This window comes from Ochotona curzoniae, unplaced genomic scaffold, assembly GCF_017591425.1.
Source record: "Ochotona curzoniae isolate NIBS_2020 unplaced genomic scaffold, NIBS_Ocur_1.0 contig_4612, whole genome shotgun sequence".
Taxonomy (NCBI): Eukaryota; Metazoa; Chordata; class Mammalia; order Lagomorpha; family Ochotonidae; genus Ochotona; species Ochotona curzoniae.
Window position 1 is genome coordinate 3,783,906 of NW_024466343.1, and position 72,089 is coordinate 3,855,994.

At 37.1% G+C, this 72,089-nt stretch overlaps 1 non-coding gene across 1 annotated transcript; it reads right to left on the reverse strand.

The window, feature by feature from the left end:
• Positions 1–20,149: 20,149 nt before the first annotated feature.
• On the reverse strand, positions 20,150–20,249 carry LOC121161111. The gene has a single exon (XR_005884629.1). It is a non-coding gene; the product is annotated as a small nucleolar RNA U13 (small nucleolar RNA).
• Positions 20,250–72,089: the final 51,840 nt, after the last annotated feature.

The window sequence follows — 72,089 nt, forward strand, 5'->3', positions numbered from 1 at the left end:
ACAAGATATTTCATTATGAACAATTGCTTGAAAAGAAATCAAATAATATTCTGTTTATTTAGCAACTAAGAAGTTCATTTACTCTTTTAAGGTTATTCTTGAGGATCACTAGCTAAAACAAATTCTCTCAATGTTGACACTCTGGTTTTTAAGAGAAGACTGAGGTCGGAATTTGTGTGGAATCTGACTAGAAGATGTGTTCGGGCTGCATGCCATGTTTGGTGACAGGATCTGCCGTGAGTAGCATATGTGTAGATTACCATGAACAGACTCAAACACAAGCATTACTTCCCATGACGATATTATCACTGGTACAAAGGGTCTTACATGCAAAGGACTAATTATTATCAATTTTGGTTATGATCTTTCATTGATTGCTTAGCAGTCACTTAACATATTCACCATCATCACTTTTGCGGGGCAGGGATATAGCAGACTATGGTGACCTTAAAAACATAGTGTTTTACATAGTGCAGATGGCCTGGGTTATTTTTCTGAGTTGTTCATTTTCTAAGAGTACCTCCAAATAAGCATTATAACTCATATAAACCAGAAAGCAACTATTGTCAGTTTAATGACGAGTAAAAAGATTTTACAAATTGATTATCTTTTCCCGTTTCAATTGAAGGAAATGCATAGTAAACTTTCACAATCGAAACATGCATGTATTCAGTTATTCCTTTATTCTGTACCTGTTGTTGTTTGTTACCTCCCTTCATGTTGTTTATCAACTATACGCTCCATGAATATATCAAAGGCTTTCTATGAGAACTCTCAAAAGTCACTTTAACCCAAATAGTATTTACAAAGTAAAATAATAACTAAGATCTAATTTTTATCCATTATGTATTTCTGCCAGCCCAAGCTATAAACATTTAAAAAAATAAATACTAAGAAAACATAATTATCATGAGAGGTAAAAATTGAGACATGTATTTAGATTACTAAAAAAAAAAATGGGTTATGTAGTATAGAGCACCACTGAGTTAGGAACACACAGAAATAGAACACATGAAATGATTTATCTTCACTTAGCATACAGAATGGAGGGACAAAGGAAAATGGTGTTCCAGACAGATTGTGACTTCACATACACGGATATTACTTAAAATTTGCTAAATTTCTCAAATACACTCCATACCCAAAAGGGTAGATTGAACTGGTAGATGACCTTTAGATATTAGAGTAGAAAAGAACGTAGAAAAGCATGTTTAATTATTATTACTAATATGTGATACTTGATCTTCCACATCAAGAATACATTGATGAAAATTAAATAATATATTTTATGATTAGTATAGGGAGAAATATAGGAAGTAAACATTTTCCCTTTCTTATTTAAAGATTTATTCAGATCTTTAAAAAGGCAAAGCAGACGAATAGGGAGGGAGAGAGAGAGAGAACAAGTTCTTATCTTCTGATTCATTCCTCAAAGTTCTCTTATTCTGACATCTGTTCAAATATCCTGGGGTCGGTGCTGAGGACTGTGCAGTGGATGTGGATGACACTAGGGTATGAGAACAGCTCCCCTGTTTGGCAGGGCCCAGAGGAGCTTCTGGCTTTTTGGCAAGGCCCAGCAGATATCTCTCCGATCACCTTGATGCAGTCACCCCATTTTGCATGGACACTCAACCACCCCATTAAATATTCTGTAATCTATTGAGGCATTGTTGTTTGCTCACATGAGATGGTTTTTGCAGCTGATGTGAGCTTGGGAGTTAATGTCACTGATAACGTCTTGGTGAGTGGGCCTGTGGCAGTTTACACACAGGAGCACAATTAAGCCCGTGCCATTTCTGGACACCTTGTTGGGTGCCTAACCATTGTCTCAGAATCTGGCCCAGACATGTAGCACATTTTCTGGGAAAGGGCTTGATAAATATTCTAAATATTAGTGAAAGTGATGGAATGGAAGTAAGACCTAAAACAGCTATGGCAATAAATATAGTTACTGTGATCTGAAAGGCTACCCTGTCTTTGCAATTTCTTTAGGGTATAAAAAATGTAACTGTTTTATCCACTTTTATAATTTTTGGGTAGAGGAATTAAGGGTGCTTTTTATTAAGGAGATATGCTTTTAATTATTGTTTGATTGTTTACGGGCTCGTAGTGCCTATAGTTGTAGAGGGATTTAACATTTGAAACTTTTGTCTTGGATTTTTGTTTTTTTCTTGTGACATATTTTCGCCATTAAATGATGGGTAAATTGTAGAAATAGAAATGTGGTAGTAATGTGATACTGATCAGCAAGTAATCACATTTGCCTTGGCCTTGGAGTCCTAGCTGTTGCTCCATGGCAACTGCTGAAGAATGAACAATGGCTTGCTTTGAAGAATATTAAATCAGTATTTTGTACAATTACCCTTAGGGGCACCTGCTTAGCCCTGAAGTACAATCAGAACGACCAAATGACTGAGCATGCCCCTTGGTCTTGAAGTAAAAATAGAATGCTTAGTTGTCTGTGCAGAGGCTTGTGATGCGGCTGGGTTAACAAAAAAGGACATCTTCCTGAGGTGTTATGAGAGGGCACCACGTGACAGTGTCCGTGTCTTTATCACTGACGCCACACACCCTTCCCAAGCTCTGAACTTGGCTGGAGGTGGTCTCCCACACCTTTCTACTTACCCTATTTATTTTACATGTTTGAAAGAGAAGGGGAGATAGAAAGATTGCATTCACGGTTTCACTCTAAAATGACCCCAAATGCTAGGGCTCTGTCACATTGAAGTTAGGAGCCAAGAACTGCTTCTAGGTCACGCTCATGAATTTGTGTGGACCAAGGAACTTGAGCTCTCTTGCTCCATTTTCTCAGGCACATTAGCATGGAACTGAATGGAAAGTACAGCAGCTAGGACAGAATTGCCATCTACATGAGATTCAGGATTGTGGACCCACTGAGACAAAACACCAGTCCCCTGGAGTTTTTTTTTTTAATCTGGTTGTATCAGTATATATTTTTTTGCATTTAATCCTTATTAATAGGATTAAATATTAATATTAATATTGGATTAAATAATCCAATATTCATATATATGTATATATATATTCATTACCTTTTATAACACCACGAACAAGAGTGATTAGCTTTCTGTACATTCTGATTATTTCTAGTATCTAAAACACAGGTGACATTCAAATATTTGCAGAAAAAATGAAAGGGACCATACATAATTAATGCATTGACAGAATTGAATATTAAAATAATATAATTACTTATTCAACAAATGCTAATTTATCATCTACTTACATTGTTTTTAAAATAAGGTACAAAAATGTTAACTTCCTTGAGTAAGAAAAACAAAACTTCTTTACTGAAAATAGCCTAGTAGTGATTGCTCAATACTGATTTCTTTTATCCCATAGGGTTATTCAGAGAGCTAGAAAAATAATATATAGATGTATATGCAGACAGATAAATACAAAGACACACAGATATATGAGAGGAGATTTATTTGGGAAAATAGCTTATATGATTAAGGAGTATGAAAAGCATCAAAACAGTTCATCTGTAGTATACTGGAGAATTTCACATGTTGGCAGCAGGCCTCAGTTCAACTCTTGATCCAGGGAAACGTATAATGTAACATTCAGTATGAGGATAAAAGCCCAAGAATTCAGAAGGTTGTTGGTGCAAGTCCTGAGTCCTAAGCCAAGACAGTCTGGAGTTCTGAGTATGCAAGAGGACATTACAAGCCATCGCCCAGTAAAATGGACACATCATCTGTCCCTAGTGATGGCATATGTTTCATACACAGACCATTCAGACACACAGCTACATCGCAGGCAAAAATAAATAAATAAATAAATAAATAAATAAATAAATAAATAAATATGATTTATTAAGTTTCTAGATAATTCTCATTAAGCTAAGTTGCTACTTAACATTAACCATCTCACAACTTCCCACTATTTCAGATTCATTGCAAATCATTCTAAGAGTTTTCAAATGTTCAAAGACAAATTTCTAGGAATATATTTTCTGTTTGTTACAGACATGTCTGTATGCAGCTACTTTTATTGGTCTTAATCTCTATTTTGCAGTGACAAGAGTTTCTTCATGATAGTGTATTGCTCCATTGGATAATGCAGATGCTCATTAAAATACAGTGAGATTTTGCTGAATCCATTGAATACTTCATGTATCTTAATGAGCATTAATGAGCTTTGTGATTGTCCTGTGGTGCAAAACTCATATCTCATTAGGTGGATTCCCAAAGTGCCTAAAGGTGAGCAGACACAGCTTTAGATATATAAGGTAATTTCATACTTAATTAGGTTTTTACTTGCCACACCACTGATACACATGCAGCACTGTAGCTTAAAATGGCAAACTTGTTTACGTGACAAGTAAATGAAATGGTAAAATTCAGAAATTCTCTCTGGGTAGTTTAAAACATTCTCTCTTATGTAATAAAATTGGCTCAATACCCACCCAGAAAATAGAGTATAAGAATTAAAGATAAAATGATCATTACCTTGAGCCGATATTGTCTTACGTTTTGTAAAGAATATGATCTTATCAGATTCACACATGTATTTATGAAGATGAATGCATTGATGACACCAATTGCTTTTATTAGTTATAACTTTATTAGGTGGTGAGAAGCCACAAATCATATTTCTATAAGAAGAAAACTATATAGGTTATAACTATTATTTTCATTTTAATATAGGAAAACTGATATATGGAAACTATTTTGCTCTACTGTAAGTTTGTTGGGGATGTTGTAACAAAGTATCTCAGACAAAGTCAACTAAACAGCAGGAAGATACTTTCTCATAGTTCTGTCAGCAGATACACCCAATTTTGAAGTCTCCCTCTCTAACCTGCAGATAGCTAGCTTAAAAAAAAAAAACAGGAATTATTTTATTTATTTGAAAGACAGAGTTGTAGAGAGAGGGGCAGAGACATGAAAAAACAGAAAAGAAAAAGATCTTTTATCATATACTGAACATCAGCACCCTCTGGTTTACTCCTCAAACTGCCACAATGTCCTGGGCTGGGCCAAATGATAGCCAGGTGCTTATCTAATGGTTTTTAAGTTCTTGTTTACCTTAATAACAGGTTTTGTTACATATTACATGGCAAGTAAATTCTGATAGGAATAGAACAAAGTTTTTATGGATCGATTATTTTTTTATTAAAAACATTAGTCTTTAGTAAATTATTGAAGATTGTTGTTTTAGATAGTTTAAATACTACTTGTATTGATTCTAATACATTTTATAAAAAAATGACTGTACACACACATACTCTGACCCAAACTCCAAACAATGAACACTGAGAATATTTTGGCAGTATTTGGCAGCTTTGATTTTGAATTACAGTTCTCCCATATAAGTTTATTTACTAAACTTAAACAAACAATATTTACTTTTTACTGTAGCATAGTGTTTGAGATGGACATTCGGAATCGAGACCTGTTAGTGTGATCCTTACTCTGTGCTTGCTACATCGTTTCCTGCTAGTGCTCCAGGTTTTCTCAGCCCCAAGCAAGTCTTATGAATTAAAAACATATCTGTTTACCCAAAAAGCTAAAATGTTTTTATATCACCTTATATGGTTCTTGGAGCATGACAAATGCATTCTTTAATCAATGGTAAACTGACTATCTTTATGATAATATACCTTGCTTAATTTACCATACAGTGATTTCCTTAATTGCTATATTTTACCTTTGAATTAAATTGCTAATATACATGGAATAACTGAGGAAAATGTTTTTCTAAGAAATTAGATAATGTTAAATAATATGGAAATATAATACTCAAGAGTTTGATGGTACCTGATAGATTTGCTGAGATTTTAAAACACTAACTCTTTGGGTGGGCTTCAGGCTGGGGTTGTCTTCATGCTCAGAGCTCTGATTCTAGCCACTGTGTGCACATACAGCTGCGAGCTCTGTGGTTTTGGCACTTTGATTTGATGCTTAGGTAGTTCCATGTTGAGCCCACTGTGCTTCTGTTTTTTTGAATCAATCCTGAAGTCACCCAACAGCACAGTAACTTTTCCTTTGGTGGTAAGCAAGGGTACTGAGACCTGGTAGGTTGGAGGCGAGGAACCAGATGATCTTTATGGATAAGACTGATATGCAGGCCTCCTTTGAGTCCTGTGTAAAACTTGATATCACAGAGCAATGCTGACCACCAAATGCCAGTCCATGCAAATGCTATGGCTCACGGCTTGTATAGCAGGACCAGATCCCATTACCTGACATAATGATGTATCAGGAAACGGGTCACATCAGACAGGGACATGACATCAACTAGCACATGAAAGAATCATTTCCAGTGGTAGATTCTGTGGGGGATGTGTGGGCCAAACCCTGTGGAAATACTAGTCCCACTGGTTAGTTCAAGAGTTGGGGTGGTGATATACTAGGCTTGGTGTGACCAAGAAGCCTGCCATCACTCACAGGGAAAGGAACTGACAACAGTCTGGATTAGTCAAAGCGGCAGCACCTGAATGTGCGTCTTGAATAGGGTGTAGGGTAGGCCGGGCTGCAACATTCTCCGGCCCATACAAGGCCAAATGGAAGGCCAGATTATGCCTCATACACTGGCCCAATATCTATTGGCATGTATAAGGACTGGGTTTGGCCGTGGGTCAAGTGGAGAAACATGGAAAACTCCCCTGGTGGGTTGTAGCTCCCACATCTGAACACATGGCCCAGACCTGGGGGTCAGACAAGCTGGGCAAAGTAGCTCCAATGGCTGGCTAATGTGTGAGTTGATAATGGAATGGTGTGGATCGGGCAACACAGAGCAAACCTTAGCTCACAAGCAAAATCAGAGACCAGGATGGAGCACAAGTCATGCCAAGCTAGGCTCTTGCACATGCTGGTGTTCATGAGCCAGAGATGCTAAGCCACAGCATCTAAGGCAGGGGCCAGGAGATGAGGGGCTATGCCAAGCTGAGTCAGAGCAACCATTGAAATGCGCACAATCTATGTCTAGGAATAGACTCGGGTGGGGAGCTAAGGGGACAACCTAACTGGGTTGAGATTCCCACCGAGGAGTGTGAGGGCTGGAATGGGGGCTGCGTTCTGATCTGAATATGGCTGTAGTCTCTCTTGGCACAAGTGTGGGCTGGGACTGGATGCACCAAGCCGGGTTAGACCCCAACACCATCTGGTGTTCTGGAGGGTCAGGGTAGATGTGGAATGGTCTAGGCTAGGTCTCAACCCCTACCAAGCCATGTGTGAGCTATGAGTGGGTACGGACGAGCCATGGCTGGGCTGAAACATCCAACAGCAAGAATCAGAATGGGCTGAAGGCTAGCAAGGAAATGCCAATGTTCTTACTAGGACAGGAGGTGAACTAAGCAGGCTGGTACATGGACCCAGTGGTATGTGTGAAATCTGGTACTGGGAGAGGTACTGATGGAGGAGCCTGGGCAACTCTTCTGGAAGGACACAGTCCCTACTGGTAAGCGCAAGAAGCATGATAGGAAACAACCCAGAACATGCCAAGGAAAGGTACCCACTGACACACGTTTGGCATGGGTGTGCGTAGACTATGCTGAACCAGTTCACATCATCCACTGGCAAATCCAAGCACCAGAACAGAGTGTGGGCCGAGCCAGGTTCGGTCGCAACAAAAACCAATGCACATTATGGAATGCCAAGGTGAGGTGACCTGTACCAGATGTGGCATCAGCGCCCAACAGCACAAGTGAGAACCAGAGAGAAAGGGGACAAAGCTGGCAAGGGGAATGAGGGCTACCCTACCGGACAGCCACTCCCACTGGAGAGCGTGAGCTGGGATGGGGGCCAACCGGGCCAGGCAGGCAAAGCTACAACACCTGTGGGCCTCATGTGAACTAGATCAGGGAAAAACCGTTTGGGCTGACTGTTCTGACTGGTGCAAGCAAAAATTAGAGTGGGTGAGAGTTGCTTGGTATTTGCTGCAGCATCAGCTGGCAGAAGCTGGCACTAGGGACTATTTCTGTCAAGTTTAATTCCAGAACCAACTGGAGAGTGCAAAATCCAGGAGTTGGAGTGGCCTAGAAGGTAAATAGTGGGCCCCTCCCTCTTGGATTATCACTCCCACTGGAGAGCACGAAAACCAAAGCTGGGACAGTGGTGACTAGACAGAAACCCAACCAACAGCATGTGTGTCGGCTGAATAGGGATGTGGGACAGACTGGAATAGTCTCATTTTGTGTGTGTGTGTGTGTGTGTGTGTGTGTGTGTGTGTGTGTGTGTGTGTGTGTGTATGTGTGTGTGTTCCCAACATCATACTTAAAATAAATCAATGACTCCTTTACATTATTTTCTCCTCTGTCTGGATTGAATGAGGTATTGAGTATCTATTACATAATGCAGTATCAATAGGTAAAACAAATGGATGTGAAAAAATACTAATCCAAAATATTTTACTTGCATTTTATTTTTACATTTTTATTTTTTTCCACAATACATTTGGTAGATATGGTGACTCCCGTTCCTCTTTTCTGTTCCCCCTGCCATTCTTTCTGTATTATCTCAATAGTATAGTCCCTAAAAACACAAGTTTAACTTTCTGAACCCACATATCCTTGCATTTTCCAATTCATGAATAATAAAGCATTTACAACACAAACTTTTGATATTTGAAAGTGTTTTATTAAAGCTTTTGATAGTTTCTTGATTACTTGATTGTTTTTGTTTTTTTATCACTAGTAAATAACATATTTTAAGTCTCAAACAGTGCCATTTGAAAATTTTTATACTGCTTTAAATGTATGCCTCAGAGTCTTTTTTACATTAAATTTTATTAGACTTGCATTTGTAAATCTTTCTTGAAAAATAGAAGTGTCTAGGTATGTATTACTAAAATGACAGTGTAATTTTATTTCAGCACATCTCAGTTCATATTCCAGAGAATGAGTGCAGATTTATTCCTATTCAATATGCATGCATACATATATAATCTTACACACAACTGATTCCATTGTTTACCTTACAATTCATTACAAAATGAACTGAAAGCACTACATCAATTTTGTTTGGATCAGCATAGAAGTATTTGTGTAGAACAACAATTCTCACTCTTTTTAACTGGGACATATATATTAGATACAATTCACATGGATCTTTTGTTTGTGATGGCTATGAAACCACCAATATGGTATTTTGGTTATGCAAGTTTCTATAGTTATAATTTGACCATTATGCTTCCTCTTGAGAAGGTATATTACTCAGACATGCAACTATGTGGATCCAATTGTAAACCATTATGCTTAGTGAAGCAAGCCAGTCCCCAAACTATTAACATCACATGTTTTCCTTGATCGGTGATAACTCCTGCTCATTGTATAAAAAATGTAATACAAATGAGTGAGATTGACAGCCTAGGATTTGGTTATTGTTTACAGTCTTTGCCTATACTCTTGAATAATATGAATAGGTGATTACCTTTTTTCTTATTAGCTTTCTGTTCATATCTTTACCTAATGAGATGTTCAGCCTGTAATTGCAAAGAGAAATGAAAATATGCAACTGTAAAGACTAGAAAAAAAACTGAAAAAAACTGAAAAAAAGAAATAGCGAATGAAAAGTGTTGGTGAGAATGATGGGCAGCAGACATGGCAGAATGAGAGGCATCGCTATGCTCCTAAATCTATCATGAAATATATAAAATCTGTTCACTATATATAGTGACTGTATAGTACTGATAAAATAAAATATAAAAATATGAAAAACAAGCCAACATATTTGACAAAAACTGGAGAAAATATAGGAATCATAATAATATGAGAGCAACAGACTTTTAGGAAAGATTCTATTCAAGTAATTCACTTACTTTCAAACTTTTAGGTAACTTACTGAAAACTGCATTAAAATACTGAATAGCAAGGTACTTTCAGCAAATTTGTAATGAGTCTTAACACAGGAGTAATCGGACTGATCAAGTTCTATTCTAGGTTCTTTTCTGTACTAGCAATATGATTTTTTGGACCTCATTATTTTGTCAATGGTAAAAATTAGTATAGCAATGTTAATTGCTTCAGTGGTAGCCCTCATTGACAATTTTTGCCTTATCTGTCTCTTAGTAGATATTAAAATGCAACAGGTTTTATATGTCAGGAACCAGTTACAGCAAATAAAAATGATATAGGTATTTTAAGTAGCCGTATTTATTTATCTTAAGGCAAAGAGTGATACAGTGATATAGGCAGAGACAGAAGCATATGAACAGAGAGAGTGCTGCCAATCATTGCCATCCACATTACCAAGCTTCAAATGACACAGGATTTGTTTCAGAAGAACTTAATCTCCATCAATCTGCTATACAGTAAAAGACAAAAGAAGCACACAAGTAGTCATGTCAGACTGCTTGCCATATCTCATGCAAGTGCATAGAAATGACATAAATTAATCTGCAGTGAGAATCCTAGATGCAAGAGAGTATGAACAAATTTACTGATTCAAGGCAAGTCATGGTAATTCAAGTGGTCACTAGGGCATATACACTGGCATTCTGTGGTATTTTCTGAAGGTTACTTCATCACATACAATATTCTGGGTGGTAATCAAAAATTCTGCCATTCAAGAGGTCAATGGTGCTGCTTGGCTCTAGGATAAACCTAAACTGAAGTACTTGCCCTTTGAAGGTATTGTCTGCTGTGACTAAATGGTCAATACTCAAAAAATGTAGAAGTTTTATTAAGTGCTCAATATATGCTTGAAAAACACTGTGACTACTCATAAATAACCTTCCACAGGTGCATTGCTTTGATAGTATCTTTCTGCCTATAACAATTTCGAAAAATCTAAATTGGAATACACTGCTTAACCCTGGAGAGTTAGCTTTAATTTCTAATGAGAAATAAATAATATGCTTATTTTTTTGTTATTATAGCCTCTTAAAAACAATTATGAGGGTCCAGCATGATAGCCTAGCAGGGAAAAGTCCTCTCCTTGCAGATGCTCAGATCCCATATGTTTGCTGAATCTAATTCCGGCATTCCAGTTTCCCATTTAGCTCCTTGGTTGTGGCCTGAGAAAGAGTCAAGGACACCCTAAAGACTTGGAATCCTGCACCCGTGTGAGAAACCAGGAACAGGGTACAGATTCCTGGCTTTGGTTTGGCTAAGCTCTGGCCATTCTGGCCATTTGGGCAGTGAATCAATGGATGAAAGATCTTCCTCTGTTTCTCCTCCTCTCTGTATATTTGGCTGTAATAAAAATAATAAATCTTTTAAAAAATCAATGTCAGTAATAATAAATGGTGCCACTGCCACTGACTCAGAAACTGGAAGAAATGATCTAAGTTTGAAAAAAATATATATATGACAAAAATAGACACTGGGTTTACATAACAAGGGCACTAAAAGCATGGTTACTCATAATACAGAAGGTTTCTTGGTCTTCAATGCATCATGGCCCTGCACTGGAGGAGAGTCGTTTTTTTATTGGATAAATTGTTACTGTATTTATGAAGACATATTTCCTTGTTTTTTGGGGCATCAGCATTACCTCATTATAACCATGGCTGTATTTGCGCACACAGTAAAAATGCTTCCTCCCTTGTGTTCCAGGAATTTCTATCATAATCAGCAAGGACCTGTGTTTAAAGTATTTTTCTAACAATGGTGTCAGATCAGCAATGATACTTCTGAGAGCACTGTTTAGCAGGGGCTAAACAGTGGACACCAGGAGGGGATAATTGTTAGTCTACTTGTTGTTGTTGAACATCTGTAACTAGTTCCAGCGGGAATAGAAAATGACTTAAACTTCTCATGGTGTCTTCAGTATTGAGAACCAAATTAGTATGTGTAATATAATGTGAGTTACTTTTTATTTAGAGGTATAGAGATAAATAAAAATATAATTGACTAGGGTATGTGAATCTATCAGAAAAGATATTATAATAAGTTAATTATAATATTTTCTGTTCATTATTTTAATAAATTCATAATCTCTCTGTCAATCTGCCTTTCCAATGAAAATTAACCAATCCTTTTTTAAATAGGAAGAAAAATAGAAATTTACAATGCCATGAAGTTAAATAACATGTCACTAAATGTGACAGTCTCCATTGCACAGCTATTATACATTCCCTTAAGTAAAAGCCACAAAACAAGATCAACAACAAGCCAAAAAAAGAAATTAACAATACCATGAAGTTAAATAACATGCTATTGATAGGCTAATGTATCACTGAAGAAATGAAAATCAAAAACCCTTTGAAGAAAATGACGCTACTGTATGATCTATTAGTCATCAAATAATTTAATCACAAGAAGCTGTTTTGAAGAGACGAAACTAACAAAAACAAAAACAACAAAATCCATGAGATAAAGCTACTGCTGATTTTTGTTGGTGAAATGTGTCTCTTCTAGACAACAAATAGATGTGTTTTGTTTTTTTAATCCAGTCTACTAATTTATGACATTTGATTAAGCTTAAGCCAATTACTTTCAGGATTAATATGTATGGGAGGTAATTTGGTCCTGTCATTTTAGGAATGGGTTGTTCATTGATTTAGTCTTCTTTTGTCATTTTACTGGTATGTTCTTCCTGTTTGCCATTGGGTTAGGTAGGTGCTATTCCTCTTCTCTGTCAAGAGAACATCTTGAAGTATAATTTATAGGGCAGGTTTGGAAGAGGCATATTCTTTTAACTTTTCTTTACTGTGGAAGAATTTTATTTCATTTTTAAAAACAAAAGAAAGCTTTGCTGGATATGTTATCCTGGGCCGACAATTTTTTTCTTTTAGAATCTGGAACATGTCACCTCATTCTCTTCTTGCCTGTAGAGTTTCCTGTATGAGACCTCCTGTGAGTTTAATTGGCATTCCTTTCTATGTCAATCAATTTTTTTCACGTGCACATTTAAGGATTGAAAATTGAACATTTTCTTATGTTCAATTGAAGAGAGCTTGATGATCGATGATCATGTGTCTTGGTGAAGATCGCTTTTCATCAGGCCTGTTGGGAATGAATTCTGTGTCCCTCCTGGATGTTGTTTCCCAATTCTTTTTCTAGATTAGGGGAATTTTCTTTTATTATTTCATTGAATATATTTGTAAAACCAGTTTCTCTTTCTGCACCTTCTGGGACACCGATAACTCTTATGTTAGGCCTCTTAATAGTGTCTTTCAATTCTTGAATGCTGTTTTTGGTCTGATCCAGCTCTGCTTCCAGCTCTTTGTGTGCTTCCCCCTGATGACAGGAAATATCTTCCAATTCTGAGATTCTTTCTTCTGCTTGCTTCATTCTATTTTGGAGACTCTCCACTGTACTTTTAATTTGCTCTACTCTGTTCTTAATTTCTGACATATCAGCCTTGATTTGCTTTATTGCTGCTTTTTCTTGTGTAATATATTCCTTAAATTTTTTGAACTCTTGTATGTGTTTCTCATTGTTGATCAGAAACTTAAAAATGAGTTTTCTGAATTCTGTGTCCCCCATTTTCTCGAAGTCTGCCTCATCATTCTGAGGTTGGGTTTTGCTACTTTGCACGGGAGTCTTCAGTAGTATTCATTATGCCTTTTGTCTCTTCTGTTGTTCTTGATCATTATATTTCTGGTTATCAGATTCTTCTCCTTGGGGCAGGTTTCTAAGCTATGTCACCCACAAGTCTACAGTTTGATTTTACTTATTGCAGTTGATACATAGCTCTTTGCTTGCAGCCAATTGTGTCACTCCCTCCAGCAGATTCCAGGTCTGGGTTCTTATGTTAGATTTCAAGAAAGAACTCTGTAGCCCCAACTCCTGGGTCACCAGTCTCCAGCTCCTGTGCTACCATGCTGAGGCTGCCCCATTGTCTGCACAACCTTTCCCCTACTTCTGGTTGGAGCAGGTCCCAGGATTAGGGAGACACAGTTGTGCTATATAGCTAGGTTGTTGGTTGTACTGATCTTGCCGGAACCTGTTGGACATTAAATCTGGGTGCCACATGGACCTATTTTGACCTGTACGATGCCACAGCTGGTATTATTTTCCTGTGGGACTAGTGCAATACATGGCACTCAGTGAGTTCTCACGAGCTCATCACATGCACAGGTCACTTTTGTTCCCTGCAGTCCAAAAGCTTTTGCCACACTGTACAAAATGGCACCTGATGTACCACTAATAGAGTTCTTGATCTGCTCGCCATCAGGTCTGAGTGCTACTCAGACCTGTCTTGGGTGGAATCTGTAGAATGTTGTACTACTGCAGTTAATTGAGTCACAAATGAGTTCACTCTGAGCTCAGTTTATGCTCAGTCCTTTCGCTTGCCTTTGCTTCCTTACGCAAAATGGCACCCAATTCAGCAACAGGGGCCTGACTGGGTGGTGAAATCCACCCTGTTCTTGCACTACCCATATGGGATCTACTGCTCTGTCTCTGCTCCTGGTCAAATCAAACAGACCAGCAGGACAGTTCTTTGTCTGAATTCACCTCCCAAGCTCCCCGTGAAAATCCCTTCCCATCTGGTTGCTGCTGGAGTTCCAGCTGCTGATGGAGTTCAGATTGCCGTTTGCTGAATGCCGCTGGATTATTAGTCACTGTAACACCACACCATTGTCTTCACTGCTTTCCTGTGTCTGTCAGTCTCCAGGTACCCCTCTGCTGTTGTTCTGTCCTCTCCTATTTCCTGGAATGTGTCCTTTCTGCTTCATCCTGATTAACTGTTTCTCCATGCATTTAAACATGTCCTTACCTATTCCACCATCTTGATTCTCGGAAAATGAAACAATCTTTTAAAAAATAAATAAAAAATAGGGCACGGTGCGGTGGCCTAGCAGCTAAAGTCCTCACCTTGAAAGTGCCTATATCCTATATGATTGCCAGTTCTAATCCTGGCAGCTCCACTTCGCATCCAGCTCCCTGCTTGTGCTCTGGGAAAGCAGTTGAGGATGGCCCAAAGCCTTTGGACCCTGCACCTGCGTGGGAGAACTGGAGGAGGTTCCTGGTTCCTCAGTTCAGATCGGCACAGTACTGGCCATTGCGGTCACTTGGGGAATGAATCATCAGATGGAAGATCTTCTCTTTGTCTCCCCTTCTCTCTGTATATCTGACTTTGCAATAAAAATAATAAATAAATCTTCAAAAAATAAATAAAAACAAAGTTGTACGCAGATATTTCTGAATAAATACTGATTACATCAATAATTTATCTCTACCACCTCCAAATTTCTAATAAAATTATGATTAAAAAGCATCTAAAATACACTAACAGAGAATATAGGAAAAGATGTAAAGGCAACAAAATCTTGCAATTGGTAAAGAAATGGAAGATAAAGTAAGCACATAGCCAAAGCAGCAACAGCACTCAATCTTAAACTGGCTCAAGGCAAAGTGAAGAGTGAATCTGATTCATGTTGGAATCTCTTAAAAAGATGCAAGAGCTATATAAATAAAGAACTTTGGAGAAAGGATAAAGACAGAGTTAAATACAGAACAAATGGAAGATACTAAGTCTAAAAATAAACCTGAAAGCTAAAAATACAGAGGCCGGTGATAAAAATATTTGAGGAAATCATTATCATTTAAATTTCTAACTAAAACTTATATCATCAGAAATATCAGTGGAATATGGATGCAGAATTTCATGTAAGTATAATGAACCTACAGACATTCAAGGAGAGATATGAAGGAATCAAGTGTAAAAGCAAAATATAAAAATTAATTTTTTTGAATGTGGGAAAAATAATAGTCATTTTATGCTTATTTATTGGAAGAGTCACAGAAAGGGAGTTGGAGGAACAGTGAGAGAGTTATTGAATCCATTGGATCATTCCCCAAGTGGCCACAAAGGCCAGGGCCTTTTATTTCCTGGAACAAAGAACCTCATCTGAGTTTCTCAACTGGATAACAGAGGCCCCAACACTTGGGCCATCTTTACTGCTTTTCCCAGGCCAATCCAGGAAGATGGATATAAAGGGGAATAGCTGGAACATGAACTGGAATGCCAGTTTCTCAAGCAGCAGTTTCATCTATTTCACACTGGCAGCTCCAATTAAAGTCTAAGCAAAATAATAAAAAAATTTTAAAGATCTACTTTTACTTCAAAAGCATACTTACATAAAGAAAGAGCTCTTATTTCCTTTGCTTCATTCCTTAAAAGTCTGCAAGTGTCAAGGTTGCGCCAGGCTAAAGCCAGAAACTTAAAATTCCATCTGGTATCCTTTCCAGGTGGCAGGAACCCAATTTGTCAGGTCATCTTCTGCTGCTTTTCAAGGCACATGAGGAAGGTGTGGGATCAGACGTAGAGCAGCTGGAAGGATGGAAGGACTATAGTAATGTGACAACATGGGGAAAGCTGTAGAGGCTGCAGGGTGGAGGTGGGAGTCCCTGTGCCTATGGAACCATATCATCATCAATAATAACAACAATGAAAGAAATGGAGCAGCTGGAAACATAAACCATTGATCATAAGAGATGCAGACATCAAGGAGATGGTTTAAGCTGCTTTACAAAAACTTCTAAGCTGATTTTGAGAAATTTTATAAGAACAATGTAAGAAGGATTAAGAAACAAACACATAAAATAGGAAGTTAAATGTTACCATGGATAGGAAAAAAGGTATCAACATCAGGATAATAGGAATCTCAAGGAGAGGAAAAATAAAATGTTAAATAGTTCTTTAAAGAAATAATGACGAAAAACAAATCATGATGAAAGGAAGCAAAAATTAAAAAACAAGGATTGAGATAGGGAGGAAAATATCATGTTCTTAAAACTCTGCCAATGAGATACAGAAATTTGTTCTCTTTGTATGAACTTAAAAATAACTAAAAAGAATTAAAATAATTGAGCAATCAAATATATATATATTTACCATTTTATTAGATAACATACAACCAAATATGTTCCTAAAAGCATTTATGAAACATTCATACTTCTGAAAGTATTAAAAAAAACTTCCTTAAACCATTTTGAGTCATGTTGCTACACAGTTATGTGTGTATGATTACTTATGTGATCCCAATAAAATTAACAAAAGAACTATTGATAGAAAACATAGCTGAGGATGTCTGCCCAAAGTAAAGATTACAAAAAGAAATACAAGCAAAGTACGTATGCATCCCACATATGCAAGAACACACACATGCATATTTTATGTGATTAATACGATGTAAGATTTTAAGCTGGGATTTCAACTCTTCCTGTATTTCTGTGCTATTTAGTGGAATTGAAAGAAAAGACAAGGTGATATAGTTTGAATCAATGTGGAAATACAATAATAGACAATCTGAAGAAAATACATACAGAAGAAATTAGATAGCTAGACCTCAGTGTATGTGTTTAAGCAAAAATACATGAGTTTTATGCAGTTCTATCTCATGTGATTAGTCTAGTTCAGTATTCTAACTTGCTTTTAGCTGTACTTGTTTTTTGGCCTCATTGAGGGTGATCTTGGCAAATGTTTAAAACTTTAGGAAAAGCTAAAATCAAGTATTTTGAAAGAAAACTTTTCTGCTGTGCTTTCCAGCAGGACTACAACAGAAGTTTGACAAAGCTTCTTTTGACTTAACCTAGTTTTTAAAAGACAGAACTGAGCTTTCTGCTTGAAAAAACAATCTGTCAATCAATTAAAAACATCACAAATGAAATCTATGAAACACCCTACTCCATTCTACCAGAAGCTACACTGATCAATAATTGCACTCTTTCTCTTCTCTTTTGAACTTTATCAAACACCATTTTCTTTTCCTGTGAGAAAATAAGTAAGGAACTAAAATGAAATCCAAAATCACAGGGAAAAATATGTAGTTGTTGCACAGGAAAAGAGATGTTGTGCAAACAGGTTATTTAGGATGACTAAGAACTGACTTTCATCTGTGACCCTTGCACAGGGTGATGATGGTTTACATGCAGTGTACCCTGGCAGGGACCGCACTGGGGGACTGCTACAGAAATGAGAAGTGGCTGACAGGTCTTTTATTAATCCCAAAATGATCATTTCAAACGAGTGGTTGATGCTGAAACAAAGGACAGGAATATCATTTACTGCTAATTTAATGCAATGTTTAGACTTTGGCCAGCATTGTAAGGACAGGATCACAGGATGGATTATATTTGCATGTTGTTTTATTAGCATTTACATTTGGCTTAGCAAATGGAAGCCACGTTTGGAGCAAGGAAGTCACTACCCCTGCACGGAAGGTTTTTGACCTAGATTTAAAAGGAGGGGAATGAGCACATTCATCTTGGCCAAATTCCAGTCATGTAATTACTTTCTGCCTACATAAATTGTTTCAGCGCTTCTCACTTGAGAAGCTGGTTTTCCACATCTCTTCCTAAATGATGTTGTGCTGTGGATCAACTATCATATTCTACACCAAGAATGCCTGCTTTCTGTGAATGTGTGAGTGATCTCTGTAGATATAACTAATAGGGCATTTGGAGATACTTCCACGTGAAAGATGTTAAAAAATCGAAAATATAGCTCCTGTCCTTTCAGGGGATTCAGATAACAAGACACTAATCGGTAAGGTAACCCAGTTAACCTACTGAATTATCACAACTTGGCTCCTCTTTAAGAAGGGATTTGGAAGCATGGATCTCTTCTTATACAAATGTCAAATGACACCAATACGTGGGGCCTCAAATGTGCCTTGTCTGAGAATGTCAGAGTGCACAGCAACTTTGTGTCTTCCTCTACAGACTGTAGTGTGGGAGGTAATTGAGGTGACACCAGTGTGAATAGGGAATGATTTTAAACTGCTTTTACTAAGGTAAAAGTCACTGGTCCCTTAAATTTAAGAAAGTATCTTCCATAATTCTCAGCAAATTAAATAACAATAGGAGCCATTTAAGGAAATAACCTCTACAGGGTTGGCATGGTGGTTCAAGTAGCTAATCCTCATCCTGCCAGCGCCACAATGCCATACAGATGCTGGTTCTGGTCCTGGATGATCCACTTCAGATATGGCTCCCTGCTCATGGCCTGGGAAAGGAGAGGTGGATAACTCAAGTCCTTGCACCCCTACACTGACATCACAGACCTGGAGTAGGTTCCTGACTGCAAAGTTCACATCTGTTTGGATAGTAAATAAGCATAAAAAAAAAATCTCTCTCTTTTCTTCTCACAGTAAATCTGCCTTTCAAATAAAAATAAATAAATCCTTAAAAATGCATAATATTGTTTTTATGTTGTTGCCAGACATTTAAAATAAAGTTCTTCAGATATAAAGAAGTTGAATCAGCCTAGTATGATATAAACTGACAGAAGAAGGGAAGTGCATTTTATTCTTTGAAATGTGTCTATGAACTATATTAAATCTGTTATCTTTATAGTAACATTTAAAAAAAACAAATGGCAGAGCTGGCTCTGTTAGGACAGCAATTTAACACTGATACAATCTATAACTTAACACAAACATGCTGAAAGATATAGAACATTTAAGACCATCATTTTTTTTCTCCATGAATATTTTGAGATAGCTCATTGTAGCAATTAAATGAGAAAAATATGTTCTCTATATCCTCAGTGATACATATATATTTATGTATATATAGTAGTGTTAATTATATTTATTGGGCTTGCATACTGCTAATGCATGCTTTTATTTATTTTCTAAAAGTGTTAGCTATGCAGATGACATACCAATATGCATGGCATTGAAAAGCATGAAAATATAACTAGAAATTATGAAAAGGAGGCAAATACTACCACAATTCCAGAAGACAGTTAAATTTTATCTTTAGCTATTTAGTAGGGTTTTTTAAAATGTATTTATTTGGAAGGAGGAGTTGCAGAGAGAAATGGAGAGATTAAAATGTGAGAGATCTTTGTTCTGCTGATTCAATTCCAAAAGGTCCATGAAGACCTGAGATCAACCAGACCAAAATCACAAGCCAGCAGCTTCATCCTGGTCTAGCATTTTGCATCCCAAGTATTTGGGGGTGTCTTCTGCTGATTTTCCAGGCAATATAGGTGGGTGCTGGATTGGAAGCTGACAGGTGGGACTTGAATTGATGCATGGGCTGGTGGCATCCAGGAGGTTGATTAAGTCCTTATGCCACAACAGCACAGGAGTGCTATTTTGCATTTCTTAGCAGCAAAATCTAAGGCACATGAAAACATGAAAGAAACAAAGAAAAATGAAACATGGAGGTTGTTTGTTCAGTAAAGTAAACATGGCAGATTACTAGTCAAAAAAGTAGACTATGAGATGGTAAATTGTAAGTCCCCCTTTTCCCTCCCTCTTTTTCCCCCCTTGTGGTTCACATCAGACGATTAATATGCCAATGTTGTAACAAGGTTTGGGGGACGGAGGCACATGTCACAAAAACATGTATGAACCACATTTATGAACTACAAAAGAATCTGCAAGTTCCCTTTTTATGTTTTCAGATGTGTTTATCAATTTTAATAAAATTGTGCTGTAGAATGAAAGAAGAAATTTTGACTCTGAGTTTGGCTTTGTGCAGAGTTCTCAATCAGCATTATTAAATGTAGACATGGTATGACTTATGTGTGCAATTGTTTAAAGATTTATTTAATTTATTTAGAAAGGAAGATTTACGGAGAGAAGGAGAGATAGAATGGCCTTCCATCCACTGGTTCACTTCCCAAATGGCTGCAACAACCTGAGCTGAATCGATCTGAAGCCAGGATCCAGGTGTTTCTTCTAGGTCACCCAAATGGGTGCAAGATCTTAAAACTTTGGACCATATTCCATAGCTTTCCCAGGTAAGCGGCAGTGAGTTGGATGTGAAGTGGAGCAGGCAGCACATGAACTAGCACCCGTATGGAATACCAGTGGTAGCATTAGAAGGATTAGTGAGTTGAACCATCGTGACTGCACTAGAATCACTTCTTTATTATCTTAATTTTATTTATTTATCTATTTATCCTATTTTGGCACAGAATATATGTCTGTATATAAATAATACCTTACAAATTAACACATGGGATGCCAGAACTTGCACCTGGAGGATTAGCCAGTTGAGTCATCCCCCTATGTATGTACTTACAAATACTCTACTAGGTACACTGAGGAAGATACAAGGAAATAAATACAATTAAATAGCTTATTTTATCCAATATATTCAAAGTTCTAGTATCTATATACATATAGGAACACATGTATTTCTATGAGGCGTATGCATAGTCGTTTTATATCTTTTTGTTGTTTTGTTTTTTGGGGTTTTTTTTTCTGCTTTTCCTTCCAAACTAAGTGCATTAGTTATTAGTTTGCCGATTCCTTCTCAATTTGATGTGGAAATTAAATTTCCACTGTGATGGTATGAGAACTAGAAGAGATCTTTCAGGTGATTCGAGTGTGGCATGTTGTCCTTGTGAATGGATTGTGATCATTGCTGTGGAAGGGTTTGTTGCTATTATTATAAAAGCCAGTCCAGCTTCTTGGTTATATACCATCTCACCATGTGATGTACCATCTCTCCATGTCGTAACACAGTGGGCAGGACCACATCAGACGCCAGCACCTTGATCTTAGCTTTACCATCTCAAAAACAATGACAAAAATATTTAGCTTATTTTTATAAATTACAAAGTCTGTAGTATTCGGTAGTAGCGTCAAAACGCAGATATTGAGTCTCCCAAATTTGTGTGCTTTATACAAACTAGAGATCTGAAATTATATCAGTCAGCCTTTAAGGTCGTAATAGGATGAAACTCAAGTTTATGTATGTAACTTTTGCTGTAAAGCTGGATAGTATTGTTCAAACATTACATGAACATATGTAATATTTGGAGATCTTAAAAACAAAAAAGCATGAGCAAGTAAATCTGTTACAAAAATTAAAATACACTTCACTCAAGATGACAAGATTATTGACTACTTTATGAAAATTTAAACTCATTTTTCTTTTCTCCTGACATTTATTAGATTTAGCAAATTTTGAGTACCTACTGTATTTTTGAGTATGCAGTGAGAATGTTCAACCTTTCCATTGTAATTAGATCATCATTTAAGGCATATCATTAGCCCAAACAGCATAGGGAGTCATCGAGTCACTGAATTAGTTGAAACAAGCAGAACGAAATCTGTCAATCATGTTTAAAATCAAGTAGGTGCTAAGTGTAGAGACATGAACATTTGTTGCATCATATTTTAATAGTTGTTTATACAAAAAATAGAATAACAATTAGGTGGTGGGATTCTGGAATGCTGATTTAGATAACATAATCAGAAGCCACTCTTATTTAAAAAAAATAATAGAGACAAATATTAATTCAATGAAATAAAATCAGAGTAAATTTTGAGTCAAGGAAATAAATGGACAGAACAGATCAGAGAGACTAAGCACAGAAGATTTCAAAACAGAATTCAATTTGCTTATTAGTATATCAATGTGATATCACATTGATATTAGAATATCAATATCTTGGTATAGACGGCAGGCGGTGAGTTAGACCTTCTTGGGAGAAAATGCAGGTAAGAACTTTGGATGCTAGGAGACATAGGAAGTCAATACAGAGATGTGAACAGAGAAATTTTGTGATGTCTTTTAGGAAACAAAAGTAAATGGCCAAGGGCAGGAATTAAGAATAATAGTGAAAATGTGTATCACCTTGTGATGTTAAGGTTCTATTCCTGGCTTAGGCTCCTCTTTCCAACTTCATGCTGATGGAATACCTGAAGGCCATAGTGATGGCCAAAGAAACTGAGTTCCCATCACTCTGGAATAGTTTGCAGCTCCTGAATTTAGGACATGTGGTTCGGAGTTCTTTTGCTACCTGTTTGTATCTGTCTTATAATGGGAAAAAATGTAGATCTCTGACTATGATTTTCAGCAAAGAAAACTAGTTTTAAGGGAGAAATGAAAGCACGGATAGCTCAGATGAAAGATTTGTTTTGAGTTTGCATAGTAAAGGTAGCATCGTGATGAAAATAAAAATCACCTACTGAATACATGAAGCCAACAAGTCTGATTTGCTTTTAATTGGAACTATTATTGGATAAGCTATTCTATCAACCAGATAAGCCTCTTCACGTCATGCAAATTTAGTTTTGTGAAAACTTCCATACTGAATTCAATGCAAACTATTCTTTTGCATCTTTGATATACAGTAAAGTCTGACAGAAGAGGAAGAAAACAATTCACAGGGCTTCCATCTCCCTTGTTGTGCTCTGTCCAGGGACTCATGGTCTGGAAAGAAAGAGAGGTGCCCACATAGAATCATTTTGAAAAGATCAGGCAGCTGTTTGTGTTACCATGAAGGAGAGATCAGAAGAAACACAATATAAACATGAGGAGGATTAAATTAAACAAAAATATGAAAAAACCCTCAACATCACTAGCCACCAGGGAAATGCAAAGCAAAACCATGATGAGAGATTGTCTCACTCTGTCAGAATGGCTGTTATGCAAAACAGAGGGAGCAACAAAGGCTGGTGAGGATGTGGAGAAAGAGGAATTCTTACTGTAAATGAGAATGTAAATTATTGTGCCACTGTGACAAACAGTGTGGGCATTTTTTATTAGAAATAAGCCTGCTGTAGGATGCAACAATTCTAATACTGGATAGGTACCCCAACGATATACACGTATGATATGAAAAAGAAACATACCATCATGAAGGTGCTTATAACAGCACTGTTCCAATAGCCAAAATATGAAATCAAGCAAAGGATAAATAGGAATGCACATTTAAATACATATATACACATAATGGAATGTTACTCAAATTTAAAGTTTATCATTTGCATCAAAATAATTAGTTACAGCCTTATGACATCATATTGAGTGAAGCAATCCGGAAATAGAAACATAAATACCCACGTTAAGGCTCATAAGTGGAAGCTAAAGCTGAAAGAAGCAAAGCTAAAAAAGAAAAACAAAGAAGTGCCTGTGTATATTAGTTTTACTACAGGTATATTTATTTGACAAACCTTTGTTTCACATCTTTGTTAAGAATTATGCACTACTATAATTTTGTTGAAGTGTGAGGATTTTAGAAAATAATAAAATAAGATTGCACATCTTTTCATTGAATTATTATTTATAGCTCTTGTTCATATTCCAAAATAACAATATGTAGAAAATAGAAAAAATATACCAAATTAGTTTTCAACATGAAAAATCAAATTAAAAATAGAGTTTTGACAGAAGGCATATGCAGAGAGCTTTGTCTATATTGTGGTACAACAAACCAAAGAAGTGTTCAAAGAGCAAACCTGCAAGTACCTGGGTCAGTGGTTGGCACAGAGGGTCTCTTTCTCTCTCCCTTCCCCCTCCCTCTGTGCATATGTCCTTATTTCTTACTAATTCCTAGCAAAGGAAAGTAGGAATTCCTGGAGGCCAAAGCTAAAATTATTTAGCAAGCTAAAAGACAATCAATCAATCAATCAATAAATAACAGCATGGAATTACAACTATAATATATGAATCTACACTGATACAAATAAAATTGCTTGAGTGAATAGCATGGAATAAGAAAAAAGTCCCCTATAACACAAATATTCCTCTGCAAGAATTAGAACTTTATTTATTTGTCTTTCTCCCTTTGAAGGTGGGCTAGAATTCTATTTTTCTAAACATCTGAGTTGTGCAGCTTGATTCTTTGCTGAAAATAATGTAATGGATTTTCTTAAAACTAGAGGCTTTTGCTTTCCCTTACTTTAATAGCCTGTTACAGTTTTGGCTAATGCAAGTGATAACAGATACAAATTGATCCAAATGAATTTGAAACACACACACACACACACACACACACACACACACACACACACACACACACACACACGCAAAGCTGCCTCTCCCTACATGCAAAAAAATCCTGTCCTTAATGTTTTTTTCTAAGGAAATGAAGAAAATCAAGTAACATTTTTTTTTTTTGGTGTGTGCTCCATTGATTTCTATAGACAAAGAAAAATGTACTTAATAGTTTATCTGTAAAAAACTATTGATGCTATTTCATCCTCTGACTTCAGGAGGATAAAAGGAAATGTATCGTTCTTGCAGGGAAATGAGAATCTTTTCTTATCGTATTTTTTGGTTAGTTTAGATACAAATCACGATCTGACTGAAGAGATTCATTATACCTGCATTCCTAAGAACCTTAGAACACTGCAGAAGCACAAAGTCCTTCTTTGTTCTTAAAGAACACAGGAAATAGCAGTAAAATATTGTATCCCATATCTGCCATTTAAAGCTCATTTATTAGATAATAGTTGATGTAGTGAGGTGGCTTGAGAATGAAAAATGTTTCCAGCATGGAGAATTTTCCAGGTTTAATGGAAATGTTTGATATAAAGTATGGTTAGTTGTAAAATACATATATAAAAAACTAAATCTATTGAAAAGAGCATTTAAGTATGAATATGATGGATGATCATCAAATGCTATTTAGGTAGGCAAAGCCAATCCAAGGGATATTAGGAGTTGTCTTAGACCTACTGACTCATAGGATGAGCATAGAAATTGTACCTCCTACTAAGAGAAACGTTGCAGTTGTTATTTCCATATAAAATAGATTGTAAAAGAAAACAAGTCATTATCTTAGTTTGAAAAGTTTAATAATCTGGCAAACTCAAACAGAGCAATCAAGACAAAATATGGTCTGCTCCCTTGAATATAACCTTAAAATGACTCCTATTTGCAGAATATAATTAATAAAAAAGTTTTACATAAAGAGGATTAAATAACTCTCTGATTAAACAATAGAATGTTGAAAAGGCTAAGTACCCACAAAAAAGTCTCATTGCCTATTCAAATTATCAGTAATTCTTACCTAAAATTATTTATTCAGTAGCTCCTTTATTTGATTAGAAATGAATACAAACATACTTATGGATTCTGGATTTCTTTGACACACCAAACACTGTATTGAACATATTTTTTGATATTCACATTTATTATGTCAGAATTATAAGGAAGGAAGACAGTTATAGTAACCTAAATAAAACCACAGGAACAAACATAAAGCTAATCAAAAGGTAAAAAGTAATTGTTACTAGCATGAGATTCAATCATTGCAAGTTGTGATTTTAACAAAGATTTTCTTTCTATAGATTTCCCTTTACCTTTACTCTGTATTTCTAGTATCATTTAAGATGATGCCAAAATCCTGGACGTCAGTGAAGGATGGTTGAAGTACACTGACTCTCCAACAATTTTAAATCCCCTTGCCTCCCCTGATAGAGAATTTTCATATCAATTTTACATGCTTCTCTTTCATCATGAAATGGCAGTGTTTAACTATATATGTTTGGTTATTCAAAGGCAGATTCTATTTCCTTTGGGGGTTTGGGAGGAATTCTTATAGCATAAGCTTTGCACAGCTTGTAAAACCAGCATTTATAAAGCATGATAGAAAAATAATTAATTGAAGATCTGGCACTGTGGTACCATGTGTTAAACTATCACCTGCAGCAAGAACATTCCATATTACTGCTGACTCGAGACCTGCTTCTGTCAGTTCTGATCCTTCGCCCTGGTAATGTACCAGGGAGAGCAGCTGATGGTGGCCCAAATCCTTTGTCCTTTATTTCAGTTCTCTCTCCTTCTCTCTTGGTAACTTGGCCATAATAATTCATTGAATGTTGCAATGCTACAGGAAACATTTGAGGTGTTTCACATGTTAGATATTTGAACACTTCAAACTTTTAAATAATTTAAATGGCCAATATTGAGTTGGGATGTACCAGTGTCTATTTCTGTGTTATTTACTTAAATCTCACACAAAGAGCTTTTGTAAGAGCAAATATTGCAAATATTTACATTAAGATGGAAAAAAATCATATAGGAAATGATTGTTTGCAAATGCCAGAAGTTTGACAGTGGCTCTACTACTTGCTAGCTATATGAATTTGGTAACTTCTTCAGGAAGTTGATAATGAATGGGTGTTAGGAGGCATATTGGATCCTATTTAAAGTAAATTCCATCAAGATAATATAAAGATTCTACTTTTCTGCAAAGTTTTGGAAAAAAAAAGGATAGCTTTTTTCACACATTACATGATTATCTTAGATTATCTTATATTCAAAATATCCAAGTTCAATTGGAATATAACATTCTCTGTTTTAGAAAAAACTCATATCTCGCTGAGTGTCCCTGAATGCACTTCCATTTTAAATGATGAAATGTCTCAAATCTTTTAAAATTGTTCTTTGTCCACTCATCTGTGTTTCTCTGATCTCCTGTAAAGCAATTTATTCTCTTGACTTCCTATGTTCTCAGACTTTACCTTAGCTCTCAATTCAGAGAAAATGACTGAATTATTTGTCTTTTAAAGGCTGTTGTTGAGGTGAAAGAATCATTCTTTGAAGCAGAGAAAGCTGATGTAAATATTTATTTTTGAATCCTTGACAATTAGTCATTTATACTGATCATTAACTAACAGAACAGAATAGAATAGAATAGAATAGAATAGAATAGAATAGAATAATAATAATAGAAGAGTACACATATCTGAAAATGATATTGGGGTATTCAAAATGTGCTAATACATAAAAGTATTTTATAATTATCATGTAAGAAGTCACCTGCCATGCCATCAGAGAAAGCCTGTGGACTTGGGCACATGGTTGTGTCCCAGGTGGAAGAAATGTTGCAGATAAGGGCTCAGGCTGTCATGTTGGTGTGGTAGGTCAGTGGGTTGAGTCTGGAAACCTGTGTATGTTCTTGGGTTCTGGACAGACGGGCAGGGCTGCAGGCCAGTATCTCACCCCAGTAGAAGATCGGATTCAGGAAGACCAGACCGGCTCAGCAACCCATGAGCTGACAGGCATGGGGCTGTGGATGGCTCAGGGAAGGGTGAATGGGGATATGTGTGAAATGTGTAAGTATGTTACAGGTGAGAAATGCCTTTTGGGAGACTTTCACTGTATTTGCAGGTAAGAAAGGTGACTGAGACCAAGTGGTTTGGAGGAAGGAAATGAGGGAAGTTTTCTGAGTCAGACGAATGCACATGCTCATGTAAAAGACCTGAGCTGAGCTAGTTCACATCAAATACTGCCAACCACCACCCAATGCACACATGAAATGGTAGCGGGATCTGCCTTGTAGGGCTAGATTACAGTACTCACCAGTGAGTGTTGGAGCAAGGGATGGGTCACATTAGGCAGGGTGAAGAGAGAACCAGTACAGGAGAGAATCAGGTATGTTCTATGGGAGATATATGGACTCGAACCTATAGGACTACAATACCCACTGATTTGCTCAAGAGCTGGAGGTAGTGACAGGCCAAGCTAGGCCCAACGATGGAACTCCCTGATACTCATGGGAACTGGGGTTGGGAACAAGCTTGGTTAGTCTAGGCTGCAGCAACTGTAGGTTATCATGACTTACACTCAAAACCTATTGCAACAAACTTATCTAGACTATGAACACAAGGAAATCTGACTTCTGAGCAATTATTCCAGCTGAGTCAAAACAGTTAACTCTACACATTTCTTGGAGACTGTAACTTCAGATTTTTTGAAAAGCTGAAAAAGTTGGGCCCGGCGCAGTGGCGCAGTGGTTAAGGTCTTCGCCTTGCACGCCCAGGATCCCATATGGGTGCCGGTTCTAATCCCAGCGGCCCCACTTCCCTTCCAGCTCCCTGCCTGTGGCCTGGGAAAGCAGTCGAGGACAGCCCAAGGCTTTGGGACCCTGCACCCGCGTGGGAGACCCGGAAGAGGCTCCTGGCTTTGGATCGGCAAAGCATCGGCCATTGCGCTCACTTGGGGAGTAAATCATCGGACAGAAGATCTTCCTCTCTGTCTCTCCTCTCTGTATATCCACCTTTCCAATAGAAAAATAAAAAAATAAATATTTTTTAAAAATAGAAAAGCTGAAAAAGTAAAAGTATTAAAATAAATAGGAAATAGCAGAAGTAACAGCATCTTTGAACATTGCATATGCGGCAATGTAAGTTGTGTTTAAGAATAATTGTGTATTTCCTTTTTCTATTTCAGAAAACAGATTTTGACAGATGATATCTTTGATCATACTGAGAATTTTTTTCTAAACTGTTAACCAAAAATGAATAAAATTTCCTTCTAAATGAGAGGACCTAAATATATCTTTCAATCTAACTGTTAAGTATTTTAATAAGCCATGTAATCTACTTTTCAGATGATAGAAAAATAGGACCCTAGGTAGAAATATACTGTACCTCAATATTCTATTAGTTAAAATGCAATATTCTGATTGCAGTTCTAGGAATTCTAACTTGAAGAAATTCTAACTTTTATTTCTTATATTTGCTGAGAATATGGAGCGATGACTTTTGAATAGAATGTTCTCTAAAATTGAGTAATAAGACTAATGTTAAGCAAAACAAGTTTTGCTTGTACAAATAATTTTGTTTTTTTGAAGAAATTGTTTCAGATAGTGGTAAATTTTCGCATTTTAAATAAAATCCATAGTGTTTATACATTGTCTGTTTCAAATAAATCAAAACACTGAGGTCACTGGGGAAGCCTTTTTCATTTTTTTCTATATTGTTGACACACAATCTAAGTAAATTATCTTTTGATTGAAAAAAGTATATAAAAAACATGAAAAGCAAGTGAGTAAAAACCTATTTTTACTTAAATTTGATTAAATTTCAGGACTTATAATCTTCATATATTTTGTCCTAGAAGACTTAAAACTAAGTGAAAATAACATGAAGAAAATGTTGGCTCTTTCCAGTTGACTCTGAGCATTTAGTTATCTGTGCTGTGATTGATTTTATTGACTTATCCTCTGTCCATTTGTCAGCTACCTACCTATAATATATTAGTGATATTTTTTATATCTAAAAATTCAACCCTGAGGCATGACCACTAAAAATATCTAATAAATTGAACCACATGTTTCAAAATACTGTTCTTACTAAAGATATTAGCGAAGTATTGAAGAACCAAAGTGACAAACTGATGTTAAAGCTCATTAGCAACTCTTTCCTGGTGTAGAGCAAAAGCTCATTCTAATCAATAGTACATTTATAAAAACATTTATTTTTTGTTGGAAAGGCAGATCAGACATACAAAGAGGAGAAGAGACAGAGAGAAAGATCATCCATCTGCTGGTTCACTCCCCCAGTGGCGACAATGGCTGGGGCCGAGCCTATCTGAAGTCTGGTGCTTCTTCTGGGTTTCCAAAGTGGGTGCAGAGTGTCAGGTCTTTGGCCCATTTTTGACTGCCATAGCAGGGAGCTGGAATGAAAGTGGAGCAGCTGGGACATGAACTGGCACCCATGTAAGATTCTAGCACTTGCGAGGTTAGACATTGAACCATTGTACCAGGCCCAATCACATATTTTTCAATACTACCTTTGGAAACTAAAAATGCATTACAATAAATGTGCATGGTATAGTGTAATTTTGGAAATGTAGGCTGCAGTTTCTGATTTGCAATTTGGGTTAATGATCATAAAAATGTTGATAGAGTTAGTTTTGCAATAAGATTTTTTGCTTTGATTTTTAATAATATTTCTTACTAGCTGTTTGGTTTTAAATAACTTGTGTAAGCTTTCTAAGGATAGTTCTCTTTATATTTAAAATTGACAAAAATTATGTATACCTTATAATATTGTTAGATTGTCTAAGAAAGCAAATGCAAATGAATCCCGTAATATAATGCATATGATTAATTATGAAATAATGCAAATAAGTTATGTAGTACTGACATACAAAATAACATTACCCATAAAATATATTACTGTGGTGCACAGTGCACAAATAAAACTTATGGAAAGAAAATGAACATTAGTTATGTTTTTATGTATGATTTTAATAATTGAAATATATCCACATTTTTGCAGTTATTCTCTTCTTCTATGAAGAATATAAAGAATGTCTCAGTGGCTAACTGCTCACTTTGCATGCACAAAGATTCCATATGAACACTTGTTCATGTCCCTGCTGCTCCACTTCCCATGCAGCTCCCTGCTTGTGGCCTGGGAAAACAGCAGAATATGGCCAGAAGCCTTGGGACCCTGCACCCATGTGGTAGACCTGACAAAAGCCCTAGACACCTGGATTTGGATCAGCTCAATTTCCAGAGGTGACTTTCAACAACATAAACATTTTGCACATTGTATTCCAGTAGCATTTGTAACATCTGTTGTTATATTCCTCAGCTCTTACAGGGAATTGAAGGTGTTACTCTAGCACTCATTACAATTGTGTATTACCTCAAAAACTGTCTTTTGGGAATTCGTTCAAAAGCTAAACTTGCTTTTCTTGTTGATTGTTATAACTTATCAATAACTGCACCATTCTTGTGCTCCAAAAAATAGAAAATGTGCTAGCTATAATGTCATACAATCGAATAAAATGAATGGTTTGTACTGTACCTCTTAAACATACTGGGTTTGAGTGACAATTTCTTTCTTTTTTTGAACATTTTAGACAGCCATCTATAGAGTTTTTAATATTGATAGGAAAACAAAACTCAATTAAATTGGACCCTGTATGGTACATAAGATGAAAGAACTCTTGCAAATCAAAATAATTCCCTTAAGGAAAGGAGTTTTCGTATAACTTCAGGTGGAAACTTTGGTATTAAGTCACCATCATTGTGTGAAGGCTGTATAACAATCATTAATTTTTGCATGTTTTCAAGTGTAATTTTGTCAATATTAAGAACTGTGGTATGTATACAAGGCAAAAAATGGCTCAAAGCAGAAGCACAATTTGATTTTTGAATTCGTTTGATTATAGTGTCAGGATGACATTAAGTGGATTTTATTTAAAAAATAATTTTATGAAATATAATACCTCACTTGAAGCAGAGGCTGGAAAAGCAATATTCAGGGAGGTTTTTGTAGTCGCTACAACAGGTGATTTTTATCACTAGAGGACAATCGTTAACTTGTTTAGCTGTGATGACTCCTGATGTAGGATTTCTTACTTTTAACCTTCAGTGCAGCAGGATTGATTGTGACAGTCTCAGGCTCAGTGAGGTGTCCATTCTTAGATCAGATAGTGGTGGTCATTGGTGAGATCAAGTTACACTCGTGTGGGATATCGCTTGCAATAAATGATGAGAAATGTAGACACAGCTCTAGAGAAGTGAATACTCTTATCTTACTAATAATTTCCTATGCTGAATTACCTACAACAGAACAACGGATATGCTTTCTTACCTTATCTATTTAAACAAAAATTAAATTTATTTTTATGCATGTATTAGGCATTGTCATTTTGAATCTATCATTTAAATAAGAGAAATTTATATTTTTGGTGTTATTTAAAGATATTTCTTCACAGAAAAGAAAATTGGATTATTTATATGATTTTCCCCAGTATGCCAAATTTGAAATAAAAAGAAGCCTATTGCCCTGATGGGATAGTGAATTTGAATTTATTATTATTATTATATTTACATAGTTGATTAGGGCACAAAGGACCAAGGGGTATAAGAAAGTGGGTAATTGTTTCCACATTCTCTCTTTTTTTGGAATATGTTTTTCTTAAAGAAAGAAAATGCTTAACATCTACTCAAGTTACAGTAATGTTTGTACTGCTTTTTGTCAATATGCTTGGCAATCTAAGATGTGGTAAGCCCTATGTTAATTATTTTGCTGCTTAGTATGTTGAACAAATAGTTATTTTGTCAGTTGAAGATAAATATAAATTTGTTTTAAAAATACTTAAGCCCCTTTTCCTTCCTTCCTTCATTCCTCCCTTCCTTCCTTCCTTGCTTCCTGCCTTCCTTCCTTCCTTCCTTCCTGCTTTGTTTTCTTCTCCTCCTTCTCCTTCTTCATCTTCCTCTTCTTCTTCAGAGAGCCTGAGTCACAGCTGGGACAAGGTCTGGAGCCTAGAGCCAGAGCTGTGCAGGCATGGTTCATCTTGACATTGCTGCAATGACTGTCTTAGCTTGGAGAAGAGGGTCCTGGAGCTTAGGTTTCAGGACATGTGGGCAGGATTCATTCTGGCCCTGCCTCTGCATTGCTGCCTGCATTTCCCTATGTCCTTGAGGTTCATTACGTGATCCTTATAAGAACCTGTGCTGTCATCAGAATTTCCTTTTATCATACTGATGCCAATTGATAGTAGCAAGCAACCTATACTCTCATATCCTGTTGTCTTTGGTTGGCAAGGGATCTCCGATCAGGGATCAGAGCCTGAGGGTGTGTGCCCTGACTTTGGCACAACCCTTCTTGTTGGTTCACCTCTTTTGCAAACTCTTGTGAAAAAAGAGAGGGGCATGCCCAGGTATATGTAAGGGATAAGTCTGCCTACTCCAGTGATCCAATTGAGGTCCTCAAACACTTCTTCAAAAGACAAAAAGATAAATATAGTCTTCATATTTGCCATATCAATGCCGCTGTACTTTAAGTCAGGGATGATTTATCTAGTCCCTTCTCTTGATACACTCTGGAGCCTCCATTTATAAGAACTCCTCAGTGAGTATTAGAAGATTTTGGAAATTAACATAAAGCTGATTTTTAAAATTGATTGTTACCTTAGGCAATTTAAAATTGATTGTTACCTTAGGCCTATACTTCAGGCCACTTCTACAGCAAGTACTCAAGTCTGCACACACTGTCTAAAGTAGTCATGGACAAATGACAAACATTAGAGCATATGCTTATAGAACAAGAAGGAGTCTATGCACTGACTAGTGGAATGTGTCAGTTCTAGTGTAACAGTAATAGTTTCACTGAAAGGGACACTGTACATCTTTACACACAGTTTTAAGGTTTTACAAGTTGCACAGCAACAATCTATCAAAACCTAGTATTTGGAAAATAATAAAATACATTTTTTCCCTTCTTAAAGAATACCCCTCTGACAAAATATACCTTTCTAATTTTTCTCATACTGACTGATAAACTTCTGTGTTTCAGAAGACAACAACTTCTGAAAGTGGCAATCCATGCAAGGAGCACCGTCATAGACACAGACTGGAAATTCTCCAGCTATTTGGGATGGATTGTCTAGATGAAATAGGAAGAGAATTCTGAACCTGTGATAAGCAAAGCCCCCATCAATAATCAGCAGGAAATAGTTACAGAATATCTGAGGAATCTTCATCCTTCAATAACCCTTAAGATTAAGAGTCAAAAATATTCAAAGGAAAAAGTAAATTGAATATGTAGGTAGCAAATTTAGGTTCTTGAAATGGAAGCCACATCTCCCCTGCTCTATGTAATCCTATCGGTGTTTCAGTCAATTCAAAGACCCCTTTTCCAGAATACATTTATTACTGTCTGGGACCTGGAGAAATTATCAAATAACTACTTCCCTTTCCAAGTTCTTAAGAAGGATAATAGCAATAGGGAGGGGTGCTTTTGCTCTTCCATCATAGACACTAGAAGGAAGGTTTCTACCATCTGTGGAATGTGTAATCAATGCACAGTAAGTTGCTATTAGAGGCTGGTCAAAATAGTTCTTCTGTAGATTCAAAATCTATCCCACCAATATGAATAAAAGACAAACCCAACATGCTGTAGTGGCTCAGCTCTGCATAGCTTGTTCTGGTTCCCTGCACATGACATGAGAAAAGTGGCAGAAGATGGCACAATTAATGGGCCTCTGTCACCCACACAGGAGATGACAAATCCCCGAGCCCCCAACTTCAGCCTGGTCCGTCCCTGGCTACGGAAGCAATATGTGCATTGAACCAGCAGATGGAAGAGTCATTTTCTCTCTCTGTAACTTTGACTTTCAAGTAAGTGAATAAAAAATGTCTAAGAATTTGATAGATGGCTAACTGTGCCAACCAACGAAAATCTCAATGTAAAATATATGATTTTTAGTCATTGTTAGACTTTTCAACCTACAATTGAAATTGTCTATAAATTCTAATCCCAAATAAGTGATTATATTTTGGTAGGCTCTTGATATCTGTAAATACACATGTAATAGAATGCCCTTTTTCATTACTGAGACTACTAGACTTTGATTATAATACTGGTACAATTATAAGTTTGGTTATCACATTCCTGGCTTAGCAACATTGTATGTTTCTTTATACATTATTGCAGTTATATTTGACTTAATGTTTGGCATCGATCTCTGAAATAATTTAGACAAGCTAAGCTTTATGTCTGTTGTTTTGCTAAACCTGATTGGATGGAATAATAAGTAGCTGAAGAATTCTCAGGTTATATTACAGGCTTCAGTGATTACAATGGTCTCTGATTCATTCCCAAAGCAAAATTCTTAATATGTCTGATGCATTGTTTTTTATTGGCAATTTTCATAACGGAGTTGGTGACCCTGCCATTTGTTTATTGTTATTGTTCTATTTTTGTGGCAATAATAGGGAATCTAGTTCAAGCCCTCTGGCTCTTTGTGTCTGCATTCAGTTAACAGTGATACTGCTTTTCTTTGCTGGTTTATTTCTTGCCAATATATATTTTTTTGATACCTGATTTGTGAGCAGATGCTCTTTTTAATCTCATCTCTTGTTAATTTTAAGCATGTATTGTTCAAACATATTCAATCTCTAGTAAACCAGGCCTATGTTTTTGCATTGCATTCATGGCTTTCAATGAATTTTTGTCTCATGAATTACATGCCTGTCTTCTAAGGTTATTAACTCAAAGAGGACAAGAATTGTGTATGTGTGAATCTATAGAATAGGAGTCTAAGTAAAGAGCTTCACACATTCTAAAAATGGGGTAACTTTTGACTGAAAGGATCAGCAATAATAGAGAATAGCTACCTAAATGAAAACTAAGTGCTTCAAAATAGAAACAACAAATACAGGAGATAATGGACTTGTTTCATATCATTGGTTCAAGTGAATTGCAAAGCATGGCCTTTGGAAGCCTGTGGCTTGCCTGCTTTTCTACTGAGCCTTTACAGAATGACTACACTGCACACTGTCAATATAAGGGATGATTCAAACACCAAAAGTTAAACCTCATCCCTTTAGCTCTTCAAGAATGCTCACGCACATGCCTGTTTGATCTACTATTTTCTGCTCTTATTTTTTTACAGTTCTTTTTGGTTTTCTGACTTTTAAATCTGCATTTCATTTCAGCCCATTTCCTTCTTTTGAAGATACTTCTGATTTCCTTTTTAGTTACTGAATTTCTTTCACATTCATTTACTTCCTTTCCCTTCCATTTTCATTCTCTTTGCTCCAGTAAGTGTATTTCTCAAGTACTATCATCTGGGCATCTATTCCACTTCTGAATATTTGTTTTCAAGCTACAAGTCAATGATATGATTCAACAATTTTATATAACTGTGATATCGATTTACTTAAAAGCTTGGGAACTATATACCCAGAAATGTATCCTGTATATGATTTTTTTCCCCAGAACCTGAAAATGTGAAATCTTTTCTAAATATTGTGTTTCATCCCCACAGACTCTAAACCTTAAGAGTGACATGAAAAAATTATCAGTTTATGTACCATTGTTGTACCAGCAAGCGAGCATGACCCTTTTGACTTCCTAGACAGTGGGAAGTGCTCATGAGTGCTGAAGCCTGATGTCTGAGAGCCTCTCTGAGCTATGCTCCTTATTTGCTGCATGGCTATGTAAATATTTGTCTGAATCTCACATATTTCATATGGTTGTTGAGATAAAATGTGTAAATGCATACAAAGTCCTTTGCTATCACATATCAAACACCCAATTAAATGTATTTTCCATTACTGTTTTTATTGTTACAATATATCCTTTATCTATGTTCTTGATTTATTCTTAATCAAACATCTCAGCCAAATATAACAGCTGAGAGAAATATGTCTCTACTTCCAGGAAAAATTCTCAAGACATAATTTAAAAAAAATTATACTCTGATAACATCAGAGGTGTAAGGTTTTGCTTGAAGTCAATTATCTTCAAATTAATCAAATATACTAAGTGGTTAGTGGACTTTGCTTACTTTGCACAAACTGGTAGAAAAATTAAGTTCCTTTTTTTTTTTAAAGAAAATGTATTTATTTATTTATTAGAAAGGTAGGTATCCAGAGAGAAGGAGACAAAGAGAGACAGATTTTCCAGTCTCTGATTTACTCCCCAAATAGCCCCAACGGCCAGAGTTGAGCCGATCCAAAGCCAGAAGCCAAGAGCTTCTTCCAGGTCTCCCATGCAAGTGAAAGGTCTTTAGGTTTGGGCCTCCTTCTCTTGCTCTTCCAGTCCATAAACAGGGAACTGGATGGAAAGTGGAGCAGCTGGGATATGAACTAGTGGCCATATGGGATCCTGGCAGCTGCAAGACACAGATTTAGCCACCAGGCTATAGTGTTGGGCCACAAATTAAGTTCTTTAACAAAGTTAACCTTTTTAAGTGTTTTTGGTACATTTTTGAGAAACAATACATTATAATTGAAAGGCAGTTACAGAAGTAAAGAAAGATGAGAGAGAGAGAGAGAGAGAGAGAGAGAGATGGAGAGCGAGAGAGAAAGATTCCCATTTACTGATTTAGTCTCAAAAGGCCACAATAGCCAGGATTGGGCCAAGCTGTAGTCCAGCTTCAGAAGTTCCATGAGGTCTACAGGTATGACAGGTAACCAAATATTTGAAGTATCTTCGACTGCATTCCCAGAAATAGCCACAAGGAGCCTTACTGCAAGCAGAGCATTTAGTACTTCCACTGATATGTTATGCCAGTAGTGCATGCAAACAGCTTAGCCAACTGTACAACAATGCTGGCCCCATAACTGGAACTGATACTAACTGAATACACCATTTTCCTTTAACTTTTCCCTCTTCTAATGATCTCACCACATCAAAATTACCTCTAGAAATATTATGGAGTTACCTCATTCCAAGGAAGATTGTTCGTGCTCCCACTTCTGAGAATGTAAGCTACATTCAATTGAATTTTTTCTGAGTATGAGTGCGTTAGATGAAGTCCTTGCACTGATCATTTATGCTCATATTTGCAACTTTCAATCTATTCTTTCCCATGCTGAACCAGTTTTGTTAAGGGTGGGGTTAACTTAAACTTTTTAAGTTTCATTTATTTATTTGGAAGTCACAGTTACAGAGAAATAGAGAGAGGCAGAATCATTTTTCCCTAGGTATTTTCACTTCTCAGACTGCTGCAATAGCCAAGGCTGAGCCAGGCCAATCCGTGAGGCAGGCTTTTCTTCTGGGTCTCTCACATTGGTGGTAGAGGCACAAACACTGTGAGTATACCACACTGGATTTTACCAGGTCATTGGCAAGGATCTTGATCAGAAATAAACAATAGTCATGAACTTTTACGCCCTTTGGATGTTATGTTGCAGATGGAGGATTTAGTCGTTGTACTAAAACGTGAGCCCTTGATAGCACATCTAGCATCGCAAGTAGGCCTCCAGTTTCAAAATCAGCCCACACTGTCCCATAACTCTTCATAATATTTTGAAAACTGAAATATAGCTTGTCAGAAAATGACATTGCCTTGAACATAGGGTTTAGTTCAGGGGTGTTTCAATTAGTAGGAAGTTAGCTATGTGTTTTATGATGAGAATGTTGTATATAAACAACCTTTTGGCAACCATATCAGCATTTGCAGTGAAGCCAGAGTTAGAGGAAAATCATCGCTATTTATGGCAGAAAATAAGCTGAATGGGAGCTGACACTGTGACATACAAGGCCAGTATTGGGCCTAGTGCGAAAGTCCTCACCTTGCATGTGCAGGGATCCTATGTTAGTATTATTACTATTATTTGTAGAAGAACATCGTGACCCTAGAAGGTCGGTAAACACAGGTCAGCAAGCACAGGATTACAATTAATAGGATGACATTGGTATGAGAACAACTGGATGGATGCCATTTGTGTGACTGATTGGATATCATTTGTATGAGAACAGCTGAGTGGATAGAATGTGAATGAGAATACTTGGTGGGATATACAAAGCAAGAGTTCCAAGCAAAAGTATAGAAACAATGTGTTCCATTGATAAGCTCAGGACCTCCTCCCTTATCCTGTACGACCCTATAAAGTCTGATGTCACTAATAAACTTAGGCTTTTGAGCATCAGTCAGACTACACGCGTGTTATTATCTGCTCTGTGCACCAAGTCCATCGCTGCCAGACAGCAACGATTACTATTATTACTATTTAGCTTTTGCCTTGTTTTTTATTCTTTAGTAATCTATGTATGACTTTTGTGCATTTAAATTAATGCATGCTAGCAAACTCAGATTCTACATTCCTCAAGTTAGAAGTCAAATAACTTACCTGAACTGAAACTTTAAAATACATTTTTCTGCTGAAATTCATGTTTTAGTATGTTTCCCTTAAAATATCCTCAGGTCTCATATAGTTTACTAGTCACCAGATGCTTTCTGCAGAGGATCTTCTAACTTTTAACATTGTTCAAGCCAATAAGATACTTTCGAATTTTTTAAGTTTTTAAAATTTTTATTCAAGACACATATTTTACTGTGAAAGGAAGAAACAGAGAGCGAGGTCCTCCATCTGCTGGTTCACTTTCCAAATGGCAGCAATGGCCAGAGCTGACATGAGTAGAAGCCAGGAGCCAGAAGCCACAAGTCAGAGGCAGGAGCTTCTTCTGAGTCTCTCATATGAGTCTAGAGTCTTAAGTAGTCGGGCCATCTTTCACTGCTTTTCCAGGTCCTATGTAGAGAGCTGAGTTGGAAGTTAAGAAGGTACAAAAACAAACCAGCACACTTCCAAGCTGCCAGCACCACAGGGTGGAGGATCAGTTTGCAGGTCCTATGCCAAGAAGCTTTTTAAAAATATACCTTCCCAGTGTTTTGTTTGAGGTAAACATTCAAAACTGTAGAATTAAAAATGATCACAGTGTGGCCCAGCGCAGTGACCTAGTGGCTAAAGTCCTCACCTTTGAACATGCCAGGATCCCATATGGACCCCAGTTCTAAATCTGGCAGCCCCGCTTCACAACCAGTTACCTGCTTCTGGCCTGAGAAAGCAGTCGAGGACGGCCCAAAGCCTTGGGACCCTGCACCTGCTTGGAAGACCTGGAAGATGTTCCTGGCTCCTGGGTTCGGATCAGCACAGTACTGGCCATTGTGGTCACCTGGGGAGTGAATCATCAGGCTGAAGCTCTTCCTCTCTGTCTCTCCTCCTCTCTCTGTATATCTGACTTTGCAATAAAAATAAACAAATCTTAAGAAAAAATGATTACAGTGACCAGGCTGAGAAAAGCAGAAGCCAGGAGCCAGAGGCTTCAACAAGATCCCCACCATGGTGACAGCAGTACCAAATACTTGGAAAATCTTGAGAGATGCTTCTTAAGTCAGCCTATATATGCATCTTCTGCTCCCAGAAGTATCCTTTGAAATTTGTTTCTGTTTTTCCTTAAATGTGCCATCTTTACTTCCTGACATTGAATATTTTTCCTCAATAACTTTCAAGAGGTGGATATGACCTCAGGAAAACAATTTGTAAACTTACCTGATGACGTGAAATTTTTCTGAGGACAATCACTTCTTTAGGTATTCTTTCCACTGGTTTTCTAGAGCCCTAAAATGCATGCTAACTGTTTAACAATTGCATTATTTTTAAGTTTTTTACATTGAGACATTTATACTAATCTCTTAAACATGCCATTACCAATGAATTTAATAATTTGATCAAATCACTCTTAAAACCTAGCACATAATTTAATTTAGTTATTTCTTATAAAAACTGATTTTTTTTTTCTGTAATGTAGTCCAAATTCTTCAAACTCTACTGAAAATATTACTTGTTTTTTGAAGACTCATTATATCCTCTCAGGGAAAAATAGTTTACTTGGTTCCCTCCTGTGGTTTCATAAAATGTGTTTATATGTTGTGATAGATTTTAATACAGGAATGTATTTCTATTATGATTACATAATTTTATTTAGACAATATTTAATCTGGAAATTTTCTGGTAGGTATTCTTGTGTCTTTTATATAGTATTTCAAAAATACACATATATATGTTTGTGCAATTAATGGTTGCATGCAGCATTACTTATTCCTCATGCAAGTAATTACCTCTGCCATCTGTTCTTTCAAATGAATAATACTTAGGTTTTAAATACATTATTGAAACACTTATTCTGGATACCCAGTATTGGTGCAGGCTTACTTCCCATTTCTTTCCAGTATTAATTGAATAAATTCATGAAAGCTTCTTATTTTCCTCACTCATTTTTTTTTATTTCCCAAATGAAAAACTGACACTCGGTAGGATTATTGAGGGAAATCATGTAAATTGCTTTCCAAATGTTGCCATAGGACATGGTTGGCACTATTTAATTTAAACCAATTTCTGTAGTTGTAATATAGCTTACTTTCCTTAATAAGAACAAATAATTTTCCAAATAGTTCAATATATTCATATTTCTTGACATATTTCAGAAGTATGTTTTCAAATATTTTCATGCTCTTCTTTAATATAAGACTCACTATTCTTTAAGACTTTGGGTATTTCTTTTCCTAGTAATTTGGGGGTCCTGTTGATTTTACTTCTGGTATTTTCCCCCTCTTACTTTTATACCTGTTGTAATTGAAAGAAACACTTGAAAATTTCAGCCAAAATGATAAAGGTGTTTTCTTTACTTTTCTTTAACCCTTTAAGCTATGTACTAGGAATAGCTTTTGTCAAAAATTAAATCAAGATATGTTTTTGCTTATTTTATTTATTTATTTTATTTTTCTTAATTATCCTAATCCCTTTTGGATATTTTTATAAATGTTCATGTCCCTAGATGAGAATAAAATGTGTGATGGATTCTTGATCCCACATTAATTACCTAAATTTGGATATAGGTATTTTTCTCCCTGTGTTAGTTAAGTTGCATTAATAGTAGAGTGGTGTCCTTGGAAATTTTCTCCAAGATCATTCAAAGTATAAAAGCACTTCTACTTCTGTGGAAAAATAATCTACAGCTTAATATCACACAAATATTGTGCATATATAAGATTACTATTATTGCCATGATTTTTAATTTTTCCTTTCTGAGTTGTGTTGGCGGGAAAAATGGGCCATTGGCCTGGTATTCTGTCAAATGTGAGAGTATATAGCCACTAATGCACCTTATTACATTTATTGTAATCCCTACAATAAATCTGAAAGACAAGTGCTATTAAACATTTAATGGAAGACATTGATTCAGATATGGGAAGGGTATTAATAATAGAAACAAATGGGAAATGAGCCTGAGAATGTATGGATGCAAAGTGTACAGAAATAAGTCATTCAGGAGAAAAAAAATTCCATAATTTACCTAAATGTAGAGTTAAGGGATTAAGGCAACGTTTGGATGCTCACATCCTCATTTTCCAGCTCTGCTCCAGACTTCAGTCTCCAGCTACTGCACACTCTGGATGATACCAGAGTAGTGACTGGTCCCTGCTACCTTGGTCCCAGGCTCTTCTGGGTCCATTTCTGCCTTATTGCAGCCATCTGAGGAGTAGCTAATAGATGGAAATTCTGTCTTAAAGTCTGGCCACCCATTTCTCTGCCTCTCAAAATAAATGCATAAATACATAAATTTTAATGTTTTTACTAGCTTATAATCACATAGCTTTGAGAAAACAGGAATAGAGCTCAAAGCTATGCCTATGGACTCTGAAGTTCATCACTCCTTTCTCTAAAACACCATTTGCTTTCTAAGCTTTGACAAAATGATACTGTTTTGTAGTAGACCTAGGAATAACAGTATATTTCATGCTGTGTCAAATGACTATCTTTGTGGCATATAAAACAACATGACATGGCTGTCATACAATCATTTGAAAATATCTATAAAGCCACTACAAAATTTATTTTCATAATTTCAATTGTGAATAATGACAAGAGGGTTAACACTTGAAGTGTTAAATTATATGTATATCATGCTATGTGTATATTCATATAAAACCTGCTTTGTGTAAAATAGATAATACATCTCTCTAATACTTTTCAAATGACATTGTTTTCGCTAGATTGAACTGTCATCTGCTTTAATAACATGAATTCCTTATTTCACTGTGGTATCAAGCAGATACACTATGTTTTACTGACAACCTGTATTTTTACTTTATGCCCCAGTCTTGAAGCTTCCAAAATTGATACTAGATCAAGACAATGCATTAAATATAGTAGGATAAGTATTTTTTCTTGTTACATTGAGAAAAATTTCATGTGATAGATTTTTAACATAAAATTTATCTCCACTCACAGTTCAGAAGCTTATAGAATAATTTGATAGCTAGCAGATATATTTTATTCACAAACTGTAATGATTTGCTATCATAAATGTATTTATATTACTGAAATGAATTCTATTAGTTATGATTCAGATTTTAGATACTATTTTCTGCTTCATTTCTCTGAAAAAATATGTTATATATATATATATACACATTCACAAAGTGCAGTTTTTATAGAATATTATTATGTTATATTTGTGAATGTTGTAATGATCCTATTCTTTAAAATCTACGTTTTTCACATTGCTTATATAGATTATAAGATCATGTGTATTTGCATGAGGTAAGCCTGTGTATGTAAGGTCAACAATACAAATAAAACCTGGAAAAGTCTCAAGAGTATGAATACTAGTGGAGACTGCATGAAACTGAAGATGAGGATGCATAAAATGTGCATAGATTTCACAATCATACACATTCTCTCTCTCTGCCTCTCCTCACTGTAAATCTGTGTTTCAAATAAAAATAAATGAAACACTTAAAAATTATAAACCAAGCAATTATATAAAAGTCTACAGATCCAAAAACTTTATATTAATTTTTTTTAAGATTTATGTATTTTGATTGCAAAGGTAGATATATATATGGAGAGGAGAAGAGACAGAGAGGAAGATCTTCCATTTGATGATTCACTCCCCAAATGAGCGCAATGGCTGTAGCTGTGCCATCCAAAACCAGGAGCCAGGAACTTCCTCCAGGTCTCCCACATGAGTCCAGGGTCCCAAGGCTTTGGCCCATGCTTGCTCTGCTTTCCCAAGACACAAGCAGGGAACTGGATGGGAAGTGGAGTTGCCATGATTAGAACTCGTGGCCATATTGGATCCTAGCATGTTCAAGGTGAGGACTTTAGCTGCTATGTAACTGCGCCGAGTGCCAGAAACTTTTATATATATATATATATATATATATGCACACACTATTTACACATATACATGCAATATATTTAGGTTCTGTTATATACTATATTCATATAATACTATATATTATAGTAATATATATATTTTATTACGTATATATGTATGCTATATTACTATGATATTTTGTTATATTACACATAAATAATGCATAATACATAATAAATAGTTCATATATAGTACCATACATAATATCATAATAGTATGTCATAGTAATACTATGATATAATATATACTATGTTATACCTAAATCTTACCTATATATGTAAATAGTATTCTGGTTGCATATTCTGCCCTTATTTATCTATGTGAAACCTTTTAAAGAAAACTCACATCCTTATATTTATTACATAGGTGAAATTCCCAATTTTAAGTCTTCCCAGACATGTGGTAGGTGGATTCACTTGTGAATTCCTCCAAATATTTAAAATATAAATAATCTGAATAATGTCAACATTGCACAAGTTATTTGAGAAAAAAGAAAGAAAAAATGCTTGTTTCCTAATGCTGTTTGATACCAGACTAACCCTAATGCCCAAATCATACAATAATTGTTTAATATAAGAAAACTAAAACTAAATTCTCTAATGAACACAGATGCAAAATTTAAAATGCAAGTCATTTACTTAAGAAATGTAAAGTAGGTTACATTTCAGAAAAATCAATGGAGATTCTTTGCTACCATTATCCAATACCTGAGAAAAATCAAATAATTAGCTCCATAGCTATAGGAAAACTATTTGGATAGCAGTGTAGTTAGTATGTATACACCCAGGAATTAAAGACTACAAAAAAGATCTTCCTAAACCTGAAAAAAAATGTCTAAACCAATAGCAACATCCAACTCATACCTGACATAATAAAAAGTTATAGATTACTTTCTTCTCTGAAATTGAAATGCAATGAAGATATCCACTACTGGGAATTATGTGTAATAAAAAAGAGAATGAAACAATATACAACAAGAGAATTAAGGAGAGAATCCACTATAATTTCTGGAATAATCTATGAAGTAATAGAAGAAACAATTGAATCTAGTTAGGTGATTGGTAAATACATAAAGTGTATTGCATGTTCATAAACTGACAAAAATTAGGAATTTAAGCTAAACTTTTAAAATTTCCAATCAAATATTATTTCCATTGAATGCCACATTTTTCTGTTTCTATCTTCATTCCAATGTGCATTTCAATCTTCTTTACCAACTGATTTGGGTGATTTGGGTCTTAAGTTCCTGTTTCCTTTCTAGTAGTTAAGATGACATTTACTTAGAGCTTATTGCATGGAATCCGCATAGCAGCTCCTCCAGCTGCCAGTGCAAACATCTCACATCTGAGGTAGGCTTCAGTTTGCATCCTGGCTGCTTCTCTTCCAATAGACTTCCTTGTTCATATCCTGGAAGATCAGGGGATAATGACTCTCTGAGCCCCTTCATGCACGTGGGAGACTGGGAAGAAGCTTCTGACTCCTGACTTTGGATTAACTCAACTGTGATGGTAGCAGTCATCTGAGAGTGAATCAGTGAATGGAAAAATCTTTCTGCTTTTCTCTGTAATTCTGCATTTCCAATAAAAATGAATAAATCTCAAAAAGAAAAAAAGGAAAGAACCTTTTGTGTGCTAAGACCTGGATGCTGAATGGACAAGAGTGAAATCACTGGGCTTACTAGACCAACAGCAGAGTTGGCCCTGGAGTTTCCTTTCAGCATTGGATGGTCTCTGCTCTTTGAAATAGTTTTTGTCTTGTTTGATTTTTCTTTTTCATCCTGTTTCTTTGGGTAATCGTTACTCATACAAGGGTGAGGTGGTTTCTCATTGTGGTTTTGGTTTCTGTTTCCCTGGTGGCTGGTGACACTGAGCATTCCTTTCATGTATTTGTTGGCCATAGTCCCTCTTCTGTAATTGCTCATTGTGATTTTTTTTGGTTTAATCTTTTTTGTTGAGATTTTTGACACTGCTAAGAAAAACTGAATATCAATCATATGTGTGATAGGCCATAGATATTTCTGTCATTCTGTTGTCTCTTAATTGACCATTTCCTGTATTGCAATAGAAGCCTCCGCATTTGATAGAGTTGAATATGCACAGTTTTCTTTTGTTGGGCGTGCCCTGAGCGTGTTATCTAAGAAACTGTCACATATATGAATGTCTCAGTGATTTACCTACATTTTCTTCTAATAATTTTATGGCCTGAAGTTTTAAAATTCAGGCCCCTGATCCATATACAGTAATGACATCATCTGGATATTTTGACTTTGTCTTTTCCAATTTAGACGTTTTATTTCTTTGTCCTCCATAATTTCTCTTTCTTAGAACTACACTGAGCAAGAATGCTGGAAGTGGGCATCTGAGTCCTATTCTCAAGCAGTGGAATGTTTACAGATTTTCCTCATTCAGTATTAAATCAGTCATTTATTTTTCATAGATAGCCTTTATAATTTTGAAGTGTATTCCTTCCATACTTAATTTGTGTAGAAAATGTTTAGAAGTGCTATCTAATCCATTAAATTTAAGACTTTCTGCAGGTTTAATGAAACAATAATAGAGCTTTTTTCTTTTATTCTGCTGGTATGAATTATATTTGTTAACATATTTAACTTCTGTGCATGACAATATGCAAGTTTGTAGCAAATGACTCCAAAACATGTGAGTCAACACCATCTTCCAGTTTATAATAATTGCCCTTTGGACTTATCCCCGAAATTAAACAAAAGTATTTTATCCTTAAAATATATATATATATGGCTATATGTATATGTATATATATATATATATATGGCTTTAGTGATAGCTTACAAAGAACACTACCTCAGAGGCAAGTGTATCATGAAAATATTTTTGTCTCATTTCAAAGAGTGCAAAACAGAAAAAAATGATTGAAGCATTCATGATTATAGCTACGACCAAGGTTATTAGTAAAGAAGTCTGTCGTTTTGTCTCACATAGATATATTTCACCAAAGAGCAAGATTGTGAATCTTATCTTTAGAATATGCCAATGATCATCTTAATCAGAGACTGTGCTAACATTTGTTTAACTTATCTTTTACTAATACACAATCTTGAACTTTAGAAGGTCTGGACTTGATCATTTCCTGGGGAATTCACTTGTGTATACCTTGGATGGGAACTAGCATACTGTCAGACACAAAACTAATTTAATAAATAGCAGATTAAACATTAATAAATATTGTGGCATAAAATACTGAAATAAATGGATAGACGGGCTCCAGCTGCATGCCTAACATGGGTAAATCTAATGAAATTTTTTGTTTACCATTTTAAAAAGCTGTTGTGGTTTTTAAACAATATGACTCCACTTCTATCAAGCTCAAGTATGTAGACTAAAGCACAAAATGGAAATGGTCACCACAATATCCGGGATAGCAGGTGGTGGGAAAAGAGGAACAGAATCCGAGAATTTAATAAAGGTGCGGGTGATGTTCATTTTGTTATTCTTTTCTCTGTTTAAATCATAAAAAATAAAGGGGAGTAGCACTGTTACACATTGCATAAGGTTGCTGCCTGCAGTGCCAGCATCTTCTACTTAGTTAATGACACAATGGCTTCATTTCTCATCTAGATCCATACTGATGAGCGAGAACAAGTCGTAGAAGTTGGTCCAAGTGTGTGCTCTGTCAGCCATAGGTCAGTCTTGCATGAGAACTGGCTCCCACCTGGTCCAGTACTGACTGCTACGGATATCTGCGAAATAAACCAACAGATGGAATCTCTCCCTCACTCTTTGTCACTCAATTTTTCAAATAATGAATCATTTTTAAAACAAATTTATTTTTAATATCTTCAAAACTAAAAATGGAAAATTTTAGTGAAATTTGGAATAATTAGACCGGCACCAACAGATTGATAAAGTTAATAAAACATGGATAAGTGTAGAAAAAGTGGGCAAAAGTGGAAGGTTGAAAAAGAAGTTTTCAGGCTTTGGGCTTGCTGTTCTGAGGATAGACGAGAACAGGGTGTTTGGGGCCTAATGAAAATGTAAAATCTGTTATTTCTTTCTCTTTTTTTTAAGATTTATTTATGTTTATTACAAAGCCAGATATACAGAGAGGAGGAGAGACAGAGAGGAAGATCTTCCATCCAATGATTCACTCCCCAAGTGAGCACAATGGCTGGTGCTGTGCCGATCCGAAGCCAGGAGCCAGGAGCCAGGAGCTCTTCCAGGTCTTCCACTCAGGTGCAGGGTCCCAAGGCTTTGGGCTGTCCTCAACTGCTTTCCCAGGCCACAGGCAGGGAGCTGGATGGGAAGCAGAGCAGCTGTAATTAGAACCTGCGCCCATATGGAATCCTGGTGCGTTCAAGGCAAGGATTTAGCCAGTAGGCCACTGTGCTGGGCCCAAATCTATTAATTCAAAAAGATAGAAAGAAGAAAACAGGGAAGGGGGATTAAGGAGAATATGAAAAGGAAGGAGGAAGAGAATATCATTGCATTATATTAGAATTTTCTCTATGACCTATATTAAATTTTTCTTTTAGTAGTAATAGCGCATTCACACAAAAAAGTATAGTGTCATAAGGTAAAACTATGCCTTAAAAGCAGTTGAAAATTTGAATACACTTTCCAAAAGGCCAAGTTAGTCAGAATATGTAATTTTTTTAAAATTCAAGTTGAGTCGGGCCAGGCGCGGTGGCGCAAGTGGTTAAGGGTCCTCGCCTTGCACGCCCGGGATCCCATATGGGCACCGGTTCTAATCCCAGCAGCCCCGCTTCCCTTCCAGCTCCCTGCCTGTGGCCTGGAAAAGCAGTCAAGGACGGCCCAAAGCTTTGGGAACCTGCACCCACGTGGGAGACCCGGAAGAGGCTCCTGGCTTCGGATTGGCATAGTATCGACCCGTTGCGCTCACTTGGGGAGTGAATCATCGGATGGAAGATCTTCCTCTCTGTCTCTCCTCTCTGTATATCCGCCTTTCCAATTGAAAAGTAATAAAAATAAAATCTAAAAAAAAAAAAAATTCAAGTTGAGTCAAATATACTAAAAAAAAAAAACCACAATAATAAAAAATGATTTTACTTTTAATAGCTGACAAATACTTCAGAGCAATCTGTGGGTCTAGATTACTAACAGGAGAGATCAATATTGTATTATTTGAAAGCATATCTACAGATGTACACCAAATATTAATTATAGTCAATAAATTGTGCTCAACTCCTTAGCAAAATGCAGAGGAGATAGCTACATGGACCTTGTGATGTTTCACGAGCCATAGAATCCCTTGCTTTTACGAACCATGCTCCTTAGGGCATAAAAAATTAGAAGAAACAACACAATGGGGCATAAACAAAGCTTCTGAACTACTGGCAAATAACAAGGAAAAACAATATCAGAATCGATTTACACATTAGAGAGCTCAAACACAGGGAAACTACAGGTAAAAGTTCAGCCATGGGGGACCTGGAATTTAAGCAGGAATGCTACTCATGGTTAGGAAGGTTAGAAAAAGCCTCAGCCACATGATACTGAAGAAGGAAATACCAGTATTTTATTTGTAGATATAACATTAATAATGATTTAGCTTTTAATTAAAGAATAAAATAGAGGTTTGCAATGATTCTCATTACTAAGATTATGTAATGTGTGTTAACAAGGGCAGGAACAGAGTTCTGAAAGGATGTGCAGTAACAGTTGGAAATCAGCCTGGTTGACAAAATATAAACTATTTCACTTAAGCTCTAATATAAAATTCAAGAATAAAATAAACTGCATTTTTTTAAGTGTCCGCAGGTTCAAAAGTAGTTTGTTCATAAAATGACATTAGGTCCACAACACTAGTAGACACAACCACATCTGTGATACCATATTTTACTTTTTGGTATATGAAAATTGGCCTTTTATTTACATTTGATATCATACTTTGTTGTATTTTTCAGGAGTCTGTGAGGGTTTTTGAATCATGCAGTGTAGTTTTTAGTACAAATATCTCATTTGCACCTGCTTATCTACTCCTTACTGCTTTCTGTATTGCATTTTGCTAATGCAGGCTGATCTGCATGAATTGTGTCAAACAGCATTTTTGCTTCTAGTTGCATTTGACTATTAGTGCTTATCAATAGAATCAAAATTCAGGAAGAAAATATAGAGCACCTGGTTTCCTCATTCCATCAATCTGGGATGTTCTGGTCTCAGGCAAAGGCCAGGGCTGCTAACAAGTAAACTTTTACACACTTATGTTTACTGAGGGAGAACAGCCATTCTTTCTTCTTGTCACTTAGAAACAGAGGAAGTAAGAATTCTTCCTGTTGGCAAGTTCCTAAATATTTCACCCATTCTTATCAGTCACTCATAACTTCTCACTCTACAACAGTTCCTTTTATTTTTTTATTTTTTTTTTTTTTTATTGTTGCTTACACTGTATTGTGTAGTACAGTTTTATAGGCGCTGGGGATTCCCCCCACCCCTCCCCATGCCCCTCCCCCCATGGTGGATTCCTCCACCTTGCTGCATAACCATAGTTCAAGTTCAGTTGAGATTCATTGCTTGCAAACACATGCCTAGCATAAAGTTCAGCGTCTTATTGTCCAGATAAGTTCAGTGGCCTCCTGGGGAGACCTTCTATGGTCTGAAGATAGGTCTAACAGAGTAAAGATCCGGTCGGTTAAAAGCCCCAACAAGGCCTCAGTATCAATATACAACATTATGGAATTAATTGACATAGCATTGGGTAAACAATATGTTAAAAATAATGCAAGTTCCATTCTTCGAAACATCTGGGTTGAGACAGCATCAATGACACGTTCAAAAAATAACAAACAACCAAACAATAAATTACAGGTTAAATCAAGGCGAACATGTGGTATCTAATCTTTTGGGATTCACTCATTTCCCTTAGCATTATAGTTTCCAGTTGTGCCCATTTAGCCACAAAGAACTGCATTTTGTTTTTTTTAACAGCTGAGTAGTATTCCATGGAGTAGATGAACCAAAGCTTTCTTATCCAATCTTCTATTGATGGGCATTTCGGTTGCTTCCATGTTTTTGCAATTACTGATTGTGCTGCAATGAACATGGGGATGCATGTTGGTTTGTCGTAAAACAGGTGTTTTGGATATATTCCTAGGAGTGCTATTGCTGGGTCATATGGCATGCAGATTCCGAGTTGTTTGAGTGTTCTCCAGACTGATTTCCATAAAGGCTGTACCAATTTGCAGCTCCACCAGCAGTGGAGTAGGGTTCCCTTTTCCCCGCATCCTCGCCAGCAAGCGTCGTTGGTGTTCTTGTTTATGTGGGCCAATCTTACTGGTGTTAGGTGGTACCTCATCGATGTTTTAATTTGGATTTCCCTTATTGCTAGGGAGCTGGAACATTTTTTCATATGTTTGTTTGCCATTTGGACTTGCTCCTTTGTGAAATGTTTGCCCATTTCCCTTGCCCATTTCTTGAGTGGCTTGTTTGTTTTGGTTTTTTGGTTGTTTTGAAGTTCTTTGTATATCCTGGAAATTAGCCCCCTATCGCCTATATCGTGTGCAAAGATCTTCTCCCACTCTGTGGGTTGCTTTTTTACTTTGTTGATTGTTTCCCTTGCTGTACAGAAGCTTCTTAGTTTGATGAGGTCCCATTTGTTTATTCTGTTCTCAACTGCTATTGCTTTTGGTGTCCTTCTTAGAAAGTCGGAACCTACTCCTAGGTCTTGCAGTGTATTTCCTACATTTTCTTGCAAGAGTTTGAAGGTTTCTGGATGTAGGTTTAGGTCTTTTATCCATGTAGATTGGATCTTAGTGTATGGTGATAGATGTGGGTCTATCCTTTTGTTTCTACAGGCTATCAGCCAGTTGTCCCAACAACATTTACTAAAGAGGCCTTCCCACTTGCTTGAGCTATCATTGGTCTTTTTGTCAAAGATTAATTGGCTGTATTTGTGTGGGTTCCCTTTTGGTGCTTCTATTCTATTCCATTGATCTTCTTTTCTGTCTTTGTGCCAGTACCAGGCTGTTTTGATAACCACTGCTCTATAGTATGTCCAGAGGTCCGGGATTGTGATTCCCCCTGCTAATCTCTTATTTTTCAGGATGGTTCTAGCTATTCGTGGTTTTTTGTGTTTCCAGATGAACTTTTGAATCATTGTATCCAGTTCCGTGAAGAATGTTTTGGGCAATTTGACTGGAATTGCGTTGAAAATGTATATTGCTTGTGGTAGTATAGACATTTTAATGATATTGATTTTGCCTATCCAGGAGCACGGGATGTTATTCCATCTTTTGAGGTCTTGTTCAATTTCCTTTTTAAATAGTTTGTAGTTTTCTTCGAATAGGTCTCCTACGCTTTTGGTTAGATTTATTCCCAAATACTTCATACTTCTCTCTGCTATTTTGAATGGTATCCTGTTGGTTAGATCTTCTTCCATCTTGGTGTTATTTGCGTACACTATGGCTGTTGATTTTCGTTCGTTAATTTTGTACCCCGCCACTCTGCCAAACTCTCGTATAAGTTCTAGCAGTTTCTGTATTGATTCTCCTGGTTTTTCTATGTATAGGATTATGTCATCTGCATATAGTGAAAGCTTGACTTCTTCGTTTCCTATACGTATGCCTTTGATTTCTTTTTCTTGTCTTATGGCCTCTGCAAGTACCTCTAGGACTATGTTGAATAGCAGTGGTGATAGCGGGCACCCTTGTCTTGTTCCAGATCTCAGTGGGAAGGGTTCTAGCTTTTCTCCATTCAGTATGATACTGGCGTTGGGTTTTTCATAAATTGCTTTAATTATGTTGTGGATTTTCCCATCTATGCCTACTTTGGCTAGAGTTTTTAGCATGAAGAGGTGTTGGATTTTGTCGAAAGCTTTTTCTGCATCTATTGAAACTATTATGTGGTTCTTGTTTTGCAGTTTTTGGATATGGTTTATAACATTTATGGATTTCCGAATGTTGAACCATCCCTGCATTCCAGGGATGAATCCTACTTGATCCGGATGAATGATCTGTCTGATGATTTTTTGAATTCTATTGGCTAGGATTTTGTTGAGAATTTTAGCATCAATGTTCATCAGAGAGATAGGTCTGTAGTTTTCCTTCTCTGATGGTTCTCTGTCCGGTTTTGGGATTAAGGTGATGTTGGCTTCATAGAATGAGTTTGGGAGGGTTGCTTCCTCCTCTATTGTTTTGAAGAGCTTGTAGAGGATTGGGGTTAGTTCTGTTCGGAATGTTTTGTAGAATTCTGTAGTGAAGCCGTCTGGGCCTGGGCTTTTTTTCGTTGGGAGATCCTTGATGACTGTTTCAATCTCTACCTCGGTTATGGGTTTATTTAATTCTGCAGTTGCCTCCGGACTGAGTTTTGGTAAGTGGTGGGAGTCCAGGAACTTTTCTATTTCTTGGTGGTCCTCAAATTTGTGGGAGTACAGTTCTTTGTAGTAATTTCTAATTATTTTCTTAATGATTGCAGTGTCTGTTGTTATGTTGCCTTTTTCATCTTTAATGCTATTGATTCTCACTTTCTCTTGTTTTTTTTTGGTCAATCGGGCCAGTGGAGTGTCTATTTTGTTTATTTTCTCAAAAAACCAACTTTTTGATTTGTTGATTTTATGTATAGTTTTTTTGATTTCTATTTGGTTTATCTCCTCCCTTGTTTTGATGATTTCTTGTTTCCTATTGTGCGTGGGACTCTTCTGCTGCTGTTTTTCCAGATCCTGGAGGTGTGTGGTTAGTTCCTGTATTTGGCGTCTTTCTTGGGCCTTGACATGCGCTCCGATTGCAATGAATCTACCTCTTAGCACTGCTTTGGCGGTGTCCCACAAGTTTTGGAATGTTGTATCAGAGTTTTCGTTGGTTTCCATGAATTTTTTGATCTCATCTTTAATTTCTTCTCTGACCCATTGTTCGTTTAATAGCATATTGTTCAATTTCCAAGAGTGCCTATACTTCCTGGGGAGTTTTGAGTTGTTGATTTCCAGTTTCATCCCATGGTGGTCTGAGAGGGTACATGGTATGATACTAATGTTTTGGAAGTTGTTTAGATTCGCTTTATGTCCTATCATGTGATCGATTCTGGAGAAGGTGCCATGCACCGCTGAGAAGAATGTATAGTCTGTGGCCTTAGGATAAAAAGTTCTATATATGTCTACTAAGTCTAGTTGTTCTATTGTTTGTGTGAGCTCTGTTGTTTCTTTGTTGAGTTTTTGTTTCGTGGACCGGTCCATTGTTGTTAGAGGTGTGTTGAGATCGCCTACAAGAATTGTGCGGGTGTCTATGTCTTCCTTTAAGTCTGTAAGTAATTGCTTTACGTAACTAGGTGCATTAAGATTCGGTGCATAAACATTAATGATGGTGATTGCTTCTTGATGGATCATTCCTTTCACCAGTATAAAATGGCCTTCCCTGTCTCTTTTGATATTAGTTAGAATGAAATCTATTTCATCTGAAATTAGGATAGCTACCCCAGCTTTTTTTTCTCGTCTATTGGCGTGAAATATCTTTTTCCATCCCTTCACTTTCAGTTTCTTTGCATCCTTTCTGGTTAGATGCGTTTCTTGTAGGCAACAGATGGTTGGGTCTTGTTTGATGATCCATTCTATTAATCTCTGTCTTTTGATTGGTGAATTTAGACCATTTGTGTTGAGAGTTAAAATTGAGAGTTTGCAATTTTGCCCTGCCATGTGATTGTGTTGTGTGTGTGTTGTTGCCAATGTAGTTGTCTTGTTTGTGCAGCTTTTAGTTTGGAGACCTTCTTATTTGCCAGCTTTGTTTGTGATTTGCCTCCTTTTTGTCCGGGACTAGTGCATTTCTAAGGAGACTTTGCAGAGCTGGTTTTGTGTAGACATATTCTTCTAGTTTTTCTTTGCTATTGAAGTATCTGATTTCGTTCTCATATACAAATGAGATCTTTGCTGGGTAGATTATTTTTGGTTGACAGTTGTTTTGTTTCAGGACTTGGAAGATCTTTGTCCATTCTCTCCTTGCTTGTAGGGTCTCTTCGGAGAAGTCAGCAGTGATTCTGATGGGTTTTCCCCTGTATGTGATCTTTTCTCTACTTCGTGCTTGTCTCAGGATTCCTTCTTTGTCTTCATTGGAGTAGAACCTGAGCACCGTGTGTCTGGGTGAGGATCTCTTTGGATCATGTCTGTTGGGAGTTCTCTGTCCATCCTGTATGCGGGGTGGATTCGTGTTCCAAGTGTTTTGGAAGTTTTCCTGTATAATTTCATCAAGCACTGCTTGCATCCCAGATTCTCTTTCTACTCCCTCAGGGAGGCCGATGATCCGAATATTCAGTTTTCTAAGGTAATCCTTCATCTCTTGCATCATTTTATTAGTTTTGCTGAGGTTTGTCTCCAGCTGTTTAATTCGCTGGGCACTTTCATTTTGTGTGTCTTCTGTTTCAGAGATCCTTTCCTCTGCCGCATTTATTCTGTTGATGAGGCTTTCAATCTTATTCTCTTGGGCATCCAGTTTGGTTTTGATTTGTTGTATTTCGGTGATTATGCGGTTCTGGTAGTCTTCCAGCTTTGTGTCCACGTCTCTGAGAAATTTTAGCATTATTTTCATCAATTCCTTTGCTGGTAACACGTCCATGTCTTCATCTCGCATCGCCGATATTGATAATGGCTTTTGGCCCATGTTTGGTGGGGTGCTGGCTCTTTCATCTGGAGCACAGCTCTTTCTGGTGGTTTTTCCCATTGCGTTGGTGTATTCTGGTGGGGCAAATGAACCCGTGTGTTGAGGGGCTGTCAGGTGCTTTCCTGTAGAGATTGGAGCCTGCAGGCGTGGTGTTGCCGGGCGTGGTAATTTTCAAGGCACCGTTGGTGCGTTCTCAGGGCCCGGGGCTGAAGAGCACCACCTTGGGGGCCCAGTGGATTCCAGGCACACTCTGGGCACCTCTTCAACAGGTGTGACACCCCAGGGCGTGGAGGGATGGAGGCGCTCTCTGGGTGTGCCCCCTGCACGGGAATCCACAGGACTTAGAAGGTTTTATGTGCTTTCTCCCTGCGTTCTCCGTGTCAGGGACTGCAAGGTTTTTCAGAGCCCACCTGGTGCGTCTCCCACACACGGGACTGTGGGTGAGGCACTTTCCAGGCGTGGCTCTTGTGCAGTGAATCCACCACTCGTGGTGTGTGGGTGTTCAGAGCCCCTGCTCCTGTGTGGCTCTCTCACACCGGCCCTTAGCGGGGGAGTGGCCCAGGCGCCCTGTTATTATTTCACGGCAGGTTCGCACCGTGTCAGTGTGATGCAGGAGTTTTCAGAGCTCTCCTGGTGGGTCGCCCACGCTCAGAACTGCGGGGTGGGAGGCGAGGGGTGAGCAGTTCACCCTATGGGAGTGGTACCTGCGTGTCGGGGACACACAGCGCTACACTTCCCAAGTCTCAAAGCTCCCCTGACATCTGACACCTGCGCTGTGGAGGCGGCTGCTGCAGGCGGGGCCGCCTAGTCTGCTCGGCTGCTGCAGGCGGGGCCGCCTAATCCGCTCGGCTGCTGCAGGCGGGGCCGCCTAGTCCGCTCGGCGCAGCGACCAGGGTCTTCCCGATGTTATCGCGCTTCCACCAGGCAGGATGTGGAGGACTCCAGATCCTCACCAGCAGCCTCTGCGCACTGAGACGCACTGGCCCTCTCAGTGTAGGAACATCCGAGGCGCCTTCCTGGTGCCCCCTCAGCCACCAACACCACTGTGCGTAGTTCCCAAGGCATAAACCCGACAGCTTCAGTCTCTCTGCCCCGCGTTCTCAGAGGCTGGACCCTCAGTAGGGGGTCAAGGAATGCGGAGGCTACCACGTCAACCCCCCGGCTCACCAAACGTCCGGCCGCTGCAGTCTGCCTCCGCCTCCCGCCGGCGACGGTCCGCCCGATCTCCCCGCCTCCGGGCTGTCCGCGTCTCCCGTCAGGCCGCTTTCAAAAGTGACTCAGCAGGTCTGGGGTGGGATGTCGGTTTCTCTACCTTTGCCCTGCTCCGTTCTCGCTGTTCTTCCGAGTTGTGTGGATCTTTTTGGCTCCACACTGTCCCAGGGAGCCTCACGGACCTCTCCCTGCGATTCCCTGCTGTTCCACTTTGCTGCTTCTGTAACTTTCTATCCCTCTTTCACTGGACGCTCTCTCACAGCCTTCCTCCTACGTCGGCCATCTTCTCTCCCTCAACAGTTCCTTTTAAAATTGACCTTGATAACGCTTTTGAGGATAATACCTAATTCTTTCTTGAATACCACCTGACACACAAATACATAGAAATTGTTTGAATAAGGTTTGCTCTTCAGTTTAAATAAGATTGTTTTCTCATTTTTTTAAAAAATTTTTTGGCCTAGGTAAATACACAGTTCAGGTAATTATTTTATCCTGGATGTTAATTTCAATGGGCATGGTGTACAAAATAAAAGTAAAATCATAAATGCTCTAAGTCTTAATACACATCAAAATGCAGGAAAATATTTATTTTTATTTAACTCAGTGTTACTGTTTGAACATGATTTGTCCTTGCAAATAAGATGACACTTAGAACTCAGTGCCAGGGATCTTTGGTCCTATTGCATTAACTTGCCTTGAGTCAGATCAGTTTCAATTGCCATAGACATGTGCTCCTACATAATGTGTTTTCTCCTGGGAGGGCAAGTAATTTTTGTTTTATTCATTGAGAAGTAGTACTTAGCAGAAGCAAAAAGACAGAGAGGTGAACAGAGATCTTGTTATTTCCTCTCTGCTTGCCTGTTTGCCGAAATCTGTCTGGCCTATTTTCTTTTGTGAAAAATGAAATAAACACCGTTCTTGCTCCTACTAGGTGTCAAGTTTAGCTTGACAAAATATTTGAAGTTCTTTCTGGATCTCTCCAAGAATACGCTTCATTTGTAATAAGCTTCTTGCTTCAATCATCCTTCACTCTGAAATAAACACTGCCAATCAATATTTGCCATTTAGTGTACCAAATGAGAAGATTCTTGCATGTCTAAATGGAGTCAAGGATGTGTGCTCCAAAATTGTGCTCACTTTTGACCTAAATATACAACAAAGAAAGCAATGCCATTGAAAATTGTGTCATTTCTTCTCCATAATTCAATAATAAAAGCCTGATGACTAGCAATCTGTCAACTGCATTGTGTTTATTCATTGAAATAGTGTGCACTATATTTTTGAAACCTAAATGAAAAAAAAAATCACCCCTGAATTGCATCTTCGTTTTACCAATAAATCAATGTAGACTGAGAAGAACGAAGGCTGCTTGACAGCACTTCACTGGAATGCCAATCAGAAACCAGCACTCACAGAGAACATTATCACACACGGCTGGCATTTTGGGGACTTGAAAGTGAATAATGGAAAGAATTACTTAACTTTCTTATTTTTTAAAAATAAGAGAGTTGCTTTTATTTTTAAAAGAGTTAATTTATTCAACCGGTTGCAATTTTAAATAACTCAGAGATGAATTTATGAAGACAAATAGAACCACCAAATGAGAAAGTTCGCTTTAATTTGGCATATTATCGTCTACCTTTCCTTGATATTTAGCACTTGAAATGTTTCAGAACCAATAGGCTTTATATCTGTAACTACACAAACACAGATTTTTAAATTGACATTTCTTAACATTCTACATGATATTAGGTAAGTTCATTACTTTCTCATATTTTTTAAAGAAGGCTCAATTTGGTAAGATGAGATATTCAACTTATATGAGCATGCCCCAGTAATTTAGATAATAATATATCTCTATACAAATGTACACATTCAAGAAAAGAATGCTGTTTTGATAGAAGGAGAATGCAAATTATCTATTTTAGGAAATATACTTATCCAAAACACATTTTGTTAGAATTTCTTCAATTTTCCTATATAAAGTTTAAAATAGCTCTATATAAGAGGGAATATTCTATATTTTAAGGAACATGCAGAATAGTTTGATGTAACTAAATCACTATTAATCTTCCTAACATAAAATTAATTACTGATTTTGTAACAGTTATGAAGAATAACTTTTCCTTAAGATTCCATGTATATTGTACCCATTGGATGAATATATTCCATTGGTTTTTAAAATATTGTACCCAGAAAAGTTAGACATTTCAGTATCCCTAAACTTGATAAATATGTACATGGAGTTGGATTTTTCTTCTCAAAAAGCTCATTTTATATCATATCACAAATAGTCATTAGGAACACTTTCCTACGTTTCAATAAGCTTTTCTAAAAGCACAACAACTAGTCCCTAAAAAGAAAAACTCAGAATCAAGAGACATTAGCATTAATGTAGATGAAGTTTTGCCTGTGTTATTCTATTTCTTTGTTACTATAACAAAATACTTGAGGTTGGGTTCTTCATTAAAGCAAAAGATACTTACTTAGCTCATAGTTCTGTGGTTTCAACCCCATGGTGTTGATTTCAGTTTGCTGGTGCTTTAATCTTTTTTTTTTTTTTTAAGATTTATTTACTTATTGAAAAGTCAGATATACACAGAGGAGGAGAGACAGAGAGGAAGATCTTCCTTCCGATGATTCACTCCCCAAGTGAGTGCAACGGCTGATGCTATGCTGATCCGAAGCCAGGATCCAAGAACCTCTTCTGGGTATCCCACACCGGTGCAGAGTCCCAAAGCTGGATGGGAAGTGGAGCTGCTGGGATAAGAACCGGAGCCCATATGGGATTCTGACACATTCAAGGCAAGGACTTTAGCCGCTAGGCCATGCCGCTGGGGCCTGGTGCTTTAATCTTAACTGCTATCCTTTAGTTACAAAATCTTAAATGTCTAATTCCAAGTGATATTTTCTATTAGCTACCAAGTGATTTCACAGATGATTAAATCCCCATAGAAAAATCAGGCAAGTTGGGTTTGTTATTTTCTAATTGTTACTATTTTTATTATCATTTACATGAGGGCAGAATATTGAAAGTCACCAAAAATTTAAAGACAACATTTTAAAATTATTAATTCAAAATTTCAATTAAAATTTTATTTAACTAAGCATCATTAAACATCTGTATGCAAATTATGTGGTAAGTATTGAAATAAAGTGTAAAATTTGAACTGCGTAGGATTTTTTTTTCCAAAGGGAACGTTAATACTTTCTAGAATAAGTGCATAACTCATACTCCACACTATCCCAAGGGGGACAATATTACTAAATATCCACACACCAGCTCTCTCACACCAACTGCTTTGCATGGGCATCACGGAGATGCAGTAGAAATAGTGCAGAGTCAAGCCTCGAACAGTAAGAACATGTAAGTTTGCTAAGTTGCCTTTAATCTATGAAATGTCTCCCAAGTTGCATAATTAGCTGAAATGCTCTGGTTGGCCGTGTTCTTGGATTTAGGATTGTATGAAGAAAAGCTCCCCCCACATCAATTGTATCTGCAGAGGTAGTTTAACATAGTAGCTGTTCACTTCAAAGGGCTTAGTCGTTTAAAATTGTAAACTGTGTTTTGTTCTTTGTAGAGTATCTTAAGCCACATGCAGATCATCAGATTTGGTTGGAATAAAGCTTATAATTATTTTTCCAGTTCTAAAAACTGTAAGTGGACATATTAGTAGTATTTTAAGTGAAAAATGGGATACAGGCTTACACGTTCAAGTCACATATAATTAGAACGGAAAGAATATCTGCTAGTTGAAATTAACAAATCTGTTTTTCATGTGGCCTTAATAAGGAGGAAATTCTCATGAATTAGATTAGATTATATTTGAGAGGAAATGAGGTCATATTCAATTGGAGTTATTTTTGTTTCCATAATGTTATTTTGGTCTCAGTTATTTAGTTTTCAGTTAAACTATATTAGAATAGACATATTATGGACAAAGGGATTTTTCAAAAGTTTTATTTATTTTTATTGGAAAGGCAGATACACAGAAAAGAGGAGAGGCAGAGAGGAAGATCTTCCATCTGATGATTCACTCCCCAAGCGGCCGCAACGGCCAGAGTTGAGTCAATCCAAAGCCAGGAGCCTGGAGTTTCCCCCAGGTCTCTCACAGGGGTGCAGGATCCCAAGGCTTTGGGTCATCCTCCACTGCTTTCCCAGGTCACAAGCAGGGAGCTGAATGGGAAGTGGGTCCACCAGGATTAGAACCAGCGACCATTTGGGATCCTGTTCAATATGAGGACTTTAACCATTTTTCTTTTTTCTTTTTTTAAGATGATGTGCTTCCAGTTCACTTTTCATCTATTTGGTACATTATTAACAAGTTAGTTATTTTGCAGTGATGACTTTTTATTTTTCTAATCATTTTAACAATTAGATTAAACTTCAGAATTAAAAGAGTGAACAAAATTAGAAACAGAGCAAGGGATTGCAAACACCTCCCAATTTGGTCTAATATGTCTATCTTTCCTGTGATAGCATTAATCAGGTCTTTGGCATATTTTCCTGATTCTATTGCCTTTTGAGTTTGTATTCTGCTCTACAAGATCTCACTTTAGGACTGGTCTTCCTGAATAACACAACGATTTTCAAATAGTGTGAGGATAACATACACGGAAAAAAATACTGATTAATAAATTGATTATAAGCTAATAAATTAACTCTAGACAATTCTTTTTAATTTTTATCAACATACATAATTTTCTGGTTCTGATTCAACTAATCATAGGCAAATCTGCAAGGCAGATATCTCAAGATGCCAACATGAAATCTTTCCTTTGTTGGTATGCAGGGATGGCTTAACATACACAAATAAAAATGTGAGATGCCACTTTTAATAAGCTGAGGAAGAAAAACCATGATTCCCTTAATAGATGCAGAGAAAGCACTTGATAACATTCAACATCCTTTCATGCTGAAAATTTTGATCAAATTGTGTATAGAATAATTTTTTCTCAACACAATTGATACAATATATAAAAAATTCAATGCCAGCATCATATTTAATGGAAAAAAGTTACAGGTATTTCCAATAAAATTCAGAACCAAATAAGAATTTCCATTCTTCCTACAGGTATTTGGTTTAATCCTGAGAGTTTAGTGCTATTAGGCAAGAAAAAGAAATAAATGGGATGAAAATTGCAATGGAGAAAGTCAAACTCTCCCTTTTGCAGATGATCTGATTCTGTATATACTAGAATCAAAGGCTCTACATGAAGTGGCCAAACCCATAAGTGAGTTTGACACTGTGGTAGAATGTAAAAACAGCACAGAAAAAATTATAAACAATCTTTTTTTTACACATTCTCATACCTGATAAACAGTAATATCAGTCCCAGTTACAATATCTGCTATGAAACTCAAATATTTTGAAATAGATCTAACCAAAAATGTGAAGGATTTCTATGAAGAAAACCATAGACATGAAGAAAGAAACAGAAGAAAACCTCAAAACTTGAAAAAATTGCTATGTTTGTTGATTTGTATAAGCACTATCATAACAATATCTGTTTTTTTGCATGTAATCTATAGTGTAATTGATTCCTATCAAAATATCTATGGAATTCTCATGTCTAGGTAAATGATGCTAAAATTTATAAGAAAACACAAAGACCCTAAATAGCTAACGCATTTTTAAATAACTAAAGCATTGCTGGCGATATCATAATATCATACTTCAAGATGTACTACAGGCAGTTGAAATCAAAACAGCCTGGGACTGGCATAAAAATAGACATAAAGATCAATGAAACAAAATAGATTTCTCATAAATTAACTCACACATTTATAGCCAACTTAACTTTGACAAGTGTGTTAAAATAATCCAGAGAGAAAAGACTGTTTCTTCAGGAAATGGTCATGGGAAAATTGGAAATACACATGTGGAAGTGAGAAACAAGACCAATGCTTTTCATCTTACACAGAAAATTGCACTAAATGGATCAATAATCGAAAACCATTATCTGACACTATCAAATTACTAAAAGAAAACATCAGGAACACCCTGGTGTATGCACAGGTATAAGCAACTGTCTCATGGATAAATGCTCAAATTACAGGTAATTAATGTGAAAGTGAACAAATGGAATTACATTATCCTTGGATTCTGCAGGACTGCAAGGTAAATTGTCAATAAAGTGAAGAGGCAGCCAACATAATAATAGAAAATATTCGCAAGTAAAGGACTAACATCTGGGATATTTAGAGAACTCCAGAAACTCAACAAAAAACATGTTTTTCTGTTAAGAAATGAGAAGGAAAGACATGGATAGGAATTTTTTCTAACGATGAAATTCAAATGCCTAGTATACATATGAAAAAAGTTCAGGTTCTCCAGCAAGTCAAACTGCGGTGAATTTATGTTCTCACATGACTCCAGTGAGAATGACCATCACAGAGAAATCCAGAAACAATGATTGCTGGAGGTGTGTGGGGGAAGGATTCCTTAAGCCACTGTTGTGGGGAATGTAAACTAGCACAAATACTAGGCAATCCTCAGATATCTGAAAATGGCTCCATCATATGACCCAGGCTTATTATTCCTGGAAAAACAGCCAAATGAAGTGAATCTGTATATGAGAGAGTTACATATAACACTAAGTTTATAGCAGCACAACATACAAGAGTTAAGATATGGAACCAACCATATTGCCCATCAACTAATGACTGGATAAAGAAAACGTGGTACATTCACGCTATGGAATACTGCACAGTCATAATGACAAATGTGACCTAATTATTTGCAACGAAATGGACACAGTTGGAAACCGTTATGTTTAATGAAATAAGCCCATCCCAAGAGACAAATAACATTGACTCTAATCTAACCCTAAACTATACACAATGAGGAAAAAATACTATCTATTTAAGTTAGCTTAATACACAAGGAATTAAACGCTGGATAAAACAAATGTCTAAACCTATGACTAACAAAAGGATTTACATTACAATTTTATTTTACTTTACCTATCTATCTCTATGCATTTTCTTTGACTTGTTGTGTCATGATAAACTAATAAGTTAACTGATTTATGCTCATTTTTTGTACCCTTCCACTGCTGAACTCTGTTATAAGTTCTCGCAGTCTCTTTATTGACACCTTAGGCTCTCCTATGTACAGAATCATATCATCTGCAAGCAGAGATCATTTGAATTCCTTTTTTCCAGTTTCATTTTCTTTATTATTATTTCTTTTACTTGCCTAACATATTTAAAGAAGACTTTCAGTACTATGTTGAAATAAAAAGGTGAGAGTGGACATCCTTGTCTCATTACAGATGTTAATGCGAAAGCTCCCAAACTTTTCAGATTCAGTATGATGTTGGCATTGAGTTTTTCATGCATTGTTTTGATTGTGCTGTAGTATGTTTCTTTTATATCTATCTTGAATAGGCTTTTTAGAATAAAATTGTGTTGTAGTTTATCCAATGCTTTTTCTGAGTCTATTGAGATGCTCATATGGTTTTTGTTCTTCATTTTGCTGATGTGGTATAGCATGTTTATTGATTTGCATGTGTTAAATTTTCCCTGCACCCCAGGAATACATCTCACGTCTGCTGGGTAATGACCTGTCTGATGTACTGTTGCATTCTGTTTGCTAGCACCTTGTTGAGGATTATTGAGTCTATGTTCATCAGGGATATGGATCTGTAATTCTTTTCTGTTCTGTTTCTATCTGGATTTTGTATTAACACGATGTTGACCTCATGAAAATTTAGAAGGATTACTTCCCTTTCTATTGTTTAAAAAGGGATTGCAGGGAATTGGGTTTAATTCTTGAGCTATTCAGTAGAATTCTGCAATAAAGCCATTTGGTTCCAGCTTTTCTTTTTGGGGAAGGATTTGATTTCTGATTTGATATCCACTTTGGTTATTGGCTTATTTAGACTTTTCAAAGCCTCACAATTGAGTTTTTTTTTTTAATTAAAGATTTATTTATTTATTTTTATTGGAAACGCAGATATACAGAGAGGAGGAGAGACAAAGAGGAAGATCTTCCGTCCGATAGTTCACACCCCAAGTGGCCACGAGGGCTGGAGTTGAGTCAATACGAAGCCAGCAGTGAGGAGCCTCTTCCAGGTCCCCTACGTGGGGGCAGGAACCCAAGGCTTTGGGCCGTCCTCAACTGCTTTCCCAGGCCACAAGCATTGAGCTGGATGGGAAGCAGGGTTGCCAGGATTAGAACCGGTGACCATATGGGATCCTGGAGCATTCAAGTTAAGAACATTAACCACTACGCTATGGTGCCAGACCCCACAATTCAGTTTTATATAGCCACTCCCTTATCTACCTTGTGTTACACTTGCCTACTCTGATTATCCATTTTTTCTCCTTCTCTAGATGATTTGTATTTAAAATGAAAATACCTTACAATTTTCAATGTCAACATACAAACACAGTTTGTGTTTATTTTCTAGCATTTCATGTATTTCTTATATTACTACTACAGATTGATTGAAAATAGAGAATTTTATGCAAATTCAATATTAAAAACTACTTGGATAACATGAGAAGTTTGGGTCTCTGTCACACATATGGGAAACCTACGTTGTGGTTTTAGTTCCTGACACTGTCTGCAGTCCAATTCTAGCCATTGTGAAATTATGGGAGAAAGCTGGTGAACAGAAACACTTTTCTGTCTGTGTATCTTTTTTTTTTGAAGATTTATTTCATTATTTTTATTGGAAAGGTGGATATACAGAGAGGAGAGACAGAGAGGAAGATCTTCCGTCCGATGATTCACTCCCCAAGTGAGTGCAACAGCTGATGCTATGCCGATCCAAAGCCAGGAGCCTCTTCGGGTGCAGGGTCCCAAAGCCTTGGGCCGTCCTCGACTGCTTTCCCGGGCCACAGGCAGGGAGCTGGAAGGGAAGCGGGGCTGCGGGGATTAGAACTGGCACCCATATGGGATCCCAGGGCGTGCAAGGCGAGGACCTAAACCACTGTGCCCCCGCACCAGGCCCATGTCTGTGTATCTTGATAAATGTTTATTGACTTAGATAAATAAAATTACTTAATTTTTCCAAAGAAACTGAAAATTTGGTAAGTTGTAAACATGGATAAAACTAGGTTCATATCAAACCAAAAGTGTTGGTGCCACTTCTTGAAACAAAATAAAGTAATTTTCAATGAAAATCGTAGTAAGGTTAGCCAATTGATATTCTTGTTTTTGAATCACGCTTTTTTTCACATTGGTTATATTTCCCAACGTAAGTCTAGTTCCACGTAACGCAGAAGTTTTTGAAATCATGTGTACTGAGCTTATATTCAAAGTATGAATAATATACCTAATATCTAAATCTTACAACAGAAGTAACACTCTAAAGAATGAAGAGTAAGTGATGGATCATTTGTATTTTCTCTGCTTAAATTACCCTTCTGCCTGTAATGTCAAACTGCTTCTAAATGCGAACAAAATATCTGAGTGCTTTCAGAATGTTAAATCTTACCCAACATAATCCTAGCCAGTCACAAATGTGTTTCTGTATTATTATGAGCTTTTTGTCAGGAGATGGAGACATATTTTCAAGATTTCTGTAACCTGTGGAACTCAGTCCTTTCAAATACAGTGAAGTTGTATCGCAAAGAGGCAGAACCATATCAAGAAAGCATCGTCAGCTAGCCTGCGGTATTTGCCAATTACCGCATCTGGGGTTGCAGTCTGCCGTTCATGTATGGCTTTGCAGTGCCTGATACTAACTTTGATAGTGTGACAGTTTTGAGAAAGTTGGCCTAATAGTCAATTAAATTTCCAACTGTGCAAACTCACTGATTTGACGCATTTATACTATATCATTGAGTTTACTCTGACTTCTTCCACAGTTTCTCACTGATTGACAATCATTAATTCCATGTATTATTAAATTCTCTCTCAATATGAACTCAGTTTTCCAATTTGCAGCAGGCTGCCTCTCAAAACCTGAGACTCAGAATTCTGTTCCTTGGCATTAACAAGAGCATATGATTGCAATGTGAACATGTGATTGAATGACAGAACACTAAAAACATTTTTATTTGAACATTGATATATTTTACTGTAAAAGGATAATAATATGCTTTTCTTAAACACAAAAAAATCAACATTTGTTTTACATGGCTAAAATTACACTTTATAATATTATTTTAGCTTACAGTATTGTTTTAGTTAAGTTTGCCTCTGATTCATGGCTTTCTATGAAAGTTTGTACAGATGAAGCAAAGTATATGCAAATACATTCAAAATATCAGTTACTGGTGACCTTGAAATTGTGAGAGGAACTTTATTCTTTCTGAATTTCAGCTGTAGTGACTGCTGTAGATCAATGTAGGAGAAATGTTAGCCCAAGATTTCTCCATTACTCTCCATACTTTTGACTACTTGAAATGTAAATGGCAGACTAGCTATGTCCATTATAAAAGAGAAACAGATTGCCTTTTATTATTTTTGTAGTATCCCTTAACAACTGAGTGACAACTTACATTCATTTTGAATGAATGAAGTCCCTTCCTTACCAAAGAAAATTTCTCATGATAAAGAACAATCACAGGGTCCCTTACTTGCTAGAACATACAAGAATCTGATCTGAGAACACCTCAGACAACGTTTCTTTAGAGATCTCCCCAATCAAAATGCTGGACTCAGAACCCTAACCAAGAAAAGACAGAAGACAGAACAGGTCAATCAACCATCTCAGCTAAATGTTGTCAGTGAAATGAGAGGCAAACGGAGACTCTGTGATGGACTATATCAATCAGTGGATTCTTCAAAGACATCATAGTGCTTGGAGTGGCAAGATTGGCAGCGATTCATAACTGTTGAACTATCAAAACCACTTGAGCAAGAACCTTGGAGCATACCCTACATCCAGGGCCGGGGTGGGTGGGAAGTTGAGTGGGCCTTCTCCGTTAATACCCACCTTTAAACATGAAGGAAACAATATGGAAAAGATAGTCTTGCCCACTTTCCTATAGCCCTTGAACCTTTTCACCCTAATTGACTATGTAAAGATTGTCAAAAATATAATTTAAAAAAAGAACAATCACAGGATATGTGAACCCATAAAATGCTCTCACTGACTGTCATTAATATCATGTAGAAAATATCAATCCTATATAATTTCCCCAGAGTACATGTTCACATTACTTCTTTCTTAAAAGTTCATTGTAGGATAAAATAAGATTTATTTTTATGACATTAAAATTCTTTCATAAACTACTGAATATCATCGATGATTTTTTTTCCCTGGGATCACATAGAATACTTGCTGTCTTCTCTAGCTTTTCCATGCCCTGTTATCCTTTAAACAAAAGCTCTCATTTACTCTGGATTCCTTACCCTATATCTTTGTCAAACTACTTCAGTATCCAGCAATGAGAAGATGGTCACCTAATGACACCTTAAAGATATCAGTGTGAGGAAGAGTTGCAAGGTTGTTACTTGAGACATTTTGATAGTTCTGAAACATCATTAGCTTCAGCGCACCAGGGAAGAGAAAATTTTTCCAAAATCTATTGGCTGACCAACTCCACCTTAGTACTTCCATAGACTCATGCAAAACTTGCAGCAAAACTTGGCCAGAAGCGAGTTGTCCAACCTGTTCTGCTTTCCATCTGTGAATGAGAAAATTGACACTCTCTGCTGGCCTAGATAAGCAGGATGCCATGTTTCCCATGTGCATCTGAGCATGCTGTTCACTGCACATGCTTCAGGACTGAGGAGGCCCAGTCCCATGGCATGCACACCCATAGTTGCTGCAGATTAGCGCAACCTGACCAACCCACCTACAACCTGCTCATATGTATGCTGACAGGTCCTGCTGCCTTATCCAGACTGGCCTGCCCTAAACCCTGCTTTTTGTGCTCATCAGTCGAAACTTCAATCTAGCACTCATAGGGGAGTGCCCATATTCCCCCTACCAGCCCCTCTCCCAGCTCCAGATCTTGAACCTGCTGGGGTTATTGTGGTCCTGCCTGACATTCCTCACATCCCTAAATACCAGCAGACCCTGCAGCCTAGTCCTGAAGACCAACACCCATTCTGGCCCTTGCATATTCAAGTGAATATGGCAGGCAAGTCTAGCCCATCATGTCCCCAGACATGGCCTTCACACATGCCACATATGCTGACAAGTTCTGCAGATTTGGCTGCCTGGCTCACCCTAGCCCCAGTTCTCATACTCCTCAGCAGGATCTGCAGCCCAGTAGGGCAATTCCCTAAGTTTCCCTCCCAGGCCTGCTCCTCTTTCCAGATACCCAATTCTGGCATTTATCAGTGGGAGCTGAAGCATAGCATGGTTTACGCAAACTCATTCCGGCTCACATACATGCCAGTGATCATGGCAGTCTAGCTCAGCTTGGCCCTCCCACACTCCCAGTTCTCACACTCACCAGTGGAAGTAAAAGCCCAGCAAGGAAATCTTCAATGTTGCCTTCCCAGGCCCACTCCCAACTCTGGGTTTGGAATGTACCAGCAGATGCTCTCGGCCAATCTGATGGTCTGTCCCAAGTCTTGGCATTCATCAGCCAGTACTACAGTCTGGTTTATTCCGACCTATACCTATTCTAGACCTTGTTGATGGGTGGTACAACCTTGCCAGGCCTGGTTCATCTACCAGAGCTAGCTCTCATGTGAACTAGTTGGTGTCATAATCTAGCCTCATGTATTCTACACCAATTCAGGCTCTCACAAGTGCCAGTGAGTGCTAGAGCATAAAACAATTCGTCATGCCTCCAAACTCAGTCCACAGGCATGTCAATGTGTGTTGAAACACTCGTAACCCAATCTACTTCCAGCCCAGAGTCTTGTATTCAACACTGGAAACTGCAGTTTATCCAGGAACAACCCATGGATTCTAGCCTGAATCTTGCGCGTGCTTGTAGGTACTTCAACCTGACATGGTGTGGCATATCTGCCATCCTAACACTTGCTGATGGGTGCTGTCACCTCACCCAGCTAGATATGATTCATAATCTGTCTCTGTTCTTGTGCATGCCTTCAGATACTGCAACCTGGCACATCCTGGCCTACCCCAAATCCCAGCTATTGTGCTCTCTACTGGGAACTGTGGTGTAGTAGAGGAGTTCTCTAAGTTCCCTATCAGGCCCTCTCTCAGTCCTTCATCTCACATATGCTGGCAGGTGCCGCAAACCCTGCTTGGCATGATTGCCCTCAATCCTGACCTTTGTGTGATAGTCAGACCCAGTCCAGCCCTTTCCCAGTCCCAGCTCACAAGATTGTCAGGTGAGTTGCGCAGTCCATCCTGGCTCAGATATTCACACCTTTAGCTCTCTGTGCAAACCAGTAAGAGCTGCAGTCACATAGAGACCCCAAGTCCTCTTACAGAACCTGCCCCAAATCTAGTTATCTTGCATTCTGGTGGATGCTGTGACTCAGCCTTACTTGGTCCATCCCCTGCTCTACCATTTGCTGGTGGGTTTGGTGGCCTTGTTCAGTCAGGTATGATCCTTAGTCCTAGATTTTTTGTGCACCAGCAGGCAGTTGATGATGCTGTTTAGTCCATTCCAGGTATCCCACATGGGCAAGTGCGTAGGTGTGATCCAAACAAGCCCTTTAGTTAATTTCCCCTGCCCCAAAACCATTCTAATTTGGCCTGCCTTCAGTGCAGTAGATTAGTTTGTGGAAGACTCCAGGAATTATTCCTTCCTTGTCAAATACTCTCAGCCATTCTGACTCCAATACATCCCCAGACTCTTTTCCTTGGGCAATCTGCAGCTACCCTTGTGTAGGGGCTTGGGTGGTTTGTCCAGATCCAGTGTTACCTACCATTCACAAATATCTGTGTGTGTGTGTGTGTGTGTGTGTGTGTGTGTGTGTGTGTGACAACTGTGCTGCCAAATTGGTTTGGTTAATACAAATTTGGCATTAATCTGGCCCAGAATGTCCACCAGCTATTTGACTGCTTTTCATCCAACATATAACTCTTTCCTAAGTACAAGTCAACCAAGGCAGTTGGCTACAGCTGGGGTGAAATTGATTTTTCATTATGACTCTATTGTACAGAGGTACCCATTTTTCCTGACTTGTTCAATAGAAAAGAATACTATTTTAGATATAGTACTAAGCTTTGTACATCTTATGCATTTACTATATTAGTATGCAAATCAATGCATCTTAACAATACACAAAGGCACAATTGTGTAAGAATTATAGTTTATTTACCTTATTTGACATAGTTCAGGTGAATGATTCGCTGTGCTCTATGAAGTTATTAAGGGACGCAGGTTTTTTTCATTGTTTTATTTGACCATTGTGTTGTTTTAATAAACCATATGGGTGTAGACAGTTCCTGGCTTGAGTTCTTTCTCCAAAATGGGAAAACAGGCAGCACAAGGAATAAAACAAAAGAATATTCATTTCAAAAAAATGATCCAGACTTCGAACACAGTATTTGTACAATACAGATGCCTAGATTTTTAGACTTAAATTCAATCTCTGGGCATTACTTTGGTGAGAAACAGGCCTCCCTATCGCCACAGTTAGGTATCAAAGAACATCTTGACATTAGGATCTGAAATTTACCACTGAAAGGAAGAAAAGAATAGTGTATGCAAGGTGGTGACAAACAGACTATCATGTTGTTCCTATACAGAGGAACTAGTGTGTACACTGTTACTAGGGCCAATACTAGTATTAACTTTTATATATGCATGTCTAGGTACGTGAGCATGTTCATGTATGTTTGATGTCAGTGGACAATTGAGTGAATGAATGAATGATAAGGAATTATTTACAGAATTTGGCATAAAGGGTATATTGGCAGATATTTAAGTAATTATTAGGAAGTAATTAGGCTATAATTCTTTGGTTTAGAATTTATAATAGTTCAGCTGGATACAATGATTATCATGATCCATTTTACTTGGACTTATTTCTGTTACTATAATCTATTGGTGCATAATAAAGTCTCCAAAAACTGAAAGAGTAGCTTAAACTCATTTCGCATTACATGAATGATTTACTTGTAACATTGTATTGAATACTATAGTCATCTTGCACTTAAGACTCTGAATGTCATCTTAATTAACTTCAGTGAAACTTATAAACTGGCAATTTAATCCATAGAGAAAAGGAAAGTAGGAGATATAGCAAAAATTCACAAATGTCTAAACACCAAATAGAAGTTTGTTTTTTCTGGGAATCAGATAATGTTTACATAACTTTGAGTTCATTATACATTACGCATATATACCAATCTATGTCACAAGAGGAATACCAGTATTTATTATTATTTAAGAAAATATCTTAAAATAACTTAGTTATCTTTCTTGATGGATTAGGACATAGAAGCAAATTAAGGTAGTTAATGATATTTACTCTTGACATTAATCTATTATTAAATAGAAATAAAATAAAATTACTTTTAATTTACAATATGTACAAACACTAGGTGGAGCTCTATTTCTAATGCCAGTACACCAATGTACATGCAGCATTTCTGTGTGTACACATGTTGTATATACAAACTCTTGAGAAGAATTTACTTT